The 72,089-nt window shown below is 44.4% G+C and overlaps 2 pseudogenes; both read right to left on the bottom strand.

Moving 5' to 3' along the window:
* Positions 1–177: 177 nt before the first annotated feature.
* LOC149513135 (18S ribosomal RNA) lies at positions 178–1,972 on the bottom strand (annotated as a pseudogene).
* A 33,448-nt stretch (positions 1,973–35,420) lies between these two features.
* On the bottom strand, positions 35,421–48,270 carry LOC149513136 (uncharacterized; annotated as a pseudogene).
* Between the last annotated feature and the right edge of the window lie 23,819 nt (positions 48,271–72,089).

Here is a 72,089-nt window from a genome sequence, read left to right on the forward strand (position 1 = left end):
GGGTTTATTGTTCGGTAGCGGGCGAGCTGACACCGATCGTTCTGCTCGCCTTGTAGGGGGGACGAAGTGATCGTCGCACCCGTCCAGGGTCAGAAAGGGCTCAGGGTGCAGGGGCACCCTTGCCCCCTCGGTGTTTCGTTAACGCATTGGTGGGTCATTCGTCGAGCAGGGTTTCGACATTGATCCTTCCACAGGTTCACCTACGAAAACCTTGTTACGACTTCTCCTTCCTCTAAACGGTAAGGTTTAGTAGACTTCTCACAACGTTGCGGGCGGCAAACCATCCACATCATCACGATCTGAACACTTCACCAAACCATTCAATCTGTAGGAACGACGACCAATGTGTACAAAGGGTAGGGACGTAGTCAACACCAGTTGATGACTCGTGCTTACTAGGAATTCCTCGTTGAAGACCAACAATTGCAATGATCTATCCCCATCACAATGAAATTTCAAAGATTACCCAAGCCTGTCGACCAAGGCTATAGACTCGTTGAATACATTAGTGTAGTGTGAGTGCAGCCCAGAACATCTAAAGGCATCACAGACCTGTTATTGCCTCAAACTTCCTTGGCCTAAGCGGCTATAGTCTCTCTAAGAATTTAGCCACGAAAGATCACCTTCGCATTGCTAGTTAGCAGGCTGAGGTCTCATTCGTTAATAGAATTAACCAGACAAATCGCTCTACCAACTAAGAATGGCCATGCACCACCACCCATAGACTCAAGAAAGAGCTTTCATTCTGTCAATCCTTACTATGTCTGCACCTGGTAAGTTTCCCTGTGTTGAGTCAAATTAAGCCACAGGCTCCACTCCTGGTGGTGCCCTTCCGTCAATTCCTTTAAGTTTCAGCCTTACGATGATACTCCCCCCAGAACCTAAAAACTTTGATTTCTCATAAGGCACCGACAGAGTCCTAAAAGTAACATCATCGATCCCTGGTCGACATCGTTTATGGTTGAGACTAGGATGATATTTGATCGTCTTTGAGCCCTCAACTTTCGTTCTTGATTAATGAAAACATCTTTGGCAAATGCTTTCGCAGTTGTTCGTCTTTCATAAATACAAGAATTTCACCTCTGACTATTTAATACGAATGCCCCTGACTGTCCCTGTTAATCGTTACTCTGATCCCGAAGGCCAACACAATAGGACCGAAATCCTATGTTGTTATCCCATGCTAATGTATACAAACGTAGGCCTACTTTAAGCACTTTAATTTCTTCAAAGTAACGGTGCTAGAGGAATGACCCAGGTAATTAAGTCCAGGAGCGCATCGTCGGTAGTAGGGATGAGTAAACCAGTGCTCACCATAAGGCAGATCAAATAACCCAACCCTAGTTCCAACTACGAGCCTTTTAAATGCAACAACTTAAATATATGCTATTGGAGTTAAAATTACCGCGATGCTAGCACCAAACTTGCCCTCCAATGGATCCTCGTTAAGGGATTTAAATTGTACTCATTCCAATTACCAGACTCATAGAGCTTGATATTGTTATTTATTGTCACTACCTCCCCGTGTTAGGATTGGGTAATTTTCACGCCTATTGCCTTCATTGGATGTGGTAGCCGTTTCTCAGGCTCCCTCTTCGGAATCGACCCTAATTCTCTATCACCCATCACCACCATAGTAGGCCACTATCCTACCATCAAAAGTTGATAGGAAAGAAATTTGAATGATACGTCGCTGGCACAAAGGCGTGCAATCCGTCGAGTTATCATGAATCATCAAAGCAATAAGCATAGCTTGCGTCGACCTTTTATCTAATAAATGCATCCCTTCTAGAAGTCGAGGTTTGTTGCACGTATTAGCTCTAGAATTACTATGGTTATCTGAGTAGTAAATACCATCAAACAAACTATAATATGCCATTCGTAGCTTCATAGTCTGAATTAGTTCATACTTGCACATGCATGGCTTAATCTTTAAGACAAGCATATGACTATTGGCAGGATCAATCAGGTAGCATTCCTTTGGGATGTCGGCATCGCGTGGGCCTCGACGTACCGACCGAGCGGTGAAGAGAGCCCAATGCGGAGCGCAAGCATCTTGCATATCGAGCATATGAAATGCATAGCATTGGACGAATGAGGACTGAGAGTCTGCACCCACTAAACATTCTACATCCGAGAGCATGATCGAACACCGGTGCACCAATATGGCCTCGAAGGATTGGATGGCGCGCTTGGGACACCGACCACGATTGATGTCTGATCTGTAACCCCTCGGGACATAAGACGGATAAGGGATAGCAAGACATCTAGTTTCCATCAATTTAGGTATGCAGCACAGGATTTCGATCATGCCCTTAAGGTATAACGATCGTATGGGGGGAGACTGAAGAGGATGACGGGCTGATAGTTCGATGCATCAAGCATGAAACCTTCCAACACATACAACCATAGCACCACTCATATACCCATTACGTACAAGTGGTAGCATCCACGCATGCCGGTCCACAACTCACTCGATCGATTACTCAACGAGTGAGTGGAGAAAACGATGTGTGAGGCCATGCCACAACCACTTAGCACGGGAAAAACAAAAGCAAGGGCCACGAGACTACCTCTACCATCCGATAGGCAATAACGGCATGATACCACCAATGCTTGGCCTGGCCAAGATCGCACGCGCGAGCTTCGCTGACACCACCGCATGGGGATGTTGCCCGATTCAGAGACTTGTTCCTAAGGTCTTGGGTAGCATTGACTGCATGCACAGCCTCATCGAGGCCAAGGCATTTTTAAGGTCGACAAGAAAGGACCGCGAGACCATCAAATACTGAGAGACTTGGCCAGGCCAAGCTCACAATCGTAGCTTCTACTCGCACCACCCCAGAGAGTCATTGCTCAATTTAGGGACTTGGTCTAGGGTCTAGGACAACATTCGTTGCGTGCACAGGCTCAAGCTTGACTCTCCTTTTTTACATGCATACCAACTGGTCGAGGCCATGGGCGCCTGTCGGTCACCAGAGCAACTAGTTGCCAGACAAAATGGTCGGAAGGCATGCAAGCCTTATATTTCACTTTGAGGGATGTTCCCCTAGGTGTACGCAACGAAAGGCCCATCACGCACACCTACTCCCCCTGTGGGGAGAGGGGAGAGGAGGTGCCAGACCACTACCCCCTAAAGAGCATTAGAGATTTTATAGATATACGACCAGTAGACGTTAAAGTGTCAGAAACGGGGATATTTTTTTCAAATAGGCATATCCCGCACCGAGGGTGAGCAGGTGCCGATGGTGGTCGAGGCATGCGCCCGTACCAAATGCCAATGCATATCGATGGTGTTCGATGCGACTGCTCGTACCAAGGGCCATTTTCTGTCGATGCTGATTGAGGTAGGTGCCTGCACTAGTTCCAGCTTGTGCGCATGCTGATTAAGGCATGCATGCACCGATGGTGGTCGAGGCATCTGCCTGCACTAAGGCCCAGTACATGCCAATGGTGTTGAAGGCAACCACCCACACCAGGGGCCATCTTCTACCGATGCTAATCGAGGCATGGCACGTGCCGATGATGATCAAGGCAAGTGCCCGTACCAAGGGCTGGCTTGTGCCGATAGTGGTCGAGGCATGTGCCCGTACCAAGGCCCAGCACATGCTAATGGTGGTTAAGGTAATCGTCCGCACCAACTTGAGGTATGTGCCCACACCAAGGCCCAGCATATACCGATGGTGTTTGACGTAACTACCTGCACCATGGGCCATCTTCTGTTGATGGTGATCAAGACATGGCACGTGTCGATGGTGGTTGAGGCAAGTGCCCACGCCAAGGGTCGGCTTGTGCCAATGGTGCTCGAGGCAACCGTCTGCACAAAGGCCCAGCATGTGCCAATGGTGTTCGAGGCAACTGCGCATACCAGGGACCATCTTCTACAGATGCTGATCGAGGCATGGTACGTGTCGATGGTGGTCAAGGCATGTGCCCGCACCAAAGGCCATCTTCTATCGATATTCATCGAGGCATGCATGTGTCGATGGTGGTTGAGGCAAGTGCCAATACCAGGGGCCAGCTTGTGTCGATGGCGGTCGAGGTAAGTGCCCGTACTAAAGGGCAGCCTGTGCCGATGATGGTCGATGCATGTACCATCACCGTGCGCCAGCATGTGCCAGTGATGGTCAAGGCTTTGGCCAAAAATTGATTTTGAGCCACTGTGCACATGCTAGGCTCGGGCATGTGCTAGTGCTGTATTTTTTTTACCCGGGGCACCACCGTCAGAGCATCATGGGAATGATTTTCAGAAAACAAGCATGGGATTGTAGACTTCGTCCATTTCACTTTTTTTTAGTCTAAAAAAGCTACACCCAAACTAACTAAGAATACGCGAATGTCGATGTGAGTTCAATCAAAAAGTGGCACCCTCATCGTCTATACGTTCATCCACAGTTCTGAAAAACTTGGGCCGTTAGGAAATACAGAATTAGGCGACAAGTCAGGAGAAAGTCCACCCAACCCTGTCTGATCCCATGTCTCTCTTGTGGCAAGCCGATAGAGGAAGTGCCTCTTAGTTGTTGTTTTAACGGTACAAAACAATACCCCTTTTATCCTTTCTTGTGTCCAGAAGAGTTTGGCGGGCTCTCCGACTTCCTAGGGGCAATCCTTCCATTCCCCAGTAGTTCCCCATTTATGGCTCTAGGATACTCAGAGGACTTGGTATAGAAATAGATGAATCTGTGTCTCTGACTGTTTATGATCATAAGATGAGTATTGAGATTCTTTGCTTAACAATCAATCATTGAATGGTATGGTTTGCCTGTAGTGTTCGTGCTCTTTCGGTATCTCCCTTCTGTAAAGCGATGAGACTAGCCTTTGTGGTTAAGTCAAAAAATTACAGAAGGTGATAGGTTGAGCTGAAAAGCCATTCAATGCAATGAAATCAATCTATTTCGAACAGCAACAGCCTTTGTGTCACGGACTAAGCTTTCTCTCAACAAGCAATAGACCGTGCGGTACTTGAATGGGTGTTCCCACCCAAGTCAGCCTTCAATAGATCGATATCTGAACAAATAATCATAAGCCATGGTTAGTCTCAAGCATTCACAATAAGACACAATATATCGAGATCAATCTCAAGCATACACACACAAGAAGGCACATTCGCATCGAGAAAATGAAAACCAAATCGAGGTAACATTCAGGACATTCAATCGGGTTAATTTTATTATAATCGAGAATCATACATCGGGACTTCCCACCATCACCAAGGCCAGGGGGCAGCCCTTGGTGGATGGCCTAGGCTCGCATAGCAACCGATGAGCCAGCCCAACACTATACTGTCGGTTCACCCCCCCTAAAGAGCCTTAGAGATTTTAGAGCTATGCTACCAGTAACCATTACAATGTTTGAAATGTGGACACTTTTCCTAGCACAAGGGATCTACCCGAACATGGCCCTATACATGGGTGGCTCATGGTAACCTAAGTCCCGGTCATGGCCCTATACAAGGTTGGCTCATGACATCCTCCCTCACCTATTCTATTGACATCCTCGTCGACTTGTTGGCTTGGAATTCTTCAATCTTCTTTTGAAATCTTTGGAGGTTGTGTTCTCTTTCCCAACTGGTTTCTTCTAGTCGTAATCTTTCCCACTTCACTAAGTATTCCTGAACCAATCTTTGAGATATCTTGGTTTCCCTGTTAGCTAAGTCTCTTCGACTCGATGCTCTGAGGGTGGCTTCATGGTGATGGCGGCTCTGGTTGGCTCCCTTCGACTAGCATCTATAGGATCTACATGAAAAGGTTTCAGATTACTCACAAGAAAGATCGGGTGCACCTTCATCCACTTTGGTGGGTTGATTTTGTAAGAAGCATTCATTATTTTAGAAAGGACCCTTACTGGACCCTCATATTTGCGTACCAGTCTATGATCTCTCTTTCTCAAGAACCTGGTCTGTTCAGGAACTAGTTGAACAAGAACCAGATTACCCACTTGGAATTGCTGAGCCTTACGACCCTTGTCTGCCCATTTCTTCATCCGCTGTGATGCTTTCTCCAGGTAGGCTTGTGCAATCTTCGTGTTTTGTTTCCACTCTTTGCTGAGGTTGAAGGCTCTCGAATTTTTTCCTTCATATTGTTTCAAGGAAGTGTGGGTAGCCTTGGTAATTATCCGGTGACCACCTCAAATGGGCTCTTGTTGGTGGAAGAGCTTTTGTTGGAATTAAAGCAGAGTTAGGCAACGTCCAATAATAAAGGCCAGTCCTTCTGATTGGCTTACACAAAGTGCCTCAAGTATTCCTCTAGTAATCCGTTGAACCGTTCTGTTTGACCATCGATTTGAAGGAGATAGCTTGAGGAGATGTTGAGTTGGGACCCCAATATCTTGAAAAGCTTTTTCCAAAAGGACCTCGTAAATCTCAAATCTCTATCGCTGACAATGTTTTGAGGGAGGCCCCAGTATTTGACCACATGTTTGAACAATAGTTAAGCTATATCTTCTGTTGTACAATACTTATGAGCGAGAATGAATGTGGCATACTTAGAGAATCGATCAATCACCACCAAAATGGCTCCAAGATCACCAACCTTGGGTAGGCTCGAAATGAAATCGAGGGAGATGCTTTCCCACGGTTTGGCAGGTACCGATAGTGGTTCAAGCATGCCTACAGGTTTTTTCTTTTCAACTTTGTCTTGTTGGCAAATGAGGTAAGTCTTCGTATAGTTCATCACATCTTGTCGCATGTGAAGCCAATAGTATCCCTATTTTAATAACGCTAAAGTGCGTTGCCAGCCCAAGTGTCTCGCCCATGGGGTGTCATGACACTCCCTCATCAGCATCTATCTCAGACCTCCTGCTCTTGGCACAAACACTCGAGGCCCTTTTATCCACAATACCCTATTCTTTTGCCAGAAGTACTTGGATTTCCCTTCTTCCACTAGCTTCAGGATGGCACAGGCTTGCGGGTCCTTCCGTAAATGATCTCCAATCAGCTTGTGAATGTCTGTAGTGGCTCTACTAACCGCCATTGGGGCAACTCTTCTAAGGGCCACTAAATCTGTTCGCCTACTCAATGCATCAGCCACTTGATTGGTCTTTCCAGTAGTGTGTTCAAAACAAAAGTCAAATTTCGCTAAAAATTCCTGCCACCTAGCTTGTTTCACCGTAAGCCTTGGTTGGGTGAGGAAATGGCTAATGGTCGCATTGTCTGTCTTCACGACAAAGTGTGAACCCAACAAGTAATGTCGCTAAGCCCTCAAGCAGTGAACCACCGCCAGGAGTTCTTTTTCTTGGGCTGTATATTTTCTCTTAGCTTCGCTTAGCTTCCTACTTTCAAATGCTATCGGGTGTTGTTGTTGCAAAAGAACTCCTCCAATAGTAAAATTAGATTTATCCGTCTGAACTTCGAAAGGCTTTTCAATATCAGGGAGGGCTAAGATGGGATCCTTCATAATAGCATTCTTCAATCCCTCAAAGGCCTCTTGGCACTCATTCGTCCAACACCATTTATGCTCTTTCTTCAATAGCTCTGTGAGGACCATGGTCTTACGAGAGTACCCTTTCACAAACCTTCTATAATAGTTAGCTAGCCCCAAAAATGAGCGGAGCTCATTAACATTCTTTGGTGTTGTCCACTCTTTGATGGCCCTAACATTTTCCATGTCCATTCGAATGTGGCCACGTTCGACAATGTGATCGAGAAAATGGATTTGGGTTTGAGCAAATGCACACTTCTCCTTTTTTACATATAGCTGGTGGTCTTGTAACCTTTGAAGCACCTGGCACAGGTGTTCTTGATGTTCTTCCAAGGTGGAGCTATATACCACTATGTCATCTAAATAGATGACTACAAATTTATCTAGGTAGTCATGGAACACTTGATTCATCAATGTATAAAATGTGACAGGAGCATTGGTCAGTCTAAAAGGCATAACAAGAAATTCAAATGCACCATACCGTGTTACACAAGTGGTCTTTGGCTCATTTCCCTCAACGATTCTGACCTGATGGTAGCCATATCTCAGGTCCAATTTGGATAAGTACTTGGCCCGGCTCAATTGATCAAACAAGTAAGCTATAAGAGGGATGGGATACTTATTTCTTACGGTGACTTTGTTTAGGACCCTATAGTCAACACATAATCGTAAACTTCCATCATGCTTCTTCTAAAATAGTACTGACGCTCTGAATGGAGCTTTTGATGGTCTGATGAACCCGACTTGTAGAAGCTTATCTAATTATTTTTTTCGTTCGACCAACTCTGGCAAGGCCATGCGATAAGGGGCTCTAGCAGGGGGTTTCGCTCCTAGAAGGAGCTCAATTTCATGGTCCACTGCTCATCGAGGGGGTAGAACCTTAGGCAACATCTCTGGCATCACCTCTTCAAATTTTTCTAACATTTTTTCCACACCATCGGGTATTGGTTCTACTTTCGACCCTTCTTTGTAGATCGACATAGCCACAAATGAGGGTTCTCCTCTCTTTATCCCTTTCTTGAACTGTAAGGCTAAAATCATTTTCTTCTCACTCTTTGGCAAGATATTGGTTGAAACCACACACGAGTGTTCCTCTAAGAACAACAAACAGCTAGCGACAGGGATAGGGATCACTTGAGCCAACATCATGAAGTCCAATTCGAGAACGACATCAAAGTCATCCATGGGGGAAACTATAAAGTCTACCTTCCCTTCCCATGGCCCCAACTTGGTTGTCACACCCTTAGAGCTTCCACAGATCGTAAAAGTTGGCGAATTGACCGCTTTCATTCACCCACAGTCTTTGCTAACCCGAAGACCACACCTTTTTACTTCTTCTGGTGTGATGAAAGTATCGGTAGCACTCGTATCCATCATGGTCTTGGTGGCTTTCTCATTGATCATCAAGTTCACATACATCAAGCCTCTACTCTGCTCTTTCTTTATAGTGTTTAGTTGGGTGTGGAGGGCATTGAGGAACCTTATTGAACCCATTCTGGCTGGCTCATCTTCAACTTCTTCAATGCTCTCTGGCATTTTTACAGACTCTTGAGATGGGGTTCTTAAGGTATTAAGGGCTCCTCTGTGCGGGCATTCGGTCACCCGATGTGGCCCCTTGCAAAGAAAGCAAGCTAGCGGTTGCCTAGGCCTGAAAATCATAGCGTTGCTTGTCTTGGGTTGGGTGCTATCTCGATCAAAAGACCTCCTGTCTGATCCCCCACTGAAGAGTCGATCCAACCTGGTCATCTTTCCCCCACTCCCAAAGTTGAAGCTATTACCAACTGATGGAGGATTTTTTCATTTTGAGGAGCCATCATTATAATCGTGGAGACGTTCAACTACAGCCATGGCCGTGGCCACGTCTTGCACTTTCTGTCTTTGTGGTTCTGTCCTAGCCCAAGGCTTGAGGCCCTCAAGAAAATAGAACATCTTGTCCTTTTCGGACATGTCTCGAATATCCAACATCAGGGTAGAAAAGCTCCTTACAAACTCTCGCACTGTTTCTGTTTGCACAAGTTCTCGAAGTTTCTTTCGAGCTATATACTCCACATTTTCAAGGAAAAATTGGTTTTTAAATTCTCGCTTTAGGTCCGTCCAAGTCTTAATCGGGCACTCGTCGTTGACAAACTTGGAGCGCCACCATAGCTTGACATCCCTTGTGAGGTACATTGACACCATTGCTACCTTATCTTCCTCTGAATCTGTGTGTATAGCTCAAAAGTACTGCTCCATGTCAAACAAAAATTTTCAAGTTCCTTAGCATCCCTTGCCCCCTCATAGCATCGAGGCTCTGGCACTTTAGGCCTTTTTCCCCTTTTCATCGAGCTCGAACCCGATCTGGCCACAGCCATTTGTAAGATGCTCACCTGTGCTCTGAGCTCCTCAAACTCCTTATAGAGAATGTTCAAGGCATCTCTAGCCTTCTCGCTCACGTTGTAGAGAGTATCGCACAACTCACGTTGGGTTATATCGATCTCCCTCACTCGGTCTTTAGTCGCCATATAAGTTTTCATTACGACCACCGCGGCCTCAAGTTCCTCAATTCTCTGTTGATGATTGGGTCCACCACTTGTGGCCATCTCATCCATTTTCTAGCACTTCTCAACCATGCTCTGATACCACGTGTCACGAACTAAGCTTTCTCTCAACAAGCAATAGACCGTGCGGTACTTGAATGGGCGTTCCCACCCAAGTCAGCCTTCAATAGATCGATATTTGAACAAATAACCATAAGCCATGGTTAGTCTCAAGCATTCATAATAAAACACAATATATCAAGATCAATCTCAAGCACACACACACAAGAAGGCACATTCGCATCGAGAAAATGAAAATCATATCGAGGCAACATTCAAAACATTCAATCGGGTTAATTTTATTATAATCGGGAATCATACATCGGGACTTTCCACCATCACCAAGGCCAGGGGGGCAGCCTTTGGTGGATGGCGTAGGCTCGCATAGCAACCGGTGAGCCAGCCCAACACTATGCTGCCGGCTCACCCCCCTAAAGAGCCTTAGAGATTTTAAAGCTATGCTACCAATAATCATTATAATGTTTGAAATGAAAACACTTTTCTTAATACAAGAGATTTATCGGATTATAACCTTATACATGAGTGACTCATGACAACCTAAGTATCGATCATGACCCTATACAATATTAGCACATGACACTTTGCCTTTTCAATCTTGCAGCTGCTAAATCAGTCTTGCTATTGTATCGAAAGTTGAGCCACTCAATTATGGATTGAAGGGGACTCCCGGGCAGGCTGTTCAGAGCTGGCTCGCCCAACTAGTTTACGGGGGCTTATGCACTCCAATCGCTATTGGCTCGTTGCGCTAACGACTCAACCCGCAGGGTCTGCAATTTTTACCAGAAGATACATTGAACCTGATGTTGGAGGCTATCAAGATTCCGGGCAGGAAGGGCTCAACAAGCTCGGGGCCCTAGGAGTCACTATAGTGGCTCTATACCAAGAGAACAAAAAGAAAATGAATGGAAAACTCTCACTCATTAGGTTTCGACAAAAAAAAGAAAAAGGCTTCAATGCCATGATCCTATGCCGTACCATACCGAGGAGTGAGCTAGGCTCGAACGAAGTACACCGTCGACTCCACCAGCGGGGGGAAAAAGGGGAAGGCCCCAATCCCGTATCATTCTCAAGTACGGGGGAATTTTATGGTAGGTGCCAGCTATAAGTATAAGTGAAGTAGCAAGCACCCGCAGCGAAGCAGAATTGTTTGAGGTTTTCCCTCGCCACTACCGTGTATCTCCTCGGTTAGATGCGATCCGAAAGGTGTTGGGATTTGCCTTGAATCTCAAAATCTCACATTGAAAGTTAAGTGAGTTTGAGTTTGTCTTGTATCCCACATCGGGAGTTTAGTAAAAGTATAAAGGGTTTCACCTTTATAAATAAGATGTTTTGGTTTTAGTTTAGTAACCCCAGAGAGTTAGACACCAAGAGAATAGCTAAGTGAGTAGGCTATTAAAGGGTGTAATTGGGTTTTGGGTTAAGTTTTGAGTAAGGAGTTTTAGGAGACTTTTCTTATTCTAAAAGTCTCACAGTTGTAAAGATTTATTTGTTAGTGGATTGTGTTTGGAGTAGGCCATTTTGAGTTGGGTCAAACCAAATATATTTGTGTGTTTTCATTCTTGATTTGAGCTTGCTATTTTGTGTGTGGTTGCTGCGCGTGGGTATTGTTGTTTTTCCCAACAAGTGGTATCAGAGCGAGGTTCAAGGTTCGAGGTTCGAGGTTCAAGGTTCGTGGGCCCAAGAGATCGTGAAGTAGTGTTTGAAGATGTCTGAAGAATGTATGTCTAGTATGTCTATACCTAAGTTTGAGATTCCGTTATTTGATGAAAAGAGTAATTTTATATTATGGCAAAGTATGATTCAAGATCTGTTAGTACAACAAGGGTTGGATCAAGCATTAGAGAGTAGTAAGCCTGAGGGAATGTCTGATGCTAATTGGAATAGGATTCAGAAGAAGGCTGTTAGTACTATTAGATTGGCGTTAGCTCCAGAAGTAAAGTACAGTGTGTTGACTGAGAGTACTCCGAAGAGTTTGTGGGATAAGCTTGAAGGTATTTATGCTTCGAAGTCGTTGACTAATAGATTATGTTTGAAGATGGATCTGTATTCTCTGAAGATGGAAGAAGGTATGAGTCTTCATAATCACCTGAATGAGTTTAATAAATTGGTTTCTCAATTGTTAGCGATTTCTGTTGATGAGTTAAAAGATGAAGAGAAGGCTTTAATTTTGCTGTCATCTTTGCCCAAGTCTTATAGGCCTTTAGTTCATACTGTGTTGGTAGGCAGGTCTACTTTGAAGTTGGATGATGTGACTGTCCTATTGTGTGAGAATGAAAGGTTTATGGGAGCTCAGAACTCATCACCTGGGGGGAGTACACTAGCTGTAGAGGGTTTTAATCGAGGGAGGACTCAAAAGAGGATTGATGGATCAAGATGGAGATCTAAGTCAAGAGACAGAGATTACAGTGATGTAGAATGTTATTATTGTGGTGAGAAAGGACATATCCAAGTGCGCTGCAGGAAGCTGAGAAGGGATATGACTGCTTTCAAAAGGGCGAATGATGAGAAGAAATCAGATGAAGAAAAGAGTGATACTGCTGCTGTCGTGTCTGATGATGATGATGTTGTTTTGACAACTTGTGTGGATGAGACCCAGACTTTGAAAAGTGATAAAAGTTGGGTTTTAGATTTAGCTGCTACAGTTCATGTTTGCAATGATAGAAGCTGCTTTGTGGAGTTGAATGAGAGTGAAAAGTATGGGGATATTGTGGTTGCTAACAAAGAAAAGGTACAGATTCAAGGCATTGGGAGTGTTCGCCTTAGATCTCACAATGGTGTTATTAGGACACTTCGTCATGTAAGGTATGTACCAAATTGTCACTACAATTTGATTGCTTTAGGTGAGTTAGCTTCTCGGGGGTACACATATTATGGTAGTAATGATTGGTTGAAAGTGTACAAGAATGGTAGTGTGATTCTACAAGGGAATAGGGTTAATAATCATTTGTACATGTTTGATGGAGGCTCAGTTGCTGAGATGCTTGTGATGAAAGAAAAGAAGAAAGGTAAGCGTGTTAGCTTTACAGATACTGTTGAAGTGTTTGGAGATTCAAGTCAAGGGAGGATTTGTTGGGATTTGCCTTGAATCTCAGAATCTCACATTGAAAGTTAAGTGAGTTTGAGTTTGTCTTGTATCCCACATCGGGAGTTTAGTAAAAGTATAAAGGGTTTCACCTTTATAAATAAGATGTTTTGGTTTTAGTTTAGTAACCCCAGAAAGTTAGACACCAAGAGAATAGCTAAGTGAGTAGGCTATTAAAGGGTGTAATTGGGTTTTGGGTTAAGTTTTGAGTAAGGAGTTTTATGAGACTTTTTTCATTCTAAAAGTCTCACAGTTGTAAAGATTTATTTGTTAGTGGATTGTGTTTGGAGTAGACCATTTTGAGTTGGGTCAAACCAAATATATTTGTGTGTTCTCATTCTTGATTTGAGCTTGCTATTTTGTGTGTGGTTGCTGCGTGTGGGTATTGTTGTTTTTCCCAACAAAAGGAACCGAATTCGAAACATGGGATATCCTAATGATTCGGGGGGGATTGGTTGTGCGCGCTGACCTCCCCCCCTTTGCATGAGTTTTTATCTTCTGCTTCTGTTTTTGTTGCTTTTGTTTGGGACGGTTACATGAGCCTATCTCCATGTGCGTGCGAAATGCATCTCATGATCCGTGGTGGCCTTGTACGATATCTTTCTCTGTCTGCTATGGAAAGAGCTCTTTTTCTTCTTCCTATGTCCGCTTTCCGCTATGCTATATAGATGTGCTACAATCGCATTGCATGATAGAGGGCATCGTAAGTAGCATGCTCGGAGCGTTGATAGGCCCCATCTTACTAATGAAGGGCTTCAGAAAGACACTCTCTTTGGGGCCCAGGAAGAACCAATTCCTTAGTGGCTCGCTAGCCGGCAATCGCTATCCTTTAGTTAGTGCTGGACCGCTTCACCGCTTCAAAAAGTATGTCTTCCTGTAGCCGCCATTTACTTGACTAACCAAGCTGAGCTATCGTAAGGTAACCATAGGTTGACTGCCGAAGGATACCAAGCGAAGGGGTCTTTGGCGTCTCAAGCAAGTGCTCATTGGTGGAAAGACCGGCAGCAACGATGGATCTCTCTTATTGGCAACAGCAACCGACCCCGAATTGGCTAGGGTCCTTTTCCGCTGAACTGGTCTTGGTGATTGGTCTTTCCTGGTGAATGAGTGTGAATCTCATTAGCTAAAGACTCATTAGCTATGCTGCTTTCTTTCTTCCTCAGCGAGCGAAGTGACCTACTAGTTATCTAGTTATGGGGGTCGATAAGACAAGATCCTTGCCTAGTCCGATCGGAAGCACATTCGGTAAGCTTATTCGTGAAGCAGCTGTGGTACTTTCGATCTATTGTATTTTATAGGGTGGGCATTCATGCCCGGAAAAAGCTCTTGGATGGACAAAGGCACAAAAGACGACTTAATCGTCGACAAGCAGGCATGTGTGGCACTTGCGGAATCGAAAGAGCTGCTTGAAGGTTATAGGGTATATTGAAATCTTTCAATTCATAATAAAAGAAAGATGGTAGCTAGGAGATAGGAGAGATGCTACTCTTGACTCGGTTGGCTCTACCCCTTAAGATGATCTTATGCCCGCTTTAGAATACCGGCGGGAGAACCAGAGCGAAGGAAGGAAGTGCGAGATCCGGTCATTGAGAACAAGATATTGAAAGCTTCAAACAAGCAGTCCAAGTCCTCTAAGGTATCAAAATAGAGCTTCCAGAGGGAAGCCGAAGCTTTCTCCTAAAGAGTTTCTCTGAGTAGTCTATCAAAGCACAACGAGAATGGCTCTGACTATGCATCTGGTGAGGGATCCGCTGTGAAGCTAGAAAAGCGCTGGTGACAAGTTCAAATTGTACTTTTTATGACCAATATCTGACCGAGAAATGAGTTGATGAACGGTCTTCCTCGAGATAGGAATTTTTCCATTCTTCGATGATCCGGAATTCCAATTGCTTCGCAACAGCGTAAGGGAATGAATGTTCTCAGTATTCACCACGCGCTCCTTGATTCTTCCTTTAAAAGAGGATCTAGCCCTGTAAGGACAACAGGAAGACAGTTTATAAAAAACTAATGTCCGCAGGTAATTTGCAAGAAGTCAAGCAATCTCAAACTCGACTTTGAAATGGGATTCTATGTATAGATCGTTTATTCCGAAACCTAATAAACCGGGAAATATGAGAGCTAGCACGCAACCGGGGACATAATCGTTATGGGTGGGCTTTCTCTCCGAAAGATAATCCACTATATGAACCAATTTCTTCATCAAACGCCTTTTTTAATGTGTTCTTTTTAAACTATCATATGTTATTTCTATGCGAATGCTAATATGTGTTTGCATGATTTTCAATATCTAACCTTTTACATGTAGCATCTAAAATGTATGTTTTATGTGTCCGTACATGCATGGGACTCAATCTAATTAATAACCAATTCATCTTAGGTATCAGCTCTTGTGCTTCTTAGAGAATCTTACCCTTACCGCAGAGCTCACTATACTCCACCGTTAGAGTTAGAGAAGAAAGGTGCAGCGAGTGATCATATTCAATTTGAGTCATAAATCCCTCCTTTGCTAAATGCATGTAGTATGCATTAAAGACGGGGATAATAAATAACTAGTAAGAAAATGGAGTGGTTCCACTGGTCTAAGTAGTCCCCCGAGCCAGCCAATATAGCAAGGAATAAGACAAAAGACTTGGCGTAGCTCTTTCATTCAAGTAGGGGGTAGGGTCAGGCCAGTAAAGTAGGCAGAAAATGGTCAGGGATAAGTCTGTCGATATATCATCCCTCTAACTGATGCGGGTCAACTCCTTTGGAAGTATGATACTAGACTCACTCTCCACAATTGAATGAATCAAAAGAAAACAGGCTACACAACGTTCGATTTTTCCGAAAGAAAAGAGACCTATTACCAGTCTTCTTTCTCTATTAGGTGCAACAAAGGAAGATCTAGGTGAGGTTAAGTGCTCGCTTTCTTCCATCGATCGGAGTTCTTTGTATTGATCACTTGTCGACGACAGTCCGCTGACTGTCCGGTAACAGAGCCATAACATAAACAGTAAGTCATATTATCGGGCAACTCCATCCGCGACAAGGTCTTGGTCGGGGGCTTCGACCCATAGAGAACTGGGTGGCTTTCAAACTTAAACACATGTGATAGGGTCTCTCTTTGTGAGCATACCAACCCGAGTTGGATCAATGAGGATGGTTTGATCTGACCTCTCAATCGTGGGTTTCCCATCCGAGGACACCCTCGCGGTCAGTAAAGCTATAAATCGTGCAAAGCTTTGGCTCGACCTAGTTTTGAACTGGCTAGAACTGTTCAGGGGTTCGGTGCAGATGTCTTTTCATTTCAGGGTCAGAGCGTTATCTCATTCCTGTGCTATTAACCGTAGGTGAAAATGCGCCTAGTCAGCTAGCTAGCAGGAGAGAAAGGAAAGGCTTTACTCTCTATGCTTTCCAAGCACGTGCAGCTCGTATGCCGCGAACGAACGAGCTTCATTCTTCCATTCAAGTGGACGGTATAAAAGGAAGGCAAGTTCAATATAAAAGGAAGGCAAGTTCAAGCTAACCAGCATAGAAAGCCGCCGGGTTTGATAGCTATGTATTGACGAGCTGGCCTGGCGCCTACTAACGATTCAGAGCTCTTCTCTTTTGAAGTACGCGTTTACAGTCCTTCTTCTCTAAAAGCAGGATGAACTAATGTGAATGAGAAGATGGAACAACGGTGCGAAGGAATGGCAGGTGGAATGGAATGTTAAAAGCAATGTAAGCTTTGTCACCTCCCAAGCGGGAAGCTAAGGAAGAGGGGGTAAGCTTCTACACACTCTAAGTCAGGAAAGTAACCTGGTAGTAAGCGACTTAGCTCTTTGCTTTGCAAGCTCTTTTTCGTAGGCAGAACTCTTAACGTTAACAGGGAAGGAACTCCCGGAAAAGCGGTACCCTATATCAGATTTGTGATTTTCAGTTCTTGGTCATCAAGCCGAAAAAACGTAAGAATTCATAGGATAAATGTGACTCCGTTCCTCCGCAAGAACTAATAATTTACGTATTTCAAGGATCTGGGCAGCTCTTGGGCGAGGGGTGCGAACGTTTAAGAATTCCTACTAAAAAGTGGAGGAGAGAGAGAGAGTGGAATGCTTGCTTTTCGGGCATGGGCATCAGAGCTCTCGTGACTGAGCAAGAATCCCTAGCATTCTTTCGTCGATGAAGCAGAACAAGGTCAATGAAAAGGCTGAGGTCAATGAGTTCGAGTTCGTGTTTCAACAAGTCAAAGGCTTTAGAGCATTTTATTCAACCATTTTTAGAGAGATGCTTTGAGCAGTCCAGTACCCAAGCCCAACAAGGGGTGAGACTTTCCTCTAATAGTTAGCCATCAAGACTGAAGAAGACAAGGATCAAAGAAAATCAAACTAACTGTGATAAGCAAAGTGGTTCATTTTACAATCAGAGAAGAAAGAAGGAAAGAGAATAGATGAAAGTTCGCCTGATGGAAGCGAGTGACTCTTGGAATGCTATCGCTCTTATCTCTTGACCTGAGACTAGGTTGGGGGAGTTCAGTGAGCGAGGAGAAGAGTCGCTAGCTCTTAAAAGGAATCAATTCAATCAGCTCCAGAGCTAGGAGTTCTACATCTAGGTTGAGGATTGAGGAGAGTCCTTTTAGTTAATCTTAGCTACTACCCTACAACTCCCATTTCTAAAGGCAACTACTGACTCGATAGCTCAAGCTCAAGTTTAAGTTGAGTCGACTGTGATTCTTCTTGTTCCGCTGTGAATGGTATCGTTATCATATGAATTACTTTTCTCGGCTTTCGTACCTTCTTCAACGTCTTCGGCTTTCACTGGATTCACTACTCTAAGTGAAGGAACCTGAGAGAAAGAATCTGATCTTTGAAGGCTTGATGGAATAAGCGATGCTATCGATTTAGCTGTTGGAGTACAGGCATTAGGAGATGTTGACTCAGGGCATGGCAAACGATTAGGGAAATGCTCTTTTGAACGAAGAAGCTACAATTGGAATGCTTTCAACTGCCAGAAACATCCGAAGACGAGCTAGTAAAGCCACTCGACAACTTTGAGAGGAGCGAAAGCGACGCTTATATGATTTAAGGTTAGGAGTTTCATTCTTAGCAAGATCCCCAGCTATTGAATCTGTTGTCGAGGGGCGGGGTTACTTCTTCTTTCAAAATGGGAAGAATAACATAGTCAAAGTAGGACAAGTGGGAAGCTCCAGAGTCTAGTGTTTTATTCTCAAAGTCAAGTACGAGTTCTCTATAGGAGTAGCCTTTTCTTCCACTTTTGGAGGTTGGGGGTAAGGCAAGCTATAGCAATAAAGCTTCTTTAAGGGATCTTATAGACTCCGATCAACAGAGGACAAGAGCCTTTTTCAATTCATACAGTTTTGTCGGTAGTTCCAGCTGTTTAGGTGTCAGCCCTAATCTACTCCTTTTTTATTGCGCTTTCTAAATCAAAAACTAACTTTTCAACTAAAAGCAAGGTTGAAATCAATCTCTTTCTGAGTGTCCTTTACTAGTAGGGCTAATGAACGACCTTTAATCTATGTCGTTCATCCAGGTCTGATTAGAAATGAGTGGAACGAAGGCTCTGTAAGACCTGCTTTAGAGGGAAAAAGAGCGGTGGGGAGAGCTTTCATTGGAGTAGGGAGTCAATGAACGAGGCTGTAGTTTCCAAATAAGGACTATTGCGACTCATCTAGCTACCCTAAGAGAAGGAAGGCCACAAAGATCTTTTACGAAAGGAACGAAAGCAGGCAAGACGAGTATGCTACTTCCTGCGAGAATCCATTCTAATGGTCTAATGGTTTGTCATGTTCCTACTCCAACGCCTACATGAAGTGAAGACAAAAAGAAATCACATGTGTTAAAGACGGGGGAGTCGATTTATTTCACCGATGCTTCGATCCCTTCTCACCCGGGACTTCTTCCTATAGATACCATTGAGAAAGATCTCAAAGAAGCTTTGAACTACTTCCACGCAAGGAAAAACTAATCGATAGTACTATTAATGGCAGAATGAGATAGGGATACCAAGCCTAGCTTGAAAGAGATCGATCACAAGCATGTTATCATGAACCAACTTTGTATAGGGCCATAATGGGGGCTTAGGTTGTCATGAGCCATTCATATATAGGATCATGATTGGGTAGAGGTGCCAATGGAGGATGATAGATCTTTTGTACTAAAAAAAGTATTCTCATTTCAAACATTGTAATGGTTAGTGGTAACATAGTTTTAAAATCTCTTAGGCTCTTTAGGGGGTGAGCAGGCAGCGTACTGTTAGATTGTCTCATCGGTCACGATACGGGCCTAGGCCATCCACCAAGGGCTGCCTTCCTGGCCCTGACGATGGTGGGAAGTCTCGATGTACTATTTTTTATTATAATAAAATACACATCCGATTCGAATGTCCTAAATGTTGCCTTGATGTGTTTTTCTTTTTCTCGATGTGAATGTGTCTTCTTGTTTGTGCTTGAGATTGATCTCAATATGAATGTGTCTTCTTGTGTACGCTTAGGACTAACGGTGGCTTATGGTTATTTGTTCAGATATCGAACTATTGGTGGCTGACTTGGGTGAGAGCGTCCATTCAAGTGTCGCACGGTCTATTACTTGTTAAGAGAAAGCCTAGTCCGTAACACGTGGTATCAGAGCATGGTTGAGAAGTGCTAGAAAGTTTATGAGATGGCCACAAGTGACGGATCCAATTATCAACAATGACTTGAAGAGCTTAAGGTCGCTGTGGCCGCATTGAAAACTCATATGGTGACTAAGGATCGATTGAGGGAGATCAAAACAACCCAACGAGAGTTGTCCAATACTCTGCATAGCGTGGGCGAGAAGGTTAGAGATGCCTTGAATGTTCTCTAAAAGGAGTTTGAGGAGCTCAGAGCACAAGTGAGCATCATACAAATGGCTATGGCCAGACCGAGTTCGAGCTTGATGAAAAGGGGAAAAAAGGCCAAGGTATCGGAGCTTCGATGCTATGAAAGGGCAAGAGATGCCAAGGAGCTTGAAAATTTCTTGTTTGACATAGAGTAGTACTTTCGAGCTATACACACAGATTCAGAGGAAGATAAGGTCACAATGATGTCGATGTACCTCACAGGGGATGTCAAGCTATGGTGGCACTCTAAGTTTGTCAATGATGAGTGCCTGATTAAGACTTGGATGGACCTAAAACAGGAATTAAAAAACTAGTTCTTCCCTGAGAATGTGGAGTATATGGCCCGAAGGAAACTTCAAGAATTGGTGCAAACAGGAACAGTGCGAGAGTTTGTAAGGAGTTTTTCTATCCTGATGTTGGATATTCGAGACATATCCGAAAAGGACAAGATATTTTATTTCCTTGAGGGACTCAGCCTTGGGCCAGGACAAAACTACAAAGATAAAAAGTGCAAGACGTGGCCACAGCCATGACCGCAGTTGAACATCTTTATGATTATAAATGATGGCTCCTCAAAACTGAAAAATCCTTCATCAGCTGGCACTAACTTCAACTTTGGGAGTGGGAAAAAGATGACTAGATTGGACCGACCTTTCAGTGGGGGATCAGACAAGAGGTCCTTTGGTCGAGATAGCACCCAACCCAAGGTAAATAATGTAGTAATTTTCAGGCCTAGGCAACCATTAGCTTGCTTCCTATGCAAGGGGTCACATTGGGTGATCGAATGCTCACACAGAGGAGCCCTTAATGCCTTAAGACCCTCGTTTTAAGAGTTCACAAAAGCACTAGAGATCATTGAAGAAGTTAAAGAGGAACCAGCCAAGATGGGTTCAATAAGGTGCCTCAATGCCCTTCACACCCAACTGAACATGATAAAGAAAGAGCAGGGTAGAGGCCTGATATATGTGAACTTAATGATCAATGAGAAGGCCACCAGGGCCATGGTAGACACGGGTACAACCGATACCTTCATCACACCAAAAGAAGTAAAAAGTTATGGTCTCTAGGTTAGCAAGGATTACGGGCGAATGAAGGCGATCAATTCACCAGCTTTTACGATTAGTGGAAGCTCCAAGAGTGTGATGACCAAGTTGAGGTCATGAAAAGGGAAGATAGACTTTACAGTTTCCCCCATGGATGACTTTGATGTCGTTCTTGGATTGGACTCATAATGTTGAATCAAGTGATCCCTATCCTCGTCGTTAGTTACCTATTGTTCTTAGGGGAACACCCATGTATGGTGTCGACCACTATCTTGTCAAAGAATGAAAAGAAAATGATCTCAACTTTACAATTCAAGAAAGGGGTAAAGAGAGAGAAACCTTTCTTTGTGGCCATGTCGATTTACAAGGAATGGTTGAAAGTGGAATCGATACTCGATGTAGTGAAAAAAAATGTAGGAAGAATTCAAAGAGGTGATGCCAGGGATGTTGCCTAAGGTTCTACCTCCTCGAAGAGCTGTGGACCATGAAATTGAGCTTCTCCCAAGAGTCAAACCCCCTGCTAGAGCCCTTTACCGCATGGCCCTACCAAAGTTGGTTAAACTAAGGAAACAGTTAGATGAACTTCTACAGGCTGGGTTCATTAGACCATCAAAGGCTCTTTTTGGATTGTCAATGCTATTTCAGAAGAAGCATGATGGAAGTTTGTGATTATGTGTTGACTACAAGACCCTGAACAAAGTCACCGTGAGAAACAAATATCCTATCCTTCTTATAATAGATTTGTTTGATCAACTAAGCTGGGCCAAGTACTTTTCTAAATTGGACTTGAGATCTGGCTACCATCAGGTCAAAATCGCTAAGGGAGATGAGCCAAAGATCAATTGTATAACACGGTATGACGCATTTGAATTTCTTGTTATACCCTTTAGATTGACCAATGCTCCTACCACATTTTGTACATTGATGAATCAGATGTTCTATGACTATCTAGACAAATTTGTAATCATCTATTTAGATGACATAGTGGTATATAGCTCTACTTTGGAAAAACTTTAAGAACACTTATGCTGGGTGCTTTGAAGATTACAAGACCACCAGTTATATGTGAAAAGCAAGAAATGTGCATTTGTTCAGACCCAAATCCACTTTCTAGGTCACATTGTCGAACGTGGCCACATTCGAATAGACATGGAAAAGGTTAGGGCTATCAAGGAGTGGATAACACCGAAAAATATTAGTGAACTTCGCTCGTTTTTAGGATTAGCCAACTATTATAGAAGATTCGTAGAAGGGTACTCTTGTAATACCACGGCCTTCACAGAGCTATTGAAAAAAGAGCATAAATGGTGTTGGACAAGTGAGTGTTAAGAGACCTTTGAGGGATTGAAAAATGCTATTATGAAGGATCCTATCTTAACTCTCATTGACATTGAAAAACCTTTCGAAGTTCAAACGAATGTATCTGATTTCGCTATTGGGGGAGTGCTTTTACAACAACGTCACCCAATAGCATTTGAAAGTAGAAAACTAAGCGAAGCTGAGAGAAAATATACGGCTCAGGAAAAAGAGCTCTTGGTGGTAGTTCACTGCTTGAGAGCTTGACGACATTATTTGTTGGGTTCACACTTTGTTGTAAAGATAGAGAATGCGACCGTTAGCCATTTCCTCACCCAACCAAGGTTTACAAGGAAACAAGTTAGATGGTAAGATTTTTTAGCGGAGTTCAACTTTTATTTTGAGCACACCACTAGAAAGACCAACTAAGTGGTCGATACATTGAGCAGATGAATAGAGTTAGTAGCCCTTAGAAGAATTGCCCCAATGGCCGCTAGTAGAGTCACGACAGACATTCGCAAGTTAATTGAAGATCATTTAAGGAATGACTCGCAAGCCAGTGCCATCTTGAAGCTAGTTGAAGAAGAGAATTCCAAGTATTTCTGGCAAGAAAATGGGGTTTTGTAGACCAAGGGGCCCTTATTGTTTGTGCCAAGAGCAGGAGGTCTGAGACAGATGCTGATGAGAGAATGTCATGACACACTATGGGCCAGACATCTGAACTAGCAACGCACTTTGGCTTTATTGAAACAGGGATACTATTGGCCTCACATGCGACAAGACAAGATGGACTATACAAAGACTTGCCTCATCTGCTAACAAGATAAAATTGAAAAGAAGAAACCTGCAAGCATGCTTTGAAGCACTATCGGTGCCCGCTAGACCGTGGAAAAGCATCTTTTTTTATTTCATTTCGAGCCTTCCCAAGGTTGGTTATCTTGGAGCTATTTTGGTGGTGATTTATCCTTTCTCTAAGTACGCCACATTCATCCCTAACCAAAAGTATTGTACTACAAAAAACACAACTCAATTACTGTTTAAACATGTGAGCAAACACTTAGGCCTCCCTCAAAACATTGCAAACGATAGAGATCTGAGATTCACAGGGTCTTTCTAGAGAGAACTTTTCAAGATATTGGGGTCCCAACTCAAATCTCCTCAAGCTACCACCCTCAAACCGACAGTCAAATGGAACTGTTCAATGGATTACTAGAGGAATACTTAAGGCATTTTGTTCAAGCCAATCAGAAGAACTAGCCTTCGTTATTGGACGTTGCTCAGCTTTGCTTTAATTCCAACAAAAGCTCTTCCACTAACAAGAGCCCATTTGAGGTGATCATCGATAATTACCAAGGCTACCCCATACTTCCTTGGAGTAATATGGAGGAAAGAATCTGAGGGCCTTCAAGCTCGACAAGGAGTGGAAACAAAACATTGAGATTGCATAAGCCTACCTAGAGAAGGCATCGAAGCGAATGAAGAAATAGGCGGACAAAAAGCGTAGGGTGCAATAATTCCAAGCTGGTGATTTGGTTCTTATTTGACTAGTTCCTAAACAAACCAGGTTCTTAAGAAAGAGAGATTGTAGATTAGTGCGGAAATATGAGGTTCCAGTGAAGATCATTTCCAATGTGGGGAATGCTTCTTACAAAATTGACCCACCAAAGTGGATGAAGGTACACCCAATATTTCATATGAGCAGCCTAAAACCTTTCTATACAGATCCTACAGATGCTAGCCAAAGGGAGCCAATTGGAGCCGTCATCACCATAAAGCCACCCTCAGAGCGTCAGTCAAAAAGATCTTAGCTGACAGGGAAATCAAAGTATCTCGAAGATTAGTTCGTGAATACTTAGTGAAGTGAAAGGGATTAAGACTAGAAGAAACCAGCTGGGAAAGAGAACACGACCTCCAGAGATTCAATAGGAAGATTGAAGAATTTCAAGACAGCAAGTTGACGAGGACATCGATAGAATAGGTGGGAAAGGATATCATGAGCCAACCTTGTATAGGACCATGACTGGGGCTTAGGTTGTCATGAGTCACTCATGTATAGGATCATGATCGGGTAGATATGCCAAGTGGGGAGGGTAGATCTCTTGTGCTAGGAAAAGTATCCCCATTTCAAACATTGTAATGGTTAGTAGTAGCATAGCTCTAAAATCTCTTAAGTTTTTTAAAAGGGGTGAGCGGGCAACGTACTGTTGGACTGTCTCACCGATCACGATACGGGTCTAAGTCATCCACCAAGGGCTACCCCCTGGCCCTTGCGATGGTGGAAAATCCAATGTACTATTCTTGATTATAATAAAATACACATCTAATTCGAATGTCCTGAATATTGTCTTGATATATTTTTCTTTTTTTTTATGTGAATGTACATTCTTGTGTATGCTTGAGATTGATCTCGATATGAATGTGTCTTCTTGTGTATGCTTGGAATTAACTATGACTTATGATTATTTGTTCAGATATCGAACTATTGATGATTGATTTAAGTGGAAACATCCAATCAAGTATCACACGATTTATTACGTGTCGAGAGAAAACATAATCTATGACACATATGATGAGCCATACCGAGAAAGAGAAAGCACAAGATAGATAGATACCATAGGGATCCCTAATGAAGTCAATCATACAAAGTAGATTATCTCATGGAGTGAGCAAAGACAGATTCGTCATGGTTCGGTTCTTTCAGTCAGAAGGGCTGCTCTTCCTGTTTTAATCAATCAATGCGGAGGTACCTTTCTTCGCTTAGTAGCACTATTCTTGCAATAGGGGTTAGGTTAGGGCTATCCTTTTCATTCTCAGTCCTTGGGCGATTCAGTCCAAAGAGGAAAGGCCAAAGGTAGTGCAGGTGACCCAGTTCTTCTTTAGGTATTGGCCCAAGTCGTCAATTTTCGTAGGACTACCGGTGATTCCACCTTGGAACGAGCAAGCTATCTTCTTACGGGGTGGCGGTGGGCTAGCCCCTTTCCTTGCTGCTTTGATCTGCTATCACTGGAATTGGGTGTAGTTGTACACAGGAGGGTAAGGGCTAAAGAAAGACAAAGCAGCCTACGTGGGCGAGGGCGGAAGGGAACCTCTGTTGGAGGAGGACTTTCTCGCCTATAGGAAAGGCGAAAATGCAACTCGTCTATTATTACAATGTTGTGCCTAAGACATGCTAATTGGAGAAGTACTGGACGGACGCCCAGAGGAAGATATCGCTCTTTCGAGATTCAGTCCTCAGTCTCGTAGTCTGAAGTCAAGGTTTTTGGCAAGGCCAGCTAGTGTGAGTGATGGGTCTAAGATTCGAAGGATCGAAATCGAGCTCTAAACGCTGGGCCTACGTAGAGAAGTACAGACACTTACTTGTAGCCATTGCTCAATCTAGCTTCGAAAGAGGAGTCTTAGCACCTTCAGCCGGTCTTGTATAGAAGGGTCTAGGCCCTAGTCGCTAGCTCTATCCCACACGGCTTGGTCCGTTTGATCAGTGAGTCTCGCTCTTCATCTAGCAGATTCGGATAGTGATCAGTAGCCCTCTCGTTCTTCCCATAGAAAGCTTCTTCTATGAAAGCAACTAAAGGTTTACTTAGCTTTAAAGAGGCTCATTGAGTCAAGCTACTTTTAAGCATCTCTTATTTATATGAACATTCACCTCTGAGGCTTAAGATGGATATCGGACTGTGGGATTAGTGTAGCGGCTAGTCTTCGGGTCTCTCAAAGTAGGGCTTAGCTAAGCCTTGCGTCATTCAGGTCTCATTGATTTGGTTCTCTCGGTGGTTTCGTATAAATAAGAGGCATTGTGCGTTCTCTTCGTTCAGGCATGTAAAGCAAGAATGAGAAGATATCTGCTCTGTAGTGTAGCTAGCTTTACCGAAAATTTTTCCTGCTCGGGGGTGCAGGCCCCTCAAAGCCCCATTACACCCGGGGAAAGCAATGGAAGTTACGGAGCTGCTGTCCTGAAGTCAGTGAGTAAAAAACAGCGCTCTTTTCTTCTTTCCAACCCATTCCCATCCTGTCCATTGCAGCTGCGGTAGTTATAAAAAAGTAGCTAGGCGGGGTGAAAAGATTCAAAAGAGAAGCGCAGAGTTTTAGGAAAGGAGATTAGGCAAGAAAAAGAGAGCATACCCAAAAAGAAAACGTCGACTATCAAGACAAGGACCCCAATCAGCATAAGCATGTAACTCTAGCTCAGAAGAAGAGGTAAAAGACATAATGAGAAGTTCCCTTAAGATATCGATCGATCCGCTTTGCGATGTATTGGGCGACAATCGAGGAATTGGCTTCAAATGGTTACGGCAAAGGCAATGTCCGACCCTGTCATGCAACAATAATGCAAGGCTCCTACCATGCTGCTATAAAGAGATGGATCCTCCATCAGGGTTACCCGTCATCTTGAGAAGGCAGCGACAACTATTGATATAGGAGTACTAACTGAGTTGAGTTTGCATTGGCCAGATTCAACTTTATGAAAAGATCATGAAAGACTTCTGCTGACATAAATGTGGACTAGCTTCAGTCCGATGAGCGTGAATACCAAGAAATCTTTCCTAAGTTCTTCAAGGCATTTGTTTTTCCAAAAGACATAGGCTTCTATCGGGAGTTTTGTTTGTCGATGAATGTGATCGGGTCTCTCGTTTTATGCTTGAGAAAAAGCCTTCCCGATTATCTGCTTCATGAATGGAAAGGTGGAACCAAGGAAGAAAACTGAAGACCGAAAATTCTAAGAGGAGGATCCCCAGAGGTCAATATCTGGAATTGAGCCCGCCTATCATAAGTCTGAGCTAGTTGGGAGAGCGAGATAAAGACAAATACCCAATGGAGGGTGAAAAAGCTTTCCTGTATGCCCTTCTGTCTTGCAGCCTTGATGCTCAGTTCGCACACTTGCTCTTTAGCTGAGAGGGAGGTGCTTTTTTCTGGTTTGGTTTGTTTAGATAGGAAATGCGCTTGTAGTGCTTCTAGTAACGATTTTGAAGTGCAATATCTTTCTGTTTAAAGAGTATGATTGCTTCTTTTTTCGGCTTAAAAGCTAGGCTTGTACTTTGTTATCAGTACCAGTTTTAGAACAATATAATCTCTTCTCAATGTTCGGGTCTTTCTTTCCCCTGCCCTCTCTCTTGATGTAGTGCCTTTCACTTTGCTCCGTCAACACTTTATTGTAATGCCGGAAGGTAGGATTTCTGATTTTTTCCCAAGCTATGAATCCTCATAAATGGCATAGTACAAAGAGTGGTATGGATTGTGTCTTTGATGTTCTATCCGCAAACACGATGGAAAAGGTAGCCGAATCACCTCCAAAAAGTGCTAGCGTACAAGAAAGTTTGAAGAATGAACGAATGTGAGAGGAGCGAAGAAAGTCAAATATGAGTGAAGGGAAGTGCGCCGGGAAAACAGTTAGCTTCTTTGGTTTTGGTTACGAGGTGATGATCACAGCCAAAGAAGAATTAAGCTTAACGGGGTCTTTCTTTCGTATCAAAAAAAATAAAAGAAAGATCTCCTAGTGAAACTATGCTAGTTAGTTTTACATATTTTAAACTTAAGAGAGGAAAAACATAATCCTGTAATGAGGTGAACAATTGGATGTTGAAAGGAAATTTCTTTCTCTTTACTTTAGGAATTAAGATAGATCGGATCATAACGTACTTTTTGTTATTTTTTAATTTTTTTTATGATCTCAGAGTCAATGAATCAAGTGAATCTCATGACGATTGTATTTGTACATCAAATGAATTGGATTAACGATGTTATGAGACTCCGACTCTAATACCACTTATTTCGCATTTCTCATATAAGATAGAACTCGAACTAAGGGCACACGCTCTGAGTTGGTAGTGCCATGGCACATAATGAGATCTTTCTCTTCTATTTTACCCAAAAAATCGGTATAAACGAAACGGTCTAAGACATATGCGCACCCATAAACATTAAAACAAAGCGTTGGTCAAAAAATTTTTGATGTGCTGCCCAGCAAATCAATGATTTTTAGCTGTCCAAGCAAAACCTTTACGAGACCTTTTTATCGGTCTTTTTGTGCTTATGCCACTCGAAGTTCAAAATGTTATTAGTTGATTTAACTGAGTCAATCGGGCATAATACATTCGCACTGGAATAGAGCTTCTAGATTCTTTGATTCCTTCAACAGACACCTTGTCACGGGCTAAGCTTTCTCTCAACAAGCAATAGACCGTGCGGCACTTGAATGGGCGCTCCCAACCAAGTCAACCTTCAATAGATCGATATCTGAACAAATAACCATAAGCCATGGTTAGTCACAAGCATTCACAATAAGGCACAACATATTGAGATCAATCTCAAGCACACACACAAGAAGGCATATTTGCATCGAGAAAAAAAAACACATCGAGACAACAATCGGGACATTCAATCGGGGTGAGTTTTATTATAAACGAGAATCATACATCGGGACCTCCCACCGTCACCAGGGCCAGGGGGCAGCCTTTGGTGGGTGACCTAAGCTCGCATAGCAACCGGTGAGATAGCCCAACACTACGCTGTCGGCTCATCCCCCCAAAGAGCCTTAGAGATTTTAGAGCTATGCTACCAGTAACCATTACAATGTTTGAAATGGGGACACTTTTCCTAGCACAAGGGATCTACCCGACCATGGCTCTATACATGGGTGGCTCATGGCAACCTAAGTCCTGGTCATGGCCCTATACAAGGTTGGCTCATGACATCCTCCCCCCACATATTCTATCGACGTCCTCGTCGACTTGCTGGCTTGAAATTCTTCAATCTTCCTTTGAAATCTCTGGAAGTCGTGCTCTCTCTCAGCTGGTTTCTTTTAGTCCTAATCCCTCTCACTTTACTAAATATTCTCGAACTAGTCTTCGAGATATCTTGCTTTCTCTGTCAGCTAAGATCTCTTCGACTCGACGCTCTGAGGGTGGCTTCATGGTGATGGCAGCTCTGGTTGGCTCCCTTCGGCTAGCATCTGTAGGATCTGCATAGAAAGGTTTCAGGTTGCTCACATGAAATATTGGGTGCACCTTCATCCACTTTGGTGGGTCAATTTTGTAAGAAGCATTCCCCACCTTGGAAAGGACCCTTACTGGACCTTTATATTTACGCACCAGTCTACGATCTCTCTTTCTCAAGAATCTGATTTGTTCGGGAACTAGTCAGACAAGAACCAAATCACCAACTTGAAATTGTTGAGCTCTACGACCCTTGTCTACCCATTTCTTCATCTGTTTTGATGCTTTCTCCAGGTAAGTTTGCGCAATCTCTGTGTTTTGTTTCCACTTTTTGTTGAGATTGAAGGCTCTCAGATTCTTTCCTCCATATTATTCCAAGGAAGTAAGGGGTAACCTTGGTAATTATCCGGTGACCACCTCAAATCGGCTCTTGTTGGTGAAAGAGCTTTTGTTAGAATTAAAGCAGAGTTGAGCCACGTCTAATAATGAAGGCCAGTCTTTCTAATTGGCTTGAACAAAATGCCTCAAGTATTCCTCTAATAATTCGTTGAACCGTTCCGTTTGACCATCGGTTTAAGGGTGATAGCTTGAGGAGATGTTAAGTTGGGACCCTAATATCTTGAAAAGTTCTCTCTAGAAGGACTCCGTGAATCTCGGATCTCGATCGTTGAAGGAAGGCCCTAGTATTTGACCACATGTTTGAACAGTAGTCGAGCTGTATCTTTCGTAATGTAATACTTGGGAGCGGGAATGAATATATCATACTTAGAGAATCGATCAATTACCACCAAAATAACTCCAAGGTCACCAACCTTGGGTAGGCTCGAAATAAAATCGAGGGAGATACTTTCTCACGGACTAGTGGGTACTGGTAGTGGTTCAAGCATGCCTGCAGGTTTCCTTTTTTCAACCTTGTCTTGTTGGCAAATGAGGTAAGTCTTCATATAGTCCATCACATCTTGTCGCATGTGAGGCCAATAGTATCCCTGTTTCAATAACGCCAAAGTGCATTGCCAACTCGGGTGTCCCACCCATGGTGTGTCGTGACATTCCCTCATTAGCATCTGTCTCAGACCTTCTGCTCTTGGCACAAACACTCGAGGTCCCTTGGTCTACAGGACCCCATTTTCTTGCCAGAAGTACTTGAACTTTCCTTCTTCCACTAGCTTCAGGATGGCACAAGCTTGCGGGTCCTTCCCTAAGTGATCTCCAATCAACTTGTGAATATCTGTAGTGACTCTACTAGTCGCCATTGGAGTGATTCTTCTAAGGGCCGCCAGATCTGCTCGCCTGCTCAATGCATCAGCCACTTGATTGGTCTTTCCAACGGTGTGCTCAAAACAAAAGTTGAATTTCGCTAAAAATTCCTGCCACCTAGCTTGTTTTGCTGTAAGCCTTGGTTGGGTGAGAAAATGGCTAACGACCGTATTGTCTGTCTTCACGACAAAGTGTGAACCCAACAAGTAATGTCGCCAAGCCCTCAAGCAATGAACCACCGTCAGGAGTTCTTTTTCCTGGGCCGTATATTTTTTTTCAGCTTCACTTAGCTTTCTACTTTCAAATGCTATCGGGTGATGTTATTGCAATAGCACTCCTCCAATAGCAAAATCGAATGCATCTGTCTGAACTTCGAAGGACTTTTCAATATCAGGGAGAGCTAAGATGGGATCTTTCATAATAGCATCCTTCAATCCCTTGAAGGCCTCTTAGCACTCATTCGTCCAACACCATTTACGCTCATTCTTTAATAGTTTTATGAGGGCCATGGTCTTGTGAGAGTACCCTTCCACAAACCTTCTATAGTAGTTGGGCTAGTCCCAAAAATGAATGAAGTTCACTAACATTTTTCGGTGTTGTCCACTCTTTGATGGCCCTAACCTTTTCCATGTCCATTCGAATGTGGCCACGTTCGACAATGTGACCGAGAAAATAGATTTGGGTCTGAGCAAATGCACACTTCTCCCTTTTTACATATAACTGGTGGTCATGTAATCTTTGAAGTACCTGGCACAGGTGCTCTTGATGCTCTTCCAAGGTGGAGCTATATACCACTATATCGTCTAAATAGATGACTACAAATTTATCTAGGTAGTCATGGAACACCTGATTCATCAATGTACAAAATATGGCAGGAGCATTGGTCAATCCAAAAAGCATAACAAGGAATTCAAATGCACCATATCGTGTCACACAAGTGGTCTTTGGCTCATCTCCCTCAACGATTCTGACCTGATGGTAGCCAGATCTCAGGTCCAATTTGGAGAAGTACTTGGCCCGGCTCAATTGATCAAACAAGTCTACTATAAGGGGAATGGGATATTTGTTTCTTACGGTGACTTTGTTCAGGGCCCTGTAGTCAACACATAATTGCAAACTTCCATCGTGCTTCTTCTGAAATAGTATTGGCACTCCGAAAGGAGCCTTTGATGGTCTGATGAACCCGATTTGTAGCAGCTCATCTAACTGCTTTCTTAGTTCGGCCAACTCTGGCGGGGTCATGCGGTAGGGCGTTCTAACAGGGGGTTTCGCTCCTGGGAGGAGCTTAATTTCATGGTCCACTGCTTGTCGAAGGGGTAGAACTTTAGGCAACATCTCTGGCATCACCTCTTCGAATTCTTCCAACACTTTTCTCACACCATCAGGTATTGGTTCTACTTTTGACCCTTCTTTGTAAATCGGCACCGCCACAAAGGAGGGTTCCCCTCTCTTTACCCCTTTCTTGAACTGCAAAGCTGAAATCATTTTCTTCCCACTCTTTGGTAAGATGTTGGCTGGCACCACACATGGGTGTTCCCCTAAGAACAACAAGCAGCTAACGGCGGGGATAGGGATGACCTGAGCCAACATCATGAAGTCCAATCCGAGGACAACATCAAAGTCATCCATAAGGGAAACTATAAAGTCTACCTTCCCTTCCCATGGCCTCAATCGAGTTGTCACACTTTTGAAGCTTCCACTGATCGCAAAGGCTGGCGAATTGACCGCCTTCATTCGTCCACAGTCTTTACTAATCTGAAGACCACACCTTTTTATTTATTCTGGTGTGATGAAAGTGTCGATTGCACCCGTATCCACCATGGCTTTGGTGGCTTTCTCATTAATCGTCAAGTTCACGTACATCAAGCCTCACTCTGCTCTTTCTTTATAGTGTTCAATTGGGTGCGAAGGGCATTGGGGAACCTTATTGAACCCATCCTAGTTGGCTCCTCTTCAGCTTCTTCAACGCTCTATGGCGCTTTTACGGACTCTTGAGACGAGGTCCTCAAGGCATTAAGGGCTCCCCTGTGCGGGCATTCAGCCACCCAATGCGACCCCTTCCAAAGAAAGCAAGCTAGCGGTTGCCTAGGCTTGAAAATCTCTGTGTTGCTTGCCTTGGGCTGGGTGCTATCTCGACCAAAGGACCTCCTGTCTGATCCCCCACTGAAGGGTCGATCCAACCTAGTCATCTTTTCCCCACTCCCAAAGTTAAAGCTACTGCCAGTTGATGGAGGGTTTTTTCGTTTTGAGGAGCCATCATTGTAATCATGAAGACGTTCAGCTGCAGCCATGGCCGTGGCCACATCTTGCACTTTCTGCCTTTGTAGTTCTGTCTTCGCCCAAGGCTTAAGGCCCTCAAGAAAATAGAACATCTTGTCTTTTTCGGATATGTCTCGAATATCCAACATCAAGGTAGAAAAGTTCCTTACGAACTCTCGCACCGTTTCAGTTTGCACCAACTCTCGAAGTCTCCTTCGAGCCATATACTCCACATTCTCAGGGAAAAACTGGTTTTTCAATTCTCGCTTCAGATCCGTCCAATTCTTAATCAGGCACTCGTCATAGACAAACTTGGAGCGCCACCACAGCTTGGCATCCCTTGCGAGGTACATCGACGCCATTGTCATCTTGTTTTCCTCTGAATTTGTGTGTACAGCTCGAAAGTATTGCTCCATGTCAAACAAGAAATTTCAAGTTCCTTAGCATCCCTTGCCCCCTCATAGCATCGAGGCTTCGACACCTTGGGCCTTTGTCCCCTTTCCATTGAGCTCCAACCCGATCTGGCCACAGCCATTTGTAGGATGCTCACCTGTGCTTTGAGCTCCTCAAACTCCTTTTGGAGAATGTTCAAGGCATCTCTAGCCTATTCGCTCACATTGTGGAGAGTATCGGACAACTCCCGCTGGGTTGTTTCGATCTCCCTCACTCGATCTTTTGTCACCATATGAGTTTTCATTGCGGCCACCGCGGCCTCAAGTTCCTCACTTCTCTGTTGATGATCCGATCCACCACTTGTGGCCATCTCATTCATTTTTCTAGCACTTCTCAACCGTGTTCTGATACCACATGTCACGAACTAAGCTTTCTCTCAACAAGCAATAGATCGTACGGCACTTGAATGGGTGCTCCCAACCAAGTCAGCCTTCAATAGATCGATATCTGAACAAATAACCATAAGCCATGGTTAGTCACAAGCATTCACAATAAGGCACAATATATCGAGATCAATCTCAAGCACACACACAAGAAGGCATATTCGCATCGAGAAAAAGAAAAGCACATCGAGGCAACAATCGGGACATTCAATCGGGGTGAATTTTATTATAAACGAGAATCATACATCGGGATCTCTCACCATCACCAGGGCCAGGGGGTAGCCTTGGTGGGTGGCCTAAGCTCGCATAGCAACCGGTGAGACAGCCCAACACAACGCTGCCGGCTCACCCCCTAAAGAGCCTTAGAGATTTTAGAGCTATGCTACCAGTAATCATTACAATGTTTAAAATGAGAACACTTTTTTTAACATAAGGGATCTACCCGACTATAACCCTATACATGGGTAGCTCATGATAACTTAAATTCTGATCATGATCCTATCATGACACACCTCGTGTGAGTACCCGTGCCTTGGCTCGGTGTTCGCACTATCTTACTTGGACGCATCCTACCTAACCCCTGAAACGGATTAATGCATTCGCTTTTGGCGTCATTCCTTACGGAAACCTCTCCTGGAAACCTTTTTTTGTTATTTAGGACTTAGGGTTTATGTCCCGCTCACCGAAAGAAAAGACACCATGGCTGCATTCGAACGCATTACCTTCTATTAAATGAATTCACTCATCCCAAGACAAGAAGCAAGACTGATTATGGTGGATACTGACTCAGATAAAACCATGGTCTTGGCTCTGTCTGTACACACCGGTAGTGCAAGAAGAGACGAAGTCAAGTCTTAGTCTTGACTTTGATTTGTACGTATTAAGCAAATAGCATCAGAAGAAAATAATACGTGGATTGATTTTTGTTCCCGTGTAGCTGCGGTAATACTACTTTTTAGGGATTGGACTAGGCAATAAAATAGGCTCTCTCTTCTCTATTATATTATTTATATTCTAAAAGAAGGAGATTTCAAGAAAGCGAGCAGAGACTCACTTGCTCAGATACCCTTTGCTTGTTTAGCCTATACTTTGCAAGCGGGAATGGTACTAGTTGGCTCTGTCTTCGTATATGTAATTTATGAGGTATGAGCTTGCACGCCAGGAATCCGAGTTCTCTTCTACTGGCTCCGTTTCACATACTTATATGAAAGCACTTTAGCTTCGTCCTCAGCCTTGTTTTTATAGACGAGACCTGGTGCCTATTTTTATTATATAGTAGATTCATGTCATCTTATCTAGTTAGCCCGTGGGAAGCAGAGTCAACCAACCCACACTGGGTACGGAGTCACTACACAGACCCAGCTGCCTCAAGCTTTTGGACTTTTATTCTATTTCCTACCTCCTAAAGCAAAGAAAGACCGGGAGCTCAGAGCTACGCATTCACTCCAAAGCGTTGCAGTAGGCGTACCTAACCTTGGGACTTCTTATGAGCTTTTGGGATCTGTATCTGCCTTCCCTTTTCTTTTCCGCTACAACATAGGTTTAGACCTTGGGTTTATTCACCTGGAGACCCGGTGTGTGTTGTGCTCATTCCCTTGACTCCTACGCCCACTCGTTCCTTTGAGCAGAGGTCAGATTTTTAGAGTACCAGGACTTCTTAGCCTTGGCCTAATGACTCGCTCTCCCAGGCCAGCGAAAGCCGGTCGTAGTGGGTGAGGTCTGTGCTTGGCTTGTACGAAATTATACCGCATCTAGCATGTGACGTAGATTTTTATTGTTAACCAGGCGTACGAATACTATTTGGAAATATGAACAATTTTTATATTTAAAATGGGCTTTCTAGCTCGAGACACTGTCTTCGTATAGGAAAGAAGTAATTTATGTAGAGGTAAAAAACTTTTTACACTGAGACCTCACATTCCCTCGTATGGCTATTCCATTCCGGGATTACAGGTGAGACCCTGGCTTCGCTCCCTCACTAAAAAGCACAGAAAAAGAGATTAAAAAATAAGATAGGTAGAAAGCGAGGGGCAAGCCCGTCTTAAAGCCATTCTTGCAGCAAGAGCGCATTCTTCCTTTATTGATTCAATTCCTTCTGTCAGGGCATTCTCTGCATCAACAATTTCACTTCCTTGCCGTATTCTTTCCCTTCTAAGAACTCGTTATGTGCATCTCTGCCTGACAGCAAGCAAGCATTCCATCAACCAGTAATCCCTTCCTTCGTCTACTTGAAAAATTCCTCCCCAAGACCCTATTGGGTTGTAATCAATTCTTTATCAATGGGCCACCTTTTCTTTGAACTTGTCAATGATCGAACTTAAATATATGAACTGAGTGCCATTTGATGAGTAACTGAGAACAAAGGAGAGGGATATAGAAAGAATGAAGTAACGAAAGAGGAAGTCATTGCTAGTAGTAACGACTTGTTACGATCCATTGGTTATCAAAAAAACATTCTTTTCGTTAAGCGTATATAATAAAATAGAGTGAAAGGGCCCACCCCGAAATCAAGGGGGTACTAACTAACAGCTGAGTCCTCTCCGAACCGCAAGAGATAGTTGCCCGTCATACGGTTCAGCAACTTCACTTGCCTCTATGAGAGGCTCATTCTGGGCAGGTTCAGATCACTTACAATACACAGCTCTACGAAAGGGTTAGGAACGTTTTCAATATTCTTCTTTTTTTCATATTTATTCGATCTCTTCCATCTCTGCCCCCGTTGTCACCTATGTTGAAGAAAGGTTTGGAACCCTGCAGAGAATGAAGTGGAGCCAAGAATCTTCCTCTCAACAGTGCTTCTCGAGGCTCCACTCTCCCCCCTGAATAAGTAAGGCCCCGTTAGCCTGGGCGAAGATGGGGATAAGGAATAAAGATTGAAGCCCCCGCCCCCTCTGCCAGGCACTGGACAGGGGTTAGCTCGGTAAATGTGTAGAGCCAAGTGTAGTGTGGTGTAGTAGTAGGCACTTCTAGGCCCCTTTCCCGGCCACTGGATCACTCTAGCGCTTTGGGTACTACGGACCCTCTGCCATCCATTGCAGCAAAGTCGTTTCATGAGCGGGGGGGCTAAGCGTAGTTCGTTGAATCAAACGTTGAATGAAATCGATTCTTTTTTAGATATCAAAATCGAAATTGGATAGGATAGATGGATGGATCTATCTTTCTATTTATATAGTGTTGTAGCGTAGCAAAAAGCCCCAAATCCTTGATTTGGCCAGGAAAGACTGCACTGCTTTGGGTCCAGGAAGCTTTGGGAATGAGCTCGACTGCTTCTTCTCCACACTTCTTTTTCTTTGTGCCCACTCCGCATGCGCTTCACGCGCCATTGGCGCTTTGCTCTCCTCTTATTCTTCATTGGAATATTCGGATGGACTTCGTCATTCTTTCCCAACTAAATAGAAAAGGCTGTATCACATTGAGATGTCGATTTGTTTTTTGCCCCCAATGAGATGGGGAATTTTGAACCCCCTATTTAGACTTTTGTGCCTTTCATCTTTCTGAATCGAGGCCAGGCCCGACTCCCGTCGTTCCAACAACCGACGGGGAGCACCTCAGTATACGATCGTGTGCAGTAACTGGGAGTCCTATTACACCTAAGGCCAACTTCAATTCACCAAACCAAGGTTCATCTCGTGTAATGATTGTGGACTCATAAAAGGATATTGAGTAGACGGTTGATGTATCAGACTCGACCCTATCTTTCGTAGCATGCATTCTCATCTGTTTCGCAACTGATTCGGTAAGCTACGTGTCTGGTGCACGGAGAATAGCCTTCGGCCCCCCAAATTGAGTTACTCATGGCAACCTTCTGGCCGCCCAACAACCTATAATGCTAGTCACTACTCCCACTGGGGCTAGGAAGTAAGCCCCACAACCCAAAACGGCGAAGAACAAATAGAATTTGCTACAAAAGCCGGCTAACAGGGTTGTTCCTGTGTATGAGAACATAGTAATGGAGAAGGTACTAGCCGAAATAGGATTCATTTTGGCTAGAGCCCCCAAACCTTCTATATATTTGACACAGGTTTGCCGTAATGCTAAAATTATGCCGAATGCATTTATTGTCATTAATGCATAAATAAAGATACCGATTAGTAGTGATTGAATTCCTTCTATGGTTCCACATGAGAAACCAGTACGAATATAACCTACATGTCCAATTGAACTATGAGCTAGAGGATTTTTCACTTTCGTTTGGGCCATGACGGCCAAGCAATGCTGCAAAAAAAAAAAAAATTTGTTGCAATGTAACTCTATAGGAACCATAAATAGAAACACGTGAAATATTAGAAGAAATAGAAATTTTAGGTGCAATAGAAAGGAACGCTGTAATCGGGGTGGGTGAACCCTCGTAGATATCAGGCCCACGTATATAGAGTCAAAAGAGATATGGAGTCCGAAGGGGAGGGGGTTTTCTTCGGGGCTCGAGAGATGGAATAGATAGGGCCCCACAAGTTTTCAATTCACCGTTGGGGAATTCACACGAAAGGGAACGAGGAATTCTCAACGAAAAAAGTGCTCTCTGAACCGAACGTGAAAGTTGTTTTCCATCAGACGGCTGTTCCCGTAACTCCACTCTCGACTTGGATTGTATATCCAAAAAGGTCCGCTCTTGGCCATTCCGCACGCTGCCTAGCAGAGGCATGGTTATCTGAAGTGGATTCTCTCTTTTCTAGTAGATGCCGAACCTGCTGCCCCATTGATGTTGAAGAGGGGCGGGCGCAGCAGTTACATGGACCCCTTCCTTTCTATTGTTGCAAGTGTTTTCTCGGGTCAAATCGAAATTTCTTATTATATAGGGCAGACAAAGTGTCATGAGCCAACTTTGTATAGGGTCATGATCGAGGCTTAGGTTGTCATGAGTCACTCATGTATAGGGTCATGATCGGATAAATCTCTTATGTTAAGAAAATTATCCTCATTTCAAACATTGTAATGGTTAGCGGTATCATAGCTTTAAAATCTCTAAAGCTCTTTAGGGGGTGAGCGGGCAGCATACTATTAGGCTGTCTCACCGATCGCAATACGGGCTTAGGTCATCCGCCAAGGGCTGCCCCCTGGCCCTGGCGATGGTGGAAAGTCCCGATGTAACATCTTCGATTTTAATAAAATTCACCTCGATTCTAATGTCCCGATTATTGCCTTGATGTGTTTTTCTTTTGTCGATGTGAATGTGCTTTCTTGTGTGTGTGCTTGAGATTGATCTCGATATGAATGTGCCTTATTGCGTATACTAGGGACTAACTGTGGCTAATGGTTATTTGTTCAAATATCAAACTATTGAGGGTTGACTTGGGTGGAAGCGTCCATTCAAGTGCCGCATGGGCTATTGCTTGTTGAGAGAAAGCCTAGTCCGTGACACGTGGTATCAGAGCGCGGTTGAGAAGTGCTAGAAATGGAAGAGATGGCCACAAGTGGTGGACCCAATTATCAACAGAGAATTTAGGAACTTGAGGTCGCGGTGGCCGTAGTGAAAACTCACATGGTGACTAAAGATCGAGACAACCCAGCGGGAGTTGTCCGATACTCTCCACAACGTGAGCGAAGAGGTTAGAGATGCCTTGAATATTCTCCAAAAAGAGTTTGAGGAGCTCAGAGCACAAGTGAGCATCTTACAAATGGCTGTGGCCAGATCGGGTTCGAACTCGACGGAAAAGGGAAAAAAGGGCCAAGGTGTCGGAGCCTCAATGCTATGAAGGGCCAAGGGATGCCAAGGAGCTTGAAAACTTCTTATTTGACATGGAGTAGTACTTTCGAGCTATACACACAGATTCAGAGGAAGATAAGGTAGTAATGGCATCGATGTACCTCATAGATGATGCCAAGCTATGGTGGCGCTCTAAGTTTGTCAATGATGAGTGCTTGATTAAGACTTGGAAGGACCTGAAACAAGAACTGAAAAATCAATTTTTTCCTGAGAATATGGAGTATATGGCCCGAAAGAGACTTCAAGAATTGGTGCAAACAGGAACAGTGCGAGAGTTTGTAAGAAGTTTTTCTACCCTGATGTTGGATATTCAAGACATGTCTGAAAAGGACAAGATATGTTATTTTCTTGAGGGCCTCGAGCCTTGGGCCAGGACAAAACTACAAAGATAAAAAGTGCAAGATGTGGCCACGGCCATTGCTGCAGCTGAACGTCTCCACGATTATAATGATGGCTCTTCAAAAAGGAAAAATCCTCCATCAGTTGGCAGTAGCTTCAACTTTGGGAGTAGGGAAAAGATGACTAAGTTGGACCAACCCTTTAGTGGGGGATCAGACATGAGGTCCTTTGATCGAGATAGCACCCAACCCAAAGACAAGCAACGCAGTGATTTTCAAGCCTAGGCAACCGCTAGCTTGCTTCCTCTGCAATGGGCTGCATTGGGTAATCGAATGCCCACACAAAGGAACCCTTAATGCGTTAAAAGCCTCGTCTCAAGAGTCCGTAAAAGCGCCAGAGAGCGTTGAAGAAGTTGAAGAGGTGCCAGCTAGGATGGCTTCAATAAGGTTCCTTAATGCCCTTCACCCCAACTAAACACAATAAAAAAAGAGCAGGGTAGAGGCCTGATGTATGTAAACTTAATGATCAATGAGAAGGTCACCAAGGCCATGGTAGATAGGGGTGCAACCGATACCTTCATCACACCAGAAGAAGTAAAAAGGTGTGATCTCCAGGTTAGCAAGGACTGTAGACGAATGAAGGTAGTTAATTCGTCAGCCTTTGTGATCAATGGAAGCTTCAAGAATGTAACGACCAAATTGGGGCCATAGGAAGGAAAGGTAGACTTTACAGTTTCACCCATGGATGACTTTGATGTTGTTCTCGGATTGGACTTCAAGATGTTGGCTCAGGTGATCCCTATCTCTGTCGCTAGTTGCTTATTGTTCTTAGGGGAACACCCATGTGTGGTGCCGACCACTATCCGGCCAAAGAGTGAGAAGAAAATGATTTTAGCTTTACAGTTCAAGAAAGGGGTAAAGAGAGGGGAACCCTTCTTTGTGGCCATGTCAATCTACAAAGAAGGGCCAGGAGTGGAATCGATACCAGATGACGTGAAAAAAGTGTTGAAAAAATTCGAAGAGGTGATGCCAGAGATGTTGCCTAAGGTTCTACCTCATCGACGAGTAGTGGACCATGAAATTAAGCTCCTCCTAGGAGTGAAACCCCCTGCTAGAGCCCCTTACCGCATGGCCCCACCAAAGTTTGCCGAACTAAGAAAATAGTTAGATGAGCTTCTACAAGCCGAGTTCATTAGACCATCAAAGGCTCATTTCGGAGTGCTAGTGCTATTTCAAAAAAGCATGATGGAAGTTTACAATTATGTGTTGACTACAGGGCCTTGAACAAAGTCACCATGAGAAACAAATATCCCATCCCTCTTATAGCAAATTTGTTTCATCAATTGAGCCGAGCCAAGTACTTTTTCAAATTGGACTTGAGATCTGGCTACCATCAGGTCAGAATCGTTGAGGGAGATGAGTCAAAGACCATTTGTGTAACACGGTATGGTGCATTTGAATTTCTTGTTATGCCCTTTAGACTGACCAATGCTCGTGCCACATTTTGTACATTGATGAATCAGGTGTTCCATAACTATCTAGACAAATTTGTAGTCATCTACTTAGATAACATAGTGGTATATAGCTCCACTCTGGAAGAACATCAAGAACACCTACACCAGGTGCTTCGAAGGTTACAAGACCACCAGTTATATGTGAAAATGGAGAAGTGTGCATTTGCTCAGACCTAATTCCAGTTTCTCGGTCACATTATCGAACGTGGCCATATTCGAATGGACATGGAAAAGGTTAGGGCCCTCAAGGAGTGGACAACACCGAAGAATGTTAGTGAACTCCGCACGTTTTTAAGACTAGCCTACTATTATAAAAGGTTTGTAAAAGGGTACTCTCGCAAGACCACAGCTCTCATGAAGCTATTGAAGAAGGAGCATAAATGGTGTTGGACAAGTGAGTGCCAAGAGGCCTTTGAGGGATTGAAGAATGCTATTATGAAGGATCCCATCTTAGCTCTCTCTAATATTGAAAAGCCTTTCGAAGTTCAGACGGATGCATCTGATTTCGCTATTGAAAGAGTGCATTTACAATAATATCACTCGATAGCATTTGAAAGTAAGAAGCGAAGTGAAGCTAAGAGGAAATATACAGCCCAGGAAAAAGAGCTCCTGGTGGTAGTTCTCTGCTTGAGGGCTTGGCGACATTATTTGTTGGGTTTACACTTTGTCGTGAAGACAGACAATGTGGTCGTTAGCCATTTCTTCACCCAACCAAGGCTTACAGCGAAACAAGCTAGACGATAAGAATTTTTAGTGGAGTTCGATTTTTGTTTTGAGCACACCGCTGGAAAGACCAATCAAGTGGCCGATACATTAAGCAGGTGAATAGAGTTAACGGCCCTTAGAAGAATTGCCTTAATGGCGGCTAGCAGAGCCACGACAGACATTCGTAAGTTGATTGAAGATCATTTAGGGAAGGACCCACAGGCCAGTGCCATCCTGAAGCTAGTGGAAGAGGGGAAGTCCAAGTACTTCTGGCAAGAAAATAGGGTCTTGTGGACCAAGGGGCCTCGATTGTTTGTGCAAAGAGCAGAAGGTCTGAGATAGATACTGATGAGGAAATATCATGACACACCATGGGTCGAACATCTGGGTTGGCAACGCACTTTGGCGTTATTGAAATATGGATACTATTGGCCTCACATGCGATAAGATGTGATGGACTATACAAAGACTTGCGTCATTTGCCAATAAGACAAAATTAAAAAAAAAAACCTGCAAGCATGCTTGAACCACTATCGGTACCCATCAGACTGTGGAAAAGCATCTTTCTTGATTTCATTTCAAGCCTACCCAAGGTTGGTGATCTTGGAACTATTTTGGTGGTGACTGACCGGTTCTTTAAGTACGCCACATTCATTCCCGCTCACAAGTATTGTACAGCAAAAGACACAGCTTGACTATTGTTTAAACATGTGGTCAAATTGTAATACCCAAAAAAAAAGGACTATTGTAAGTATTTTTATAAATAGGGGACTCTTTAATAAAGAATGAGAAATACAGAGGACTTATTGATAAATAACCCAATTTTTTATTGATAAAGTTAACTTTTCAGTTTTCAGTCGACGATTAATCGAAAGAAAAACAGAAACTTATTTCTCATATGTTTCTTATACAGAAAAGATCAATTAAAGGATTCCAAGTGAAGGGAAGAACAAATCTACAAGGAGAAATTATCTGTTAGAGGTGAGTAAATAATCTCTTTCAATTTTGGAGTATTGATGGTTAAGTTTTAAGGTGTAATTTATAATCGAAAAACCCTAAAATTTTAGGGTTTTCATTATCCCTCTTTGGGCAGATGATTTAGACTTTAATTAGGGTCAAGTTAAGTGTTGAGAAAGTTGGTAATGTTATTTTATTGCTGAAACAGAAATTTGATTAGAATAGATAGAAAAATCTTTGTTTCGTATAAATCCTGATATGAATCTTATGTTTGAAGCGATGAATTAAGGTTATATTCTGTATTAAAGGGTTAAATACTACTATGATTATTATATATGGATGGAAATCATGTTGAATCTACTTTTTAATAAAACAAATGGGTGTTGAATACGAGTTCTCTATGAAGAGTTATCCAATTTTTACCTAAGGATGTGCAGGCTGCCTAGTAGCAGCAGTAAAGAGGAATTACGAAATTTCCTTTAATTTTTATACAAGGATTTATAGATTAAGCCACATATGTTTGGAAAGCTTATTGAGTCTACTTTCCAATGAAATAAGCGGAATTGAATTTGGAGTTACCTATGAATAAATATGTAATTTTTATGAAAAGGTATACAGGCTGTCTGGCAGCAGCATATGACGTGGATTTCAAAAATTGTTATAATTAATCCACAAAGAATCACGAGATGGCCCATATATGGTTAGAAAGCTTGTCAAGTCTAGTTTCTAACGCATTAAAAATATTTTAATTCTGAATTGGATATCTTGAGTTATGGTTGTTTTAGTGAAAGTAACGTAGACTGCCAGAATTAATTACTCAAGTTATTACTTGTTTAACTTAATTATTTTGGTATAAGTGGCCTCAAATGGGTTGATTAATTATTGTTATGTTGGAATTATCTTGAATAGGCCACTAAATTTTGAGGGAAAAAAATTAGGTGGTGGAATCAGAATAAGGTAAGTAGAATCTCACACACTTTGCTTGTTTTCGAAACTATGTATATATGTATGTTTCTAATTGAATGAATATTTTATTTCATTATTTTCAATGTATGAAAATAGGATCAAGCATATGATTATTTTGTGTTTCTTTATATAAACGATGGATCATGCTTATGAATGAAATGAGAAAATGATTTATGTTTAAAGAATAATTTTATGATAGCTACGTTTTTACATCCCTGAGAAGTGGAATCATCGACACCAGAACTAGTTCTACGACCCTAACTAACGGCTAATAGTAGTTAGCAAAGAAATGATCATACGACCCTGGTTAACGGGTAATAGTAGTTAGCGTAAGCCCTGGCTAATGGATTATAATAGTTAGCAATGATCATGAGAATGAAATTGTCGATATGACCAATGTCACGGGTTATAGCAATGACCGTAGCTAACGATTTGAATGATAATGATGATTTATGATAATGATGATTTTTAATGATTGATCCATGATTTGGTTTGATTATGATATTTGAATAGTAACATATTTTACAATGATTTATGAATTTACGAAATGTTTGACAAAACGATGATATTGAGATGTTTTGACATTATGATTTGATGAATGTTTTGAATGATCTATATGACATGTATGAAACGATGTTTGATCTGGTAAGGTGTGTGAACCTTCACTTACTGAGCTGTGGTTTGCTCATTCCCTATTTTCTTTTCTTTTACAGATGTTATGAATGATAAGTATGATTAGCTTGAGAAAAGTTAAAAGAATCGAGCATTGGAGAACTACTTAGAAATATAGGATTTTATGAAGTATTGTTTATTTTAGTTGTAATACTCGACTTTGAACCTTTGAAGACTTGTTATCTACATATGTTACTTAATAAGAACCTTTTATATTTGAGAGTTGTTCAATGGTTATGGATTAGGCTTCGTATTGCTTTGGGGTTTTACTTTAAGATAATATGGCCGTGTTATGCCTCGATTTGGGGCGTGACACAAATACTGGGGCCTCCCTCAAAACATTGTCAGCAATAGAGATCCGAGATTCACGGGGTCCTTTTGGAGAGAACTTTTCTAGATATTGGGGTCCCAACTTAAAATATCCTCAAGCTACCACCCTCAAACTGATGGTCAAATGGAACTGTTCAATGGATTATTAGAGGAATACTTAAGGCATTTTGTTCAAGCCAATCAGAAGAACTGGCCTTCGTTATTAGACGTTGCTCAACTTTGCTTTAATTCCAACAAAAGCTCTTCCACTAATAAGAGCCCATTTGAGGTGGTCACCGGACAATTACCAAGGCTACCCCACACTTTCTTGGAACAATATGGAGGAAATAATCCGAGAGCCTTCAACCTCGACAAGGAGAGGAAATAAAACACGGAGATTGCATAAGCCTACCTGGAGAAAGCATCGAAGCGAATGAAAAAATGGGCAGACAAAGGTCGCAGGGCTCAACAATTCTAAGTTGGTGATTTGGTTCTTGTTCGACTAGTCCCTGAACAAACCAAGTTCTTGAGAAAGAGAGATCGTAGATTGGTGCGCAAATATGAGGGTCCAGTGAAGATCTTTTCCAAGGTGGGGAATGCTTCTCACAAAATCGACCTACCAAAGTGGATGAAGGTGCACCCAGTATTTCATGTGAGTAACTTGAAACCTTTCCATACAGATCCTACATATGCTAGCCGAAGGGAGCCAACCAGAGCCGCCATCACCATGAAGCCACCATCAGAGCATTGAGTCAAAAAGATTTTAGCTGATAGGGAAATCAAGATATCTCGAAGACTAGTTCGTGAATACTTAATGAAGTGAGAGGGATTAGGACTAGAAGAAAACCAACTGGGAAAGAGAACAAGACCTCCGAAGATTCAAAAGGAAGATTGAAGAATTTTAAGCCAGCAAGTTGACGAGGACGTCAAAAGAATAGGTGGGGGAGGATGTCATGAGCCAACCTTGTATAAGGCCATGACCGGGGCTTAGGTTGTCATGAGCCACCCATGTATAGGGCCATGGCGGGGTAGATCTCTTGTGCTAAGAAAAGTGTCCCCATTTCAAACATTGTAATGGTTAGTGGTAGCATAGCTCTAAAATCTCTAAGGCTCTTTGGGGGGTGAACGGGTAGTGTACTGTTGGGCTGTCTCACCAGTCACGATACAGGCTCAGGCCATCTGCCAAGGGCTGCCCTTTGGCCCTGGCAATGGTGGGAAGTCTCGATGCAACATCCTCAATTTTAATGAAATTCACTTCGATTCTAATGTTCCGATTGTTGCCTTGATGTGTTTTTCTTTTGTCAATGTGAATGTGCTTTCTTGTGTGTGTGCTTGAGATTGATCTTGATATGAATGTGCCTTATTGCGTATGCTAGGGACTAACTATGGCTAATTGTTATTTGTTCAGATATCGAACTATTGAGGGCTGTCTTGGGTGGAAGCATCCATTCAAGTGTCGCACGGGCTATTGCTTGTTGAGAGAAAGCTTAGTCCATGACACAAAACCTGAAGGCCATTATCCCAATAGGCCAGTGGGCGAAATAAGGAGAGGCCCCGACAATTATACCACAGCGGTTGAAAAAGCATGTTCCCTTCAAATAACACACACCGTAGGCCATCTTTGGCCTTCTTTGTTTTTGATGAAAAACAAATCAAATCTCTTGATCTCCGAAAGCATTTTTCTTCCCCCATCACATCCCCTCCCTTCGTCGAGCCTTTCCTTTAATGGTTGGGGGAAGCATTCCCTTATCTAAACTTGGCAGGCATTCTTTCTAGCCTTATTCAAATAGGAGGATGGGTTTGGTTTGCACTTTGAACATAGGCTCAAACATGATTTGAAGGTCCTAGCTACACCATACGTTCAATACAAAGGAAAGCTGCAGAGATGACAAAAAGAGGGCGTTTTCCTATGTTGCACTAGAAAAATAAGGACAACGAATAAGAACGTCTTCTCTTAGGTATCTTCCTCTATCGCCAGTCGTCGTCTAGCCCACGTTAGAGGGGAAGATTAGCAAAGCGAAAAAAGACAGAGGGAAAGAGAGTAGCATTTTATTCTCTTTACGAGAACTTCCAGATCGAAAAAGCATTCAGAATGGGCTTCGCGTTCATTTCGTTGGCAGAAACAATCCAATCCATTTGGGGCATCGGGGAACCCAAAAACGAAGTCTTTCGACTTGATTCATAGATAAAATCAATGATAAATATACAAAAGATAGATGAACGATATATTTTTTTCTCTAAAAAAATGGAGAGAGAAAGGGCAGATGCTTAATAGCACCTATATCGAACACTAATTCTTATCTATTGATAGGAAAATCTTCATCAAATACTGGGTTTTGCCCTTTTTTTAGGAATTCTTTGTATTCAAGGTAGCTTATCATAAGCCACACCCTATACGGCTAGTCAGGGGGGCTATTCGCCTTTTAAATCAAACAAAGGTTGTAGTAGGGGCTTCATAGCTATTTTAATTCTAAAGGAAATCGAAAAACCAACTTTAGTCAGTAGGAGCCCTACTTCCCTCTTTGCGACCTCATCACTTTCATTGTTGCGTAAACCCATTTCTTTCTTAGTCACTGGACGGAGCGCACTTTTGATACTTCAGTAGGGCGAGCTCTTTGATAGTCACTTCTTTTGTTTGCTAGGGTGACGAAAGGCTATTTCAATCTAGGAAACAGCCAAAAACTTGAAAGGGTCATCTTTGGAAATGTTTGTCGATAACCAAAACGTCATTCCCTCCTTTTGATTATGTCGTGACACTGACTGAATCCAATCCATAACCCCGAAAATGAAACAAAGTTCATTCCCTTTCGTCAATTAGGCATACGAACCACTTACTTTTGCTTTGCTTTAGACTCTATTAGAATAAAGCAAAGAAAGAGGCAGAATGGAGAAAAGAAAGGGACAAAGACAATTTTGCTTGGCGTGAAGGTTACTGGTTCAGGGGTAGGGTATGGTACTAAAAGTCCTCGAACTTTTAGGCAGTTTTTCTTTTGGGTAGCTGTTAACTATTGGATCTCACCAATACAGCCCCCTTATAGTTTTAATTACCGAGATATCTTTTTTTTTTCATTATTTCTAGGGATTTTTTGGGTAATCTGCTCCCATGCTACAAACAGTCAAATCTGAACTAAATCTTATCGCTCTTCTTTCTTTCTTTGAGGCAGGAAGCACAACAGTAATGTCACAGTTGGCGCGTTCCACCTTCTGAAATCACGCATCCATGTGACATCAAGATTACTCATAGTCAAGGTCACATTTCTATGAGTCCATTTTTCTCTTAGACAGATCCATTTAAATCCTTCAAGCCACCTACCCATGAGCCTTTTCTGACTTTGACCCCGTAGGGTCGCTCCTTCAAAACTCTATAGAGAGGAACCCAACTCTCATCGTGCCTCAACCCACGATTCTTCAAGTGACCCTAAGCACCCAGCTCTGGCTGCAGGGCTTAAAGCCTTGAGCACTAATCCTCGAATCCCCTTAAGGGCACACAGCCCCGGTTCTCATGGTTTTATTACTTCTAGACATAGTGAGAACCTAGCACCATGCCCGCCCATATCATACGCCAGCTCCCGTATCAAGTTTACGCAAGCGCCACATTTCAGCTGGTCAACAGCCAGCTCGGGGCCTCTAGGCCCATCTCATCCCACAGGACTCAGATCTTGGGGTGAAGGCCCTTAGCATCAGTATGGGTTGCCCGCACGCATGATTGACACCCAACATCATGCTAGTTCCGCAAGGAGACTTGGGTGGACTGCCCCTACTGCAGCACACCTCTATCGATTGGCCACAAGGGTCTAGCAGCGTGCCTGCCTGCTAGCCCGTGCATCCCTCAGGCTCGATGGCATCCCTCCTATGCAAACGCCATCTCGTGATCCTTTCGGCTCAAATAGGGGAAATCGAGGGGCCTAACGATCTCTACCTGTAATCCCATGGCTCAACGCAAAGGCACGATACAAGGCCCGTCGACCCCAATCGTCCCTGGATTTACCGTGACCCGAAGAAACATCGTGCCACGCTTGTGACCCTACGATGCCCGCCCACCTAGACACCACTAGTGCCTAGGAGTAGCTCACTTCAGACTAGCCAGGCCCCTACTTGCCTGCTAGCCAAGGGGGTAGTGGAGAGCTGACACCAGTCATCCCCCTATAAAGAGCGTAAGAAATTTTCCCAGTTTCTTACTAGTGACCGTAAGATTATCCGAAATGGGGACACTTTTCTCTCTAGCCATCTCAGTGCCTTTCTCCGACTAACTCAGGGCCCCATAACCTTCCTCTTGGTCACCACTACTCATTGATCCTACTCGTTGCTCTACCAACCCATTCGAAGGTGCCCGTACATGGCTTCAACCGCCAGCACCTTACTGGCTAGCTGGTCCTAGGGCACCGGCGCACTACCTCACACTTACCTACGTATCTTGGGGTATATGGCTCAGACCATACATGCACAATATTCTCAATATATTTCTATGCTCAGAATGCCCGCACACTGCTTCCATTGATGGCACCTGCCAACTACTTGGTTTGAGGGTGCTTGACCACTGTCCCGAACTTACCCACGTATCTTACAGTCTAGGTCTCCCACTGCTCGCACAACATGTTAGTAACATGTTTCAAAGCTCCAAATGCACGCATGTATCTCTTAGAACCACTTTCTCGCCAGTTGGGTCTTGATCGTTGCTCAGTTCGGGGTCAGTCATGGTAGGACCAAGGCCTGGCCATGACACTCTCCCCCATTTACTATGTCGATGCCCTTATCGACGCCAAGACCACACCCAACTTCCTTGTTGCACACAACTGACATTTACTCATATGTCTTTCACTTATGCCCTCAAGGATTAGGTCGAGGTCTCGTCACATGGGGCACCACCCACAGCACTCGTCCATTGTTGATGTAGATTGGTCACGTTGCCGCACCCATGCCGCTCTGCTCTGTTCTCGTTCGAAGCATCTAACCTTACCTTGGTTGTTCTATATGGGCCATACCATTGCTTCATCCCTTGATCATGTCATGTTACGACCTTGAGGCACCCTCATTGATCAATGACTCTCAGTAGAATGAATCACCACCCGTTTTGTCACTCATTGGTGTGTCCCACCGGATGTGACCCTTCACACCGATTGCAGACTTGCAGCATCGACTCTTTGATGTGCCCCTCTGGACGTGGTGCTTAGGTCAACCGCACTTATACGGCACCCCACATGATAGACCTTAGCACAGTGGTATTCAGGCACTTTGGTCATCTCTCAACTTGGGTCCTCTCGGCCCCTCCAAGGTCACCCCTCTAGGTGTGGCCCTCTGGCCAACCGCCCTCGAGACGGCACCTTATAGCGCACACTAATTCGGTCTTTGCTCCTAGCTCGAACACTAAGCTCCATCAGCTCAGGCTCCTATGGCTTGACTCCGTCCCACAGGGAATCATGTCTCCCCCACTTTTACTCAAATGTCGGCTCAGCATTATACGTAACCATGTCTCCTTGATGGATCTACTGCTCATCTGCCTTAACTCTAGCATGGCTCTTATGCCATCTCAAAATCTGCTTATACTCGGAGATCCACTACCCAACTAGATGCCTAGTCCACTGATTTGCTCGACTCAGGGATTCACCAAGCCACTCAATTTTCAAGGTCCACCGATCGACCCACTTGTGGCTTTAATCTTTAGCCACTCCATACTTCTTTGTGTAAGGACCCCATGCTTGGACCTAATTACTTCGGCTTGTACCCCCGCTGGGGCACCTGCACCATTCAGCAAGTGCACACATTAGTAATTAATCTTGAAACTCGATACCTCATGCCCCTCAGGACAAGATTCACTCGGCCCACATGGCCTTACGCAACACCATTTCATGGTGTAAGCCCATTTTCGCATCTTGGTCTCATTACGGTTCCTTCCACCGTGAAGGCATTGCATGCCCCAAAATATGCCAACATCTTTTTCTAGGTGAGGCTAGACTCCGATGCCCTTTTGCTTGGCATCCAAGAGCCTACTCGAGAGCCTTTTTACATAGGCCCAATTTTTCCCACAGCACACATTGTTGGCTCCCTTTCGAGTCCTCATAGCCACAGAACCGTATTTGCGTCTTGATAGCTTCTTTTGAGCTTGGCACTACCTCGATTTCACGTCACTCGCCCCACACAAAGGGGTCATGTAAATCTCGCCACTAAGCCAAACCAAGGCTCTAATACCAAATCTGTCACGGTCCACGCATTCCACCTTCTGAAACCACGCGTTCGTGCAGCACCAATACTACTCATAGTCAAGGTCAGCCTTTTATGAGTCCATTTTTCTCTTGGATAGATCCATTTCGATCCTTCAAGCCACCTACCCATGAGCCTTCTCTGGCTTTGACCCTGTAGAGTCGCTTCTTTCGAACTCTATAGAGAGGAACCCAACTCTCATCGCGCCTCAACCCACGATTCTCCAAGTGACCCTAAGCACCCAACTCTGGTCGCAGGGCTTAAGGCCTTGAGCATCGACCCTCGAATCCCCGTAGGGGCACACAGCCCCGGTTCTCATGGTTTTATTACTTCTAGACATGGTGAGAACCTAACACCATGCTCGTCCGTATTGTACGCTAGCTCCCGTATCAAGTTTACGCAAGCATCACATTTCAGCTGGTTAGCAACCAACTCAGGGCCTTTAGGCTCATCTTATCCCACAGGACTCAGATCTTGGGGCAAAGGTCCTTAGCATCAGTATAGGCCGCCCGCACGCATGATTGACACCCAACATCATGCTAATCCCGCAAGGGAACTTGGGTGGACTGCTCCAGTTGCAGCACACCTCTACCGATTGGTCACAAAGGTCTAGCAGCGTGCCTGCCTGCTAGCCCGCGCATCCCTTAGGCTCGATGGCATCCCTCTTACGCAAACACCATCTCGTTATCCTTTCGGCTCAAAGAGGGGAAACCGAAGGGCCTAACGATCTGTACCGTATAACCCTATGGCTCAACGTAAAGGCGCGATACGAGGCCCACCGGCCCCAACCGTCCCCGGGTTTACCTTGACCCGAGGAAACATCGTGCCACGCTCGTGACCCTACGATGCCCGCCCACCTAAACACCACTAGTGTCTAGGAGTAGCTCACTTCAGACTAGCCAGGCCTCTGCCTACCGCCCAGCCAAAGGAGTGGTAGAGAGCTGACACCAGTCACCCCCTATAAAGAGCGTAAAAGATTTTTTCAGTCTCTTACCAGTGACTGTAAGATTGTTCGAAATGGAGACACTTTTCTCTCCAACCATTTCAAGGCCTTTCTCCGACTAACTCAGGACCCATAACATTCCTCTTGGTCACCACTACTTCTTGATCCTGCTCGTTGCTCCACCAACCCACTCAGAGGTGCCCGCACATGGCTTCGACCACCAGCACCTAACTGGCTAGCTAGTCCTAGGGCACTGGCGCACTGCCTCACATTTACCTGTGTATCTTGGGGTTTATGGTTCAGACCATCCACGCACAATATTCTCAACATATTCCCATGCTCAAAACGCCCGCACACTGCTTCCACTGATGGCACCCGCCAGCTACTTGGTTTGAGGGTGCTTGACCACTGTTTCAAACTTACCTGCGTATCTTGCTGTCCAGGGCTCTCACTGCCCGCACAACATGTTAGTAACATATTTCAAAGCTCCAAATGCATGCCCGTATCTTTTAGAACCACTTTCTCGTCAACTGGGTCTCGACGCTGCTCGGTTCAAGGTCAATCATGGCAGGACCAAGGTTGGCCACGACAAGCAGCGTGCTTTGTGTGATTTTGCTGTGTTTTTTACGGGTGGACAGTTGACAGGAAGAGAACTTAGATGAAATGTAACCAGTAACTAACTATTTATTAATGCGGTTTGAACGTGCGACAGCCCCGTCGTTATCTTACTGTTATCGATTGCCTGATTTATAGACACGCGGATCTGTACCTAGACTTCGAAGGCAGAGAGAGAATTCATAAGACAAAGAGGATGACCTCAAATCTATTATCGAGAGAGGTAGAGGTAAGGAAGCGGGTAAGGTTGAGAAAGAAGCAGCCCCGAACTGTAGCAGTGCGGGCACGGTTGCTCCTAGTGTTGATAGTAAGCTTCAGGCAACGGGATATTAGGTTGTGGGAAGCTGGTGGTTTGGTCAATGAGAGGGTGTCGGCTAGGTCTAAGCAGCCTAGATTGTCTAGGGGTGTTTAACTTAAACTTCGGAGAGGACTTTGTGGATCGTAGGAAAGGGAAGACCAAAAGTGCTCAATTAGGTTCAAAATCTAATCTTGAAATGTGAGAGGTCTTGTGGGTCAAGAGAGCTGACGGAACGAAACTATAAGAAGGAGATAGCTTATTCATGAGTACAAAGATTCCATACCTATATATAATATAATTTTGTATGGAAATCCATAGGGTAGCCATCAAGTGGGAAGTATCAGTGATCAAATGAACCGGTCGAGTAGAGCGAGTTGAGTGCGCTTTCCAGGCATCGTGAATGAAGTCGATATGGAATCGGAAGAGTGGGACGCCTTCAATCCGCCCGCTCGTTATAAAGAAGTCCTTTTCTTCTCTCTCTCTGTCTGAATCCGTTGGAGTAGCATTAGATAAAGAATGATCAGCCCATCAAAATCCAATAGTTATCAACCTCCGATTCAACATAAGAAAGCAAGTAAAATCCCTATCAATAATAGACTAAACGGTCGACTCACTGCTTCTACTGCCTCTCCATTCCCAAGCCAAAGGCGTATCTATCTCCATGACAGACGATTGTCCTTTAGAGCTTGACTGACTTTGTAAACGCCACTACTCGCTATGGAAACAGTGGCTCATTATGCCACTTCTACAGCCAAACAAAGGAATTCACCATTTAATAAATAAATAAAAAAAAGAGAACTCTTCGAATCGCAAACCTATAAACTGAATGATGTTATCGCAATGGGCTAGTTCCTCGTAAATGCAGTGATAAAAAGAGAAGCAACTATAAGAAGCGCGTATTTCAATTGCACCAATGTCAGCGGAGTTTCAGCCATTTCCTTTTGTTTGGTATAGAGGAATCCGTGTAAACTAATGCTAAGGTATTCTGTAAGAGAAAAGAAAACGGTAATACAGGTAGTCTATCTTATAATTCTTCTTATTCTTATTATTAGGATGAAGCTCTTTAGTAGTCTACTGAAAGCTATTGTATTCTACATAGAATACTTCCATTTGAATACAATTCAATCCATGAGATCTTGAAGTGGTGTTGGTGAAAACAGTTCTCTGTCCTATTTCAGCAAGAGGAACAATGCCCCGGTCAATAGTGAGACCCGCACCAAATGGGTTAGATCTTTTTGTTCTCTTCATCGATGCGTTATCGTCTTCCTCTGTTTTTGCTTCAATAGGTATGGGACCGAGCACTTTCTCTCGTTTGTTTATTAAGATCGATATCCCACCCTTAAGGCCAAGGAAGCCCCCAGTGATCGAAATAAGTCGTTTAAAACTCTTCTTACGGTCCCCATCCCCAAGGTACAATGTGATGTACGAAGGTTCGAAACCGGCCTTAAGCATGGAAAAACGGTCGTACCGAAACATCAGGCTACCGAGGCATTTCCTGCAGGTAGTTTACTCACTTTATGATTCTGGATTAGAAGGGAAATTCAATCTATCTCGACACAGGCTTTATTATATGGGTGGGGCCGGTCCCTCCCGGGGAACAGAACCTGAGAAGAAGAACTCAGCTTATGTGCCTGCGTTAGCCAGGAGAGCATGACATAACGAGTTCAACCATTCCCAAAATATGGATCTAAATATGGAGAATTTTCCTACTCTATTCCCATTGTCCCACGGACAGGGGGTGGCCCGACATCGTCCTATCTGCCAACTTCATTCTTCAGTGGCTTTCTCGGATGGCTTTTTAGCCTTTTCTTTTAGTCGAGTGGAAAACCCGTTCCTCTATGTGAAACCTACCCTTTTAGGGCTTCCCCCATTATGCTCTAGCTAGAGATATATTTAGTAAGACCGATTGTATAAGCGCTAAGCTTTGCTTATCCGTTCACCGGCTAACTACATTACATTGATTTGCCAGCCTTGCTCGTGATGAGCTATTGGGCATGACACGAACATATACCTGGACACTATCCTCAAATTACCCATTCAGTCTGTAATCTTCTGTCAAAAATGATAGGCATTGAGATTTCTTCTCTCTCGTGATCGAGCAAGAAAACCTTGAAAGAGGGCGAAAAAGCGCATTATCATCTTGACCACAAATCTCCACCGACATGGTGTGCTCTGTCACAGGCGTTGAAGCCGTAGATTCATACAAGAATTCTTCGGAATGTGTCATTTCATCGTAGGACAAACAAGATTTTTAGATTTTTGCCACTCTTTCATAGGCATCGGAGTGCAGAAAGCCCTGAAAAAAAGCTAAATGAAAACGAGAGGTGTCCAGAGAAAGTCAAGTTAGCATCTCCAAGAGAAGACCTCAAGGACCTAAAACTAGCAATTCTCTTAGCAGGATTTTGCCATCTCCATTGGGGCTTCTCACAACCTTTCATTCCAATCGGTAAACTTCTTCGGAGCCACGAGGCCTCTTCTTTTTGTAATTTATAGTCCAATTCCAATCTGATTCTACTGATTGAGTCCCCATCTCCACCTTCGACAGAACCAGACAAAAATAAGGGATTTTCTACAATTTTTCCAACCGACGGTAAAAATCCAAACCAAGGCCCTATTATCTATATTATCTATTATATATAGTTATAGTAGATAAAAGCCTCGGACCAAGAGGAGTGATCTCTATCCTGAGATTCAAGCACCCATCGATCAAAGAAGTAGAAGTGAACCAAAGGTTGAACTCCACCCAACCGATAGAAAAGAGCTAAGGTTCCCATTCGAGCACCCATTATTCTAGAAGTCGGAAGAGACTACAAGCCGATGCCTACAAACAGAATAAGGTTCGGGACGGGTAGTTAAATCCACGGTCTCTGGCAGCAACTAGTCTCGAACGGAAGGAGTTGTCTTGAAAGAGCCCAAAGGACGATGGCCAATCAAAGCACCCCTTTCCATCATCTTGAGTCTGTTGGAATGAAAGCACCACCCATTTTAGTAACAGCACTAGCAGTTGCATTTGATCCGCTTGATCGAGCAAAAAAAAGCACCACTTGTAGGGGCATAGGACATAAGAGGTTGTTTATCACCCAGGAGAGCCCTAGCATCAGTGACTGTTTTGGCACCAGAGACAAAGGTATCAAAGCCTATTTAAGACTAAAACCCCTGACTTAGATCCCGCCGCCATCTACTAAGACTACCACACTGACACCAGACTACCTATCATAGAGCCACTCGCCACTAAAAACTACCCTTTATGTTATGAGCTTGTTCCAGTGACTGACCTCGTGAACCTACTAGTCAGCCAACAACACGAGCTGTCAAGGTGGTCCAGTACCGATCCAGCACGACCATTACTAGAACCATCAGTAGATCCTTAAGAAGAAGCAGTCGATTCAGTTGATCGAGATGAACCAGCACCAAAAATGGCGAAGTGAGCAGCACTCATAGCGTAAGATAAAGACCGATAAGCAAAGCAAGCAGCAGGAGCAAGGGTGGGTGCGTAAGTAGATCCAGCACCCTGACCTTTCTCCACCAGTCGCAGATCGAGTTCCATTGCTAGCAGCACACCTTATACTTATAGTAGAGCCAGTCGCAGATCCAGTGGAAAGAGCACTAGGACCAGTAGCTAAGGCTAAGAGGCATCAAGCTAGCAGTTTCTTTAGCATCATCAGGGGCAATCAAAGATTGATTTTCTGATAGTGCTGGTTCGACCCAGTCCATTGGCTATGGATCCGTATCTTCATATGTATTTCCATCTCGATCAATTGAATTGGCACACAAGAAAGAGGCCGGAATGGAACCAGAATGAATTCTCACTCGCTCTCCAGTAGAAGCACTAGGAGCAACAGAATTAGGGGGACAACTACTTATACTGATGCTGGTACGAATGCAGGAACTTTGTATGCTGGAGACCATAGCCTTTACCATGGGGCCTATCGCTTATGTTGCCCTAATACCAAGGAAAGAAAGATAGTTAGAGCTTATCGTTAGCCCTACTTATCTATAGCCTTAAGGGGAAGAAGTATATCTATTACCTATGACCAGAAGAGCTTACAATCCACATTCTCTATCCCGCCGCCTAGGAGCACTTCTAAAAATACTTATAGACTTATACAACTATGGATATTTTTCCAGATACGAAGGCTGGTAAGAATGCTACATAGGGGAATCCTCCTAAACAGTAAAGGGCACTGGCTTACGCTATCACAAGTAATAAATGCTTTCATAAAACCCTACGAAGGTAAGCTCTCAACCTAACCTATCCAACGAGTTATTTCACCCCTTGGATTAGGCACTTTCATTCACTATATGGGGCTTATAATTCTACTGGTACTCTAGGTATTACCCTCTGTGAAGCTTTATTCGAATTGCAACTCAAAATACGGGGAAAACGCAAAATCAAAATCAATTACTGAAACTTAGGAGTGAAAATTAAAAGGTTACAATGCATCTCTTTGATGCTCTTGTAAGACTTCGAACCATTAGATGGCAGAGAATAAGAGAAGATTCTCGGGTATTAAGGTCGCTCTTAAGCAAGGTGATCTTGATACTCACGGATGGTAGAACTAAGGAGTTATCGATTGCTGCCTATCTTTTCGCAAAAAGGATCCGACTTATGTATAAGAAGTCAGGAGGGTTGACCACTGCGCTTTATTTAAAGCAGTGCACCTCATCCCTTATGAAAGCTTATAGTGGTATAGATGACAAGGCTTACCGCCATGCCATATCCTTCCCAGTATCTTTGGCAAGAAAGGGATATCCGTGCATCATTCCTTCCTTCCACCGTCATAAAATATACAAAGGTGGGAGTGAGGCTGATCGTCTTGTTCAGATGTACTTGTCTTTCTTTTCGGTAGCGAGGATCACTTTATCTCTTCCTCGTGTTACCAAGAAGACATTTGCGTCTATGGTTGATTGGCCAAGATCACGAATAGCGATTGAGGTCTTCAATGCGGTTCGAGAGCATGGGCCAGAAATGCGTCCCTTGTTTTTACGATACGTCCCGAGTATCCAGTCTATACCGTTATATAGCGGTCTTGATTGGATGCCAACCTGGAAATCCTCTCCGTCTATGTCAGAGTTTGTAAAGTCTCTACTTAGGCGTAAGTGTCACGCCTTGGGCGGGCGCGCCAGGCACATCAGGCAGACCAGCAGGCGAGCCAGAGGCTGAGGCCCGCAGACCAGGCGTGCTGACGGGTATCAGTGCGCCAAGCCTAGCAAACAAGCTCCAAACGCCCGCCCGACTTGCAGGCCAGCCCATGAGACCAAGGCCTGTCATACAAGCTGCCCGCACCACATCCAGAAGGGCCCAAGGTGCTGGATACGCAAGGGAAACTTCTGGAACCAGGCAGGATCAGCATCAGCATCCTGGCAGATTTGGTTGACCCTGAAAATCAGGAGCCAGCATCTTGATTGATTGTAATCCCATGATTGTAGCCTTTATTTTAGGGATTTGCCATTAAGTTGTAGCTGGAGCCTCAACTATAAATAGAGGGCTGCTCCACCCTCATTTGTACACCATCAAACACTTCTGTTTCAGTGAATACAAGAACATTTCCAGAATTCTGTTTTTCTGTCCTGTTTCTCTTAAACTTGCGTAATCAGCCCTTCCCATTATTCTAGTGCCCGCACGCTTGTGTTTTAGGCTGACTTAGGCATAAAGGAGGAGATTTCAAGCTTAAGGCCGCACGGATTCTGAGTCTAAGGTCGGAGCCCGTGACAGTTGGTATCAGAGCAAGTTCGATTCTGCGTGTTTGTGTTGTGCAGGTTAGATCGTGATTGAGGAGATGGCATCCCAAAGCGACGTTGCTAGCCAATAACCAGAGGCCCAGGAGCATGGGCGAGGAAGAGGCAAGAAAGCTGGTTCTAGAGATATCTGGTCTACCATGGACGGTAGGCTGGCCAAGGTGGAGGTGACCATAGGCGACATGGGGGAGAAGCTGGAGGAAGTAGAGACTCACATTGCATCGCTAGACTCCATGGGGGAGGAGATCCAAAGTGAGCTAGCAGCTGCTCTCAACAATGGCCTGGATGAGATCACCCGAAAGAATGAATCCTTGGAGGCGGAAGTTTTGACTTTGCAAGATGGCATGGAGGCCATGCGCCAGCGGATGGAGGAGCTTATCAGTGAGCTCGTGACTTGCAAGACTGCCATTGGGAATGGCATGTTTGCTGGAGTGTTCAGATCCAGATTGGATGTCCCCAAGCCTAAGGAGTTTAAGGGGACTAGGGCGGCTAAGGAAGTAGACAACTACCTTTGGGGTATGGAGCAGTACTTCCAGGCCATGGGCATGCAAGACGAAGCGATAAAGGTAAGCACCGCTGCTATGTATCTCACTGATGTAGCCTTATTGTGGTGGAGGCGTAGGTGTGATGATGTCAGGCGTGGGAACGCCAAGATTGGAACCTGGGCAGAGTTCCAAAAGGAGTTCAGAGAACAATTTTACCCGGAGTATGCCGATGATGAGGCACGGGCAAAGTTGCGCAGGTTGAGCCAGCAAGGGAACATAAGAGAGTATGTTCAAAAATTCTCTGAACTGATGCTACAGATCTCGGATCTAGGCGAGAAGGACGCATTCTTTGCTTTCATGGATGGGCTGAAGCTGTGGGTGAAGCATGAGCTACAAAGGAGAGGAGTTCATGACTTGGCTAAAGCCATGACTACTGCCGAGGCCTTGATAGAGTTCAAGCCTCTGAACAAGTTCGAGTCTACCAAGCCCAAGGGTAAGGGCAGGGACGATAGGGACCAGAAGAAGCAGTCCAATGGGAAGGACCGTGACCGGGAGTCCAAGGATGGAGACCGAGACCGTTCAACCAAGGATGGCGAGAGGAAGCCATCAGCAGGCAAGTGGAAAGCAAAGGGGGACCGAGAGCCACTAGCATGTTACCTATGTGGAGGGAGCCACATAGCATGCAATTGCTCGCAGAAGGGCAAGCTGGCTACTGTAGATAGGGAGTCTGACGAGGAGCCAGAGTCAAAGGCAGCAAAGCTTGGGTCGTTGGTGCTCAATGCTGTCCAGAGTAAGGGGAGCCGCAAGCTAAAGGGCTTGATGTTTGCGGATCTGATGGTTGCGGGTCAAAAGGTGAACGCACTAGTGGACACAGGTGCCTCACATCTTTTTATTTCAGGTGATGGAGCCCGGAAGCTCGGACTGAAGGTGCAGAAAGGGACTGGTACCATTAAGACGGTGAACTCCAAGGAAGTTCCAGCCATTGGAGTAGCACGGGGAGTGGAGTTACAGCTTGGAGATTGGAAAGGCAAAGGAGACCATTGAGGTAATACCCCTTGACGACTATGAGTTTGTGATTGGGTTGGATTTCCTTGTTCGGATTAACGCCCTCCTTGTGCCTTTTGCCGATTGTGTTTGCATCTTAGATGCACGGTGCCAATGCCTAGTACCATTCATGAGAGGGTCTGAAGTTGGGTCGCGGGTGGTGTCAGCCATCCAATTTGCCAAGGTGGTAAGTAGACAAGAAGACACCTTCTTGGCAGCCCTGAAATATGATGAGCCAAGGGAGAATGAGACCGAGTCACCCTTGGAGGTGCTAAAGGTGCTGAAGACCTTTAGTGATGTGATGCCCGCAAAGCTGCCTAGCAAGCTACCACCTAAGAGGGAGGTGGACCACAAGATCGAGCTGGTGTCCGAGGCCAAGCCACCAGCCAGAGCCCCTTACCGAATGTCTCCACCAGAGTTGGAGGAGTTGAGGAAGCAGCTCAAGGAGTTAGTTGATGCTGGCTTCATCAGGCCATCGAAAGCACCCTATGGTGCACCGGTTCTATTCCAGCGCAAGCATGATGGGTCGTTGCGGCTGTGCATAGACTACCGGGCTTTGAACAAGCTGACCATCAAGAACAAGTACCCCATCCCACTCATTGCGGACTTGTTCGATTAACTTGGGAGCGCAAGGTGGTTCACCAAGCTGGATTTGAGGTCAGGCTACTATCAAGTCAGGATCACGGAGGGAGATGAGCAAAAGACAGCATGTGTCACTCGGTATGGTTCGTATGAGTTCTTGGTGATGCCTTTCGGACTCACGAATGCCCCAGCAACATTCTGCACCCTTATGAACAAGGTACTTCAGTCGTTCCTTGATCGATTTGTTGTGGTTTATTTGGATGACATTGTGATCTACAGCCAGACTTTGGGAGAGCATGTAGATCACTTGAGACAGGTGTTCGAGGTGTTGCGAGCGCACAAGCTGTTTGTCAAGAGGGAGAAGTGCTCATTCGCCCAGCAGGAGATCCCGTTCCTTGGCCACATAGTGGGAGGTGGCAGGATACGCATGGATGAAGGCAAGATAGACGCCATCCTAGAGTGGCAACCACCAGCCAAGGTCACTGAGTTGAGATCGTTCCTTGGGCTGGTTAACTACTACAAGTGCTTCATCAAGGGTCACTCAGCTATAGCCACGCCATTGACTGACTTGCTCAAGAAAGGGAGAGCATGGGAGTGGAGCGAAGGGTACCAGGAAGCCTTTGACAGGTTGAAGTGGGCTGTGACCGAGGAGCCAGTCTTGGCCTTGCCAGACCATGCCAAACCGTATGAGGTGCATACGGATGCATTAGACTTTGCCATAGGGGGTGTGTTGATGCAAGAGGGACGTCCAGTCACATTTGAGAGCAGAAAGTTGAACGAGACTGAACGCAAGTACACGGTCCAAGAGAAAGAGATGACTGCAGTGGTGCACTGCTTGCGCACTTGGCGCCATTACCTGTTGAGGTCGAGGTTCGTGGTGAGGACGGACAATGTGGCGACCAGCTACTTCCAGACGCAGAAGAAGCTGTCCCCCAAGCAGGCGAGATGGTAAGATTTTCTTGCGGAATTTGATTTTCAGATGGAGTACAAGCCGGGGCGGGCGAACCTAGTGGCAGACACCCTGAGCAGAAAGGCTAACCTTGCTGCCATTAGCCAACCAGAGGGGTCACTGGTGCCCCGCATCAAGGAGGGGCTTGCGCATGATCCTACAGCCAAGGCTTTGATGGAGTACGCCCAGCAAGGTAAGACTAGGCGGTTTTGGTTGCAGGATGGCTTGCTGTACACCAGGGGCAGTAGACTGTTTGTGCCGCAGCACGGGAAGCTCCGCAAGGAAGTTTTGCAAGAGTGTCATGATTCAAGGTGGGCTGGACACCCAGGAGTGAGTCGTACCTTGGCGCTGATCGAGGACCGGTACTACTGGCCGCACATGAGGGACGATGTGGAGGCCTATGTGAAGACTTGTCTTATGTGCCAACAGGACAAGGTGGAGCTCAAGAAACCAGGGGGTTTCTTGGAGCCATTGCCAGTGCCAGAGCGACCATGTGAGAGTGTTTCTCTGGACTTTATAGTCGGTCTACCCAAGACAGAGGGGTTTGGAAGCATCATGGTAGTGGTGGACAGGTTTTCCAAGTATGGAATCTTCATTCCAACAACCAAGGAGTGCCCAGCCAAGGAGGTAGCTCGATTGTTCCTGAAGAACATGGTGAAGTACTGGGAAGTGCCGAGGACCATTGTTAGTGATCGGGATGGGCGTTTCACGGGCAGGTTCTGGACTGAGTTGTTCAAGCTGTTGGGGTCAGACTTGAACTTTTCCACTAGCATGCATCTACAAACCGATGGGCAGACAGAACGTGTGAACGGACTACTGGAGGTCTACCTCAGGCACTATGTGAGTGCCATACAAAGGGACTGGCCAAAGCTACTAGATATTGCGCAATTTTCCTACAACTTGCAAAGGAGCGAGGCAACGAACCAGAGCCCATTTGAGGTTGTGACAGGGCAACAACCACTAACACCCGGTTCGATTGCTGCAGGTTATACAGGGCCGAATCCAGCAGCATACAAGTTTGCCAAGGCATGGCAGGAACAAACTGACTTGGCCAGAGTTTGTCTACATAAAGCGGCCAAGAGGTCGAAGAAGTGGGCAGACCAGCATAGGAGGGACGTGCAGTTCCAGGTTGGAGACTTGGTGTTGGTGAAGCTGCATCCCATTATGCGCCACAGGGGGCTGCACAAAGGCCTAGTCCGGAGGTATGAGGGACCTTTCCGAGTAGTCAAGAGGGTAGGCAAGGTTGCCTACAAGCTGGATATGCCACCCAAGCCGAGGGTACACCCGGTGTTCCATGTAAGCATGCTCAAGCCGTTCCATGAGGATGAGAGAGATCCAGGACGGGCAGAGTCAAAGCGTGCACCATTAGGAGCAAGGGCCTCATATGAGAAGGAGGTCCATAGCATTATGGCTGATCGAGAGGTGAGACGGAAGAACTATCAACCAAGACATGAGTACTTGGTGCGCTGGAAGGGACTTCCAAACAGTGAGGCGAGCTGGGAACCAGCAGAGGACTTATGGCAGTTCGGGGACCAGATCAGGCTGTACCATGCAGAAGATGCAACGAAGGCGTTGCGCATTAGGTGGGGGAGAATGTCACGCCCTGGGCGGGCGCGCCAGGCACATCAGGCAGACCAGCAGGCGAGCCAGAGGCTGAGGCCCGCAGACCAGGCGTGCTGGCGGGTATCAGTGCGCAAAGCCTAGCAAACGAGCTCCAAACGCCCGCCCGACTTGCAAGCCAGCCCATGAGACCAAGGCCTGTCATACAAGCTGCCCGTACCACATCCAGAAGGGCCCAAGGTGCTGGATACGCAAGGGAAGCTTCTGGAACCAGGCATGATCAGCATCAGCATCCTGACAGATTTGGTTGACCCTGAAAATCAGGAGCCAGCATCTTGATTGATTGTAATCCCATGATTGTAGCCTTTATTTTAGGGATTTGCCATTAAGTTGTAGCTGGAGCCTCAACTATAAATAGAGGGCTGCTCCACCCTCATTTGTACACCATCAAACACTTCTGTTTCAGTGAATACAAGAGCATTTCCAGAATTCTGTTTTTCTGTCCTGTTTCTCTTTAACTTGCGTAATCAGCCATTCCCATTGTTCTAGTGCCCGCACGCTTGTGTTTTAGGCTGACTTAGGCATAAAGGAGGAGATTCCAAGCCTAAGACCGCACGGATTCTGAGTCTAAGGTCGGAGCCCGTGACATAAGGCCATTTCCACAGCGGAACTGAGGCGCGGTCGCTCTTCATTTTCTGCTGAAGCATACGAGCGGTACTCGTTCAGGATTATCCTAGGCACCAATCTTGTTGCGAGTTACTTGATGTCGTATGGCCCACTTACCAGCCGGGTTTTATGCATTTCCTGATAATGGTAACTCCCTATTGAGCAGTTCAGGCACTTCGAAATTTTTCGAGGCTAAATTTGAAGGACCAGACGAAGGCAGTGCTTACCAAGAACTTCCTCTTCGCCTTGGTCTTCTTGCTTGCTCTTATCCAAGTGCTGGCAAGAAGAGAATATTCGTCATTACTAACAATGTAGTCCAAAGGTTGCTGTATCCAGTACACCGTTGCTGTATCCAGTACACCATTGCTGTGCATCTATATTAAGACCCCTTCCAATGGATGTTCAACCAAACAAAGCGTTTGGATTATTTAGTTGGCATCAAGCATTTATGGTCCTTCGATCTTAGCTCGGCCTTTATCGAGCTTCTCATAAACTCTTGTTTTGGTCGTCCGTTCGCAGCAGTAGCTTTGGCTTTGAGGAATAACATCTTTCATCTTTCCTTCTCGAAGTCATTGCATCCCTGCTTGTTTGTGACCGGGCAGCCTTTAGCATATTATGCCTCTTGGCCTCTCTTCGCACTGTCGCACCATATGTTGGTGTGGCTGTGTGCAGAAAAGTTTTACCCGTAAAATGTCTTCAAGAAGTACGTTATCCTTGGAGATGACATTGTTATTGGCAATAAGTGTGTGGCTGAACTCTACCGGCGAGAGCTGAAAGAGTTAGATGTTAAAGCCTTACTATATTACTATAACTAGAAGCATGCCTTACTAGAATAGGGGGCGCAGAGTTTCTAAGTGAAGGCAAGCGCAACTATCTATTTCATAGACTCCCTGTCAGCAAAGCAGGTCCACTAAAAAGCCTACCGGCCTCAAGAATGGGAAAGCCTACCAAAAGACTCTTCCATAACCGACTCTTGTTACCGAATCAAGGGGACTTGGCTTGTACCAGGCTCTAAAAGAGTTTTCTTCGAGCGAGCAGTCTTTCTATCTTTTTGGGTTGAATGCCTAAGGCAATGTTTTTTTTAGAGAGAAATGGATTGATGAAATTACCGTAGGGTAATTACTGTACTTTTGCAAGTCCAAGGAGCCAATATATGGAGCTTTTGATAGTCCAGTACAAAGTACTCGCTGCCACGCTGAATTCCAAGGGAGTGAACGGAGCCAGCAAACCCCTACGCTTCTTCCGAAAAGGGTTCCGAAGCCACAGTACCCCAGTTACCAGCGTCAAGTAGAGGGTGTACCCCTAGATTAAAAGATATTCAAAGGGCTTCGGGAGATGGGCTTGATCCAGAGATAGGCTTATAAGGGAGAATCTTCATCAGTAGCGGAATGGAATCAAGAAATCCGGGCAACAATAAATTCTTTCGCTTTATATTATATTGCCATCTGCAACCGGTCGATGACAATCATGTCTCTTATAAGCATGTCTCTTAAAAGGGATTCATTCTTCCAGTTATCGATTTCCTCAGGAGAGATGCTTCAAAGCGGATCCTCCTCCCTTCCTTACCTTATTTGAATCTCGAGAATCAGTAATTCATGCCACTAATCTGGTAAGTAGGGCATGGTAGGTGCTTGGGAAGCTTCACAGGTCGATAGTCCTGTCTTTAATGCATTGCTCTTTACTAGACAGCACAGGGCAGATTTTAACCCCTATTACCCAACCAAGCCATCTGATCATCCAATAGCTGCTTATCTCTCAAAATGAGTTACTTGCTTGGAGGGCCGCCCTATCTTTGTTTCCTACCTCAAATGCTTCTAGTGCACATCTTTCATGCCCCATGAGAAAAAAGTATTTCTCTATAGAATTGGAAATCGGCTCATGATCGGCCGATGCTCTTTGGGAAGTGTGTTGAGCATTCGACTGATCCTTATCTTCTCCTCCAATCGGGAAAGGGGTTTACATTCAATCCAGTGCCATCACACCCACAGTTCATTTTCCTAGGAAAAAAAATCTTTCTTTTCTCGATACCGGATCTTTTTTCGATTGGGTATGGTTAGAAAGAATGGAGGCAACCTTTCCGCTCCTTCGTCGTCTAAGATGCTTGCATCACAAAGGGGGAATTCCACTAAGACATACAAGAGGTACAAAGAAAAGAGAACAAGCTAAATAGTCCAACATCATTTTCCAAAGTGATATTCCAATACAAAGGGTGGAAGAAGAGTCCACATGTTTACTTCAACAAGCCATATATAGACTTGATTCTTCTTTCCCATGTTCACCTTACCGGTCACTTCGTTCACTTGGCTTTAGGCACTCCAAAGACTTAAGAAAGTATATAAGATAGACTAATCACCAACCAATTCACCAGAGGCTTCTAGAATGTCTTATTTGGCACTTAAAGCCAATCAACGCAGGGAGTCAGAAAATGAAGAAATTGATAGAGAACAATGGACTGTGCCTCCGTTTCACTCCTACCCATGGCAAGTCCCTGAGTAACTTCTCATGCCCGAGGAAAGTAGGGAAGACTTTGATATCCGACTTTCGGTGGGCTGAAACCTACATTCTTGTGTGTAATGAGTGGCTACTAGTTAGAATGAATTCTTTTCGGTTTTTAAGACTAACTCCTTTTCTAAGCTAAGCTCTTTATTAAACCATAGGGCAGGCAACTGAGTAAGCTAAGCCTGAAAGGTGGACGGAGATGATGACTAAGCCGAATCCCCGGAGCGCTAACTCGAAATTTCCTAGAATAAGGAATAGAAAGACTTAGCTAGAACTACTGCCTTCAAGCTTGAGAGATCGAGAACCCACTTTTGATCTCTAACCCCGTCTATTTGACTTCCTGCTTGACTTGGGAACTAAAGCAGCTTTCCTTGATCAATAACAATAAGCTTTTCTTCTTGCCAGCTATCTTGCCTAAGTCTCTTTCCCTTTTTCTCACTTTCTTAAGTAAGATAATGCTTAAAAACTTTTCCACTGGCTTTCTTTCTAATGGTACAGCCCAGATAGCCTCCTGCTGCTCTCGTCTATAATCAACTGCTTTCTAGTCTGATGGTCCAGAGGTAGATCGTGCAAAAGAAAATTCCCTTATTGGCTCGCTTGGAGAAGGCATTGGCGCCCAAGGCATTAGATTAGGATTGGCCGGGTACTTTCTTACTGTACCATAAGAGGTAACAGGCTCAGAAGAGTCGTTCCAGGGAAATGAAATAAAATAAAAAGGGCCTCGATGCTTTTAGAAAGGGATCCTTAGGAATGATCACATTGCAGGAACAAAAGTCACTGGAGAGTGAAAAGCAGATGCGATTCAATTAGACTAGAGCTTTTGCTCGAGCTCGAGTAACGTGGGATATCCTGTCTTAAAGACCGAAGGACTCCTTCAACCTCAACCCCAAGTAAAAGAAAAAGAACTTGATTGAATGGGATCTTTCCCCAGCTTTATCACTGTCTTCAAAGAGTCAGGCTAATTCTAAGGATTGCTCACTGGTAAACTCGCTGAAACAATAGATTAAAAAATAGATTCCAAAAAGAGAAGACATCACTCCAAGAAAAGCAAGGAACTTCGTACTAGACAAACCCACTGGCTAGAAAGGAGAAAGAAAGGAAACAAAAAAAGGCAGGGCAGAAGAAAAAAAATCAAGGGAGCCAAGAGCTTCATCCTTCGTGACCACTTAAGCATACGTAGTCAATGAAGCGACATGCTCAGGGAAGGCAGATTAATTAGTCTTCCTTAATTTAATCTTTAATCTTAATAAAAATAAAAGCACTTACCAAATCAATAACTGCTTTGAGATGATTTTTTCATTTTTCATATATAAAAATATAAATATATATACTAGAAACGACATCTCTCTTATGACATCTCTTACGTAAATGACACGAAATAAATATGAAATGAATGAAATTAAGATATGAATGAAATATAATGAAATAAAACCACTACGAAGAAGTAACGGAAGTTACGAAAGAAACCTCAAGTTCATATTGGCCATAAGTTAAGAACGGGAATTAAACTCTATAAGATCTAATTCCCCGTTGTTCCTCAATAGTTCGGTGATAGAGCCATCGACTGTTAATCAACTCGTCATAGGTTCGAATCTTACTTAAAGAAATTTGATTCATTTCGAATTAAAGAATTCAAAATGTCAAAATGAAACGGTTCACTTTAACCGTTAAGAGTCGCGTTCCCTGCATCTTTGTTTCTATTGCATTCTATCTCATCGTATCCTATTCTGTTCTGCGCCTTTGAGAAAGTTCAAACAAGAGAAGAGAAGGGCTAGTCTCTTAGCTATCCGAAAAGAAGAAAGCAAAGCGGACCCAAACAAAAAGCTGTTTTCTTTAGCCTTCTCTCTCCATTGAAGCAGGGCTTCACCTTCCTCTTTTCATTGCTACTGTAAGCCAATCAGAAAGTCCCTCTGTCTGCGAGCGAGGTCGAAATCAGGATTGTTAGGCAGTTACACTGCTAGGATAAGCAAGCCCATCTTTTTCCATGTAAGTTAGAGAACCTAACCTAAACCCACGTAGTGGGATTGATGTTACACCTAAGCCAGTCCGAAGCCCATTCAGTTGGATAAAAAAGGGCATCCCTATCCTCAGATTAGATGTAGGCTCTAAAGAAAAAAAAAGAACCAATCATTTTTTGTCACAGCATAGGTGTCATGAGCCAACCTTGTATAGGGCCATGACCGGGACTTAGGTTGCCAAGAGCCACCCATGTATAGGGCTATGGCCGGGTAGATCCTTTATGCTAGGAAAAGTGTCCCCATTTCAAACATTGTAACGGTTACTGGTAGCATATCTCTAAAATCTCTAAGGCTCTTTAGGGGGGGTAAGCCGGCAGCATAGTGTTAGGCTGTCTCACTGGGTGCTATGCGAACTTAGGCCACCCACCAAGGGCTGCCCCCCTGGCCCTAGTGATGGTGGGAGGTCCCGATGTATGATTCCCGATTATAATAAAATTCACCCCGATTGTGTCCGATTGTTGCCTCGATGTGTTTCTTTCTTTTCTCGATGTGAATGTGCCTTGTTGCGTGTGAATGCTTGAGATTGATCTTGATATATTGTGCCTTATTGTGAATGCTTGAGACTAACCATGGTCTATAGTTATTTGTTCAGATATCGATCTATTGAAGGCTGACTTGGGTGGAAGCATCCATTCAAGTGCCGCACGGCCTATTGCTTGTTGAGAGAAAGCTTAGTCCGTGACACGTGATATCAAAGCATGGTTGAGAAGTGCTAGAAAATGGATGAGATGGCCACAAATGGTGGGCCTGATCATCAACAGAGAATTGAAGAACTTGAGGCCGCGGTGGCTGTAATGAAAACTCACATGGTGACTAAAGACCGAGTGAGGGAGATCGAGATAACCTAGCGGGAGTTGTCCGATACTCTTCACAACGTGAGCGAGGAGGCTAGAGATGCCTTGAATATTCTCCAAAAGGAGTTTGAGGAGCTTAGAGCACAGGTGAGCATCCTACAAATGGCTGTGGCCAGGTCAGGTTCAAACTCGATGGAAAGAGGGAAAAGACCCAAGGTGTCGGAGCCTCGACGTTATGAAGGGGTAAGGGATGCTAAGGAACTTGAAAATTTCTTATTTGACATGGAGCAATACTTTCGGGCTGTCCACACGGACTCAGAGGAAGACAAGGTGGCAATGGCATCGATGTACCTCGTAGGGGATGCCAAGCTATGGTGGAGCTCCAAGTTTGTCAATGACGAGTGCCCGATTAAGACTTGGACGGACCTGAAGCAGGAATTGAAAAACCAATTTTTCCCTGAGAATGTGGAGTATATGGCTCGAAGGAGACTCCGAGAATTGGTGCAAACAGGGACAGTGTGAGAGTTTGTAAGGAGCTTTTCTACCTTGATGTTGGACATTCGAGACATGTCCGAAAAAGACAAGATGTTTTATTTTCTTGAGGGCCTCAAGCCGTGGGCCAGAACAGAACTACAAAGATAAAAAGTGCAAGATGTGGCCACGGCCATGGCTGCAGCTGAACGTCTTCACGACTATAATGACGGCTCCTTAAAACGAAAAAATCCTCCATCAGCTGGCAGTAGCTTCAACTTTGGGAGTGGAGGAAAGATGACTAGGCTAGATCGGCCATCCAGTGGGGGATCAGATAGGAGGCCCTTTGGTCGAGATAGCACCCAACCAAGAACGAACAGTGCGGTGACTTTCAGGCCTAGACAACTGCTAGCTTGCTTTCTTTGCAAGGGGCCGTATCGAGTGGCCGAATGTCTGCACAGAGGAGCCCTTAATGCCTTGAGAACCTCATCCCAAGAGTCTGCAAAAGTGCCAGAGAGCATTGAAGAGATCGAAGAGGAGCCAACCAGGATGGGCTCAATAAAGTTCCTCAATGCCCTCCATACCCAACTGAATACTATAAGGAAAGAGCAAAGTAGAGGCTTGATGTATGTGAGCCTAATGATAAATGAGAAGGCCACTAAGGCCATGGTGGATACGGGTGCAACTGATACTTTCATCACACCCGAAGAAGCAAAGAGGTGTGATCTTCATGTTAACAAAGACTGTGGACGAATGAAGGCGGTCAATTCACTAGCCTTTACGATCAGTGGAAGCTCTAAGGGTGTGACAACTAAATTGGGGCCATGAGAAGGGAAGGTAGACTTTACTGTCTCCTCTATGGACGACTTTGATGTCGTTCTCGGGTTGGACTTCATGATGTTGGCTCAGGCGATCTCTATCCCCGCTGTTAGCTGCTTATTATTCTTAGGGGAACACCCATGTGTGGTGCCAACCAATATCTTGCCAAAGAGTGGAAAGAAAATGATTTCAGCTTTGTAGTTCAAGAAAGGGGTAAAGAGAGGGGAACCCTCTTTCGTGGCCATGCCGATCTACAAGGAAGGGTCGAAAGTAAAACCAATACCCGATGGCGTGAAAAAGGTGTTGGAAGAATTCGAAGAGGTGATGTTAGAGATATTGCCTAAGGTTCTACCCCCTCGACGTACTGTGGACCATGAAATTGAACTCATTTCAGGAGCAAAACCCCCTACTAGAGCTCCTTACCACATGGCTCCGCCAGAGTTGGCCGAGCTAAGAAAATAGTTAGATGAGCTTTTACAAGCCGGATTCATCAGACCATCAAAGGCTCCTTTCGGAGCGCCTGTGCTATTCTAGAAGAAGCATGATGGAAGTCTGTACTTATGTGTTGACTACAGGGCCCCTAACAAAGTCACCATAAGAAATAAATATCCTAGCCCTCTTATAGCAGACTTGTTTGATCAATTGAGCCGAGCCAAGTACTTCTCCAAACTGGATCTAAGATCTAGATACCATCAGGTCAGAATCGTTGAGAGAGATGAGCTAAAGACCACTTGTGTAACACGGTATGGTGCATTTGAATTCCTTGTTATACCTTTTGGACTAACCAATGCTCCTGCCACATTTTGTACATTGATGAATCAGGCGTTCCATGACTACCTAGACAAATTTGGAGTCATTTATTTAGACGATATAGTGGTATATAGCTCCACCTTGGAAGAACATCAAGAACACCTACGTCAGGTGTTTCAAAGGTTACAGGACCACCGGTTATACATAAAAAGGGAGAAGTGTGCTTTTGCTCAGACCCAAATCCACTTTCTCGAACACATTGTTGAATGTGGCCATATCCGAATGGACATGAAAAAGGTTAGGGCCATCAAGGAGTAGACAACACCGAAGAATGTTAGTAAGCTTCGCTCATTCTTGGGACTAGCCAACTATTATAGAAGGTTTGTGGAAGGGTACTCTCGCAAGACCACGGCCCTCACGAAGCTATTGAAGAAGGAGTACAAGTGGTGTTAGACAAGTGAGTGGCAAGAGGCATTTGAGGGATTGAAGGATGCTATTATGAAAGATCCTATCTTAGCTCTCCCTGATATTGAAAAGCCTTTCGAAGTTTAGACGGACGCATCCGATTTTGCTATTGGAGGTGTGCTTTTACAACAACATCACCCGGTAGCATTCGAAAGTAGAAAGCTGAGCGAAGCTGAAAGAAAATATACGGCCTAGGAAAAAGAGCTCCTGGCGGTGGTTCACTGCTTGAGGGTTTGGCGACATTACTTGTTGGGTTCATACTTTGTCGTGAAGACAGACAATGCAGTCGTTAGCCATTTTCTCACTCAACCAAGGCTTACGGCGAAACAAGCTAGGTGGCAGGAATTTTTAGCGGAGTTTGACTTTTGTTTTGAGCATACCGCTGGAAAGACCAATCAGGTGGCAGATGCATTGAACAGGCGACCAGAGTTAGCGACCCTTAGAAGAATGGCCCCAATGGCGGCTAGCAGAGCCACTA

Source organism: Durio zibethinus, chromosome 20 (genome assembly GCF_047325235.1).
Source record: "Durio zibethinus cultivar Kanyao isolate XHJ-2024 chromosome 20, ASM4732523v1, whole genome shotgun sequence".
Classification (NCBI taxonomy): domain Eukaryota; kingdom Viridiplantae; phylum Streptophyta; class Magnoliopsida; order Malvales; family Malvaceae; genus Durio; species Durio zibethinus.